This window comes from Lepisma saccharinum, chromosome 20 (assembly GCF_977018435.1).
Source record: "Lepisma saccharinum chromosome 20, izLepSacc3.1, whole genome shotgun sequence".
Lineage (NCBI taxonomy): Eukaryota > Metazoa > Arthropoda > Insecta > Zygentoma > Lepismatidae > Lepisma > Lepisma saccharinum.
Window position 1 is genome coordinate 22,776,256 of NC_139248.1, and position 72,089 is coordinate 22,848,344.

General features: G+C 38.0%; 1 protein-coding gene across 2 annotated transcripts; it reads right to left on the minus strand.

The window, feature by feature from the left end:
• Nucleotides 1-5,838: 5,838 nt before the first annotated feature.
• Nucleotides 5,839-32,161, minus strand: LOC146003555 (uncharacterized). Of its 2 annotated transcripts, none has more exons than XM_083141852.1 (5): nt 32,044-32,161; nt 20,416-20,500; nt 14,783-14,905; nt 12,185-12,277; nt 5,839-6,784 (listed from the first exon to the last, which is right to left on the minus strand). In XM_083141852.1, exons 2-5 carry the CDS (start codon nt 20,486-20,488, stop codon nt 6,474-6,476), a joined length of 600 nt encoding a protein of 199 aa, XP_082997978.1. In that variant the 5' UTR covers nt 20,489-20,500; nt 32,044-32,161; the 3' UTR covers nt 5,839-6,473. The 2 variants fall into 2 exon arrangements, with proteins under 2 accessions (XP_082997978.1, XP_082997977.1); XM_083141851.1 differs by lacking the exon at nt 32,044-32,161 and adding an exon at nt 31,695-31,817.
• Nucleotides 32,162-72,089: the final 39,928 nt, after the last annotated feature.

Genomic DNA, 72,089 nt, shown 5'->3' on the forward strand with positions numbered 1-72,089 from the left:
AAGGTGTCCTAAAAATTGAGTATTACAATCTATATATGCTCTAAGACAGCACCAATACCTTCCCTCTTTCTGGGGCATGTCACTGTCCACACAATTCAAAGATTTGAAGCAATTCCTGAGTACAGACCTATATTTCCGGCATAGTTGGCTAATATAATTGCTCAACATGGATAGTGAAAAATATTGCATTTTTATTTTTTGCGCATAAAGACTGTTTACAAAACAGGAAATGGCGACTAGTTGCTGGGGCTTATGTATTTCAGGTTATTGCTTCAAATAACAAGATCATCATGAACTAGATATTATGGAGCGACCACAAGGTAAAGACCTCCAGTCAAAAGTCTCTATGCACCTTCCCCTCCATCGGTTCAACTTGGGCCATAAGGAAGCATGCTCCACTCACCCCTCCCCTCCACGCAGGAGTACGGGAGTCGCGGGTCTGTGCAGGCTCTTTTGCCTGTGGTTTCACTATAATAGGTAAACAACAGTGAAAATACCTTCAGTTACATGCAAAATTTGTAAAAGAAATTGATAAAGTTGCACATAAACAACATCTAGTCTTACGGTGAAAAAAAAATTGTTGAAAATACTGGTTGGACAATGTTTACAAAACCATGAAAACTTGTCTCAAACCAAAAGGAGCAAATTCTCTACTACAGTCAGGCACGTATCCAGGAATTCCTTTCGGGGGGTGGGGGGGGGGGCTGAACATCATATTTTTAAGGGGTATAGATAGAACCTCACAATTGTATGTTTAAGGCCTATGGTGGCGATTGGGTTCCAAAAAAAAGGGGGGGGGGTTGCAAGGAAAGTTTACTTTCTCTTGGTAGACAAGGCCTAGGATTAAGAGGCACAAAAATAGGGAGCAACTATCCCTTAAATTGTTGCCACTGTTTAAGGCTGCCATTTTAATCAGAGCGTGAAATCGGAACGTTTTTTACCACTAGACTCCCCTGTTTCCATGCATTAACATTGTGTGCCAGAACCATCTGTGTGTATGTGTTTGTCCATTTCTTCTCATCAGGCATCAACACATCTATGTTGTCTGAGTGTCTTTACGAAGCCGTTACACATGCACGGGATGGACAATCCACTCGACAACGTGAGATTCAAACTGTGGGCTGCGAGGTGGATGCAGACAGTTCTCGAATATTTCTCTGATTCGAGCCTGGACACCACTACTGTGTCTTGTCCTCCCACGTTTGAAGCTCTTATAAAAGCCGAAACCCACTAAATTGTTCATATTCAGGCCCCTGAAAACCCTTCCGTTCCCAACACATCTAATGTTTCGTCTCCCAATATGATCAAATGCTTACTTATTTATTTCTAGTGACGTGCCCAAGGGAGGATTGATGGGGTCATACCCCCATTTTATCCAGTATTCCTTAAAGAAGGAACGTCAAAGACAGGAAAAAGATGGCAAAATGAGGACTGACTACCAAAAATAGTATTCGATACCCGTCTCCCTACCGATAATCCTGGGCACGCCATTCTTTATCTCGGACACATTTTTTTTAAAATCAACTCACCAGAAGTTTTTATCATTTCGTATTTGAGACTTAAGTGCGTTCTTCCTGCAGCTTTGGATATTATCCTTTACGGTGCTTTCGCCTGCCTTTGCACCTAACCTTAAAAATGCCCTAATTTTCCATCCTTGTGACTTGGATCTTCACGACTTAAGTAGATTTCAGACCGAAGGGATACGCGATACATGACGTATGGAATGAGCCAATCAACAAAAACATTTCACACTGTAGCGATACAAAAGGCCTCACGAACCAACGTTTGACTTGTGAAATCCTCAGGCAACACAGTGTGAAATCTCCCTTAGTAGGCCACTGTCATCGTCACCTCGAAGCGGTAGCTCGTATTGACCACCGAAGAAAAATGTCTCCTCAACCGGTGGGAATGCCCCTCAGATTTCTTCTTTCTCCTTTATTTACTGTGCTTGTTAATAAAACTGGTAACATCTTACAATTTGACATGTACAGAACATGTACTATGTAGCCTATACATTTTAGCGCAAACTCAGTCAAAGTCAGTCAATGGTGACTCAGTTGGTAGAGCAATGGCAGGGTATGCAAGAGCCCTAATTCGGGTCCTGGTAGAGCCTGCAATTTCCGTTAAAATAACTACATATGCAACATCTTCTTGCTTTCTCTTCTCGACATTCATAAAATTTTCGGCTGTCCCTTCATGGTAGTTAAGTATTTATGTATGTGTGAACCCAGTAGGTTTAAACAAAATTATTTCTTTTATGCCATGAAATTCTTGGACTGCATACATGAAATTTTGTTCGGGCACAACTAAATCATCACTCAAAACTTTGATTTTCAGTTGATCTGTGAAGCTTATTTCTGTTTTAATAAACCGCTGAAATATTCACTTTAGAGAGAGAGACCTTTGATCTCTTCGGCCCTCGGCCTGAACTAACTGCACTACACTGAGGCTCCGGAAGTTCCGCTGTCGTCAATGTCTTCAGCTTTGAATCCGAACTAGTAGACTTCATTACTTTACGATATTCAGTTCTTTCTATTTTTGAATCACTAGATCTTACAAAGCAAGCAATGGACACTCACAGATCACTAATCGACTGTATGAATTGCCATACTCTGAAAATTCTGAAGTCTCATTAACCGATTCTGTTGTACAGATCAACCGGTAAATTGAAGCCGCATATTTCTATCCTCATTATATTCTAGAATGTTCTGCAGATAAAACGATTCGTAAATATTGCCAGTAATTCGACTCCTTCTCTTATTCAAGAACGTTCCCTCTCGCACTTTCCAGAGATAAAAAAATTACAACGAATCGTCCTACTTGTGGCGCTCCCTTTGTTGTGCAGCTTCCAAAAAGTTCGCAACACCGAAAGCGCAAGAAAAGTTTATGTGCAATATTATCAACAACAGGGTTATATAGAACATTCTCCGTCTTTATAATTACGAATCTCCTTAAATTATCGTCACAGTATTCAAGAAGACAAAAACATTATTTTATGTAGTATAAACTGAAAATTTCCTGTTTGTGTGTGTGTGGGGAGGGCCTCAAGCACCCTGATCACCACCTTGGATACATGCTATTGACAATAACAGGGTTATAGAACATTCTCCGTCTTGTCTTTATAATTATGTATCTCCTCAAATTATCGTCACATTATTCAAGAAGACAAAAACAATTTTATGCAGTGTAAACTGAAAAATTTCCTGAAGGGTCAGTTCAAGCCCTCTGATCCCCGCCTTGGATACATGCTATTATAAATAAGGTTATAGAACATTCTCCATCTTGCCTCTATAATTATTACTCTCAAATTATCATCACATTATTCAAGAAGCCAATAGCCTAATTTTATCTAGTGTAAACTGAAAAATTTCCTGGGGAGGGGGGTTCGAGCCCCTGATCCCCTCCTTGGATATGCACTATAACAATAACAGGGTTATAGAACATTCCCCGTTTTGCCTCAATAATTATTTCTCTCCTTAAATAATTGTCACATTATGCAAGAAGCCAAAAACCTAATTTTATCTAGTGTAAACTGAAAAATTTCCTGGGGGAGGGGGCTCGATCCCCCTGATTCCCAACTTGGATACGTGCTATTATCAATAATAGGGTTACAGAACATTCTCCGTCTTTCCTCGATAATTATTTCTCTCCTTAAATTATCCTAATTTTATTTTATTTCACACCACAAGGAACCAAAAACCTCATTTTATCTAGTGTAAACCGAAAACTTTGGGGGCGGGGGCTCAAGCCCCCTAAGCTCCCCTTGGATACGTGCCTGACTGCAGTATTACATATGTGGAATAAATGGGCAAAAAGTGGCAATAATCAAATAATTCAGACCAAAAAAAAGTTGCGTTTTTTTTTTCTTTCTTTCGTTTAAACTTTGACTTTGAACGCCATTGAGGATAAGTGGTTGTATTCTCATTTCCAGAAAAATAGCCAGAAATTCGAAGAATGAATTAGTACCTCGAACTTTGAAAATGCTGTGCTTAGTCCTTACAGCATGGAAGGAGGTACCTTTGCTGTTGGAATGGAGGCCATGATGGATGGCAAGAAGTTGATGTGTGTGACAATAATAGTGCATCTAAATTTCCATGTGAACCACAAGAAATTATTCTAGATACCCAAGATATTAAACTTAATATTTATATGCTCAGAGTAGGTTTGCCATTAAATAACTGTGGCATCAGCAGTAACAACATAGTTGTGTCTTATTCATTGTTGAATAAATTATCTCTTCAATCCTTCAGTATTAACAATTTTTAACTATCGTCCATCCTATATATCAAGCATGGAGTGGATGTAAATAGATGCACATCGCCCAAGAGCAATTCTAATAATTATTTCCAATGGCATGTGTTCCAAAGCATAAGAATATAGCGTACATTATTTACAAATGGCACGATGACAGAATTATGGAATCAAGTCCGAACTTCACATTCACATTCTTTGGTTTACATTTACTTTGTTCTTACACTGGATGGAGAATATCACACAATGTATTTTTTTAAATATTTCAAAGTTGGGAGGGGAAGTTCCAGTAAATTCCTTGGAAGCATAAACATATATATGTAGCATCCCTTTATTTTTCCAGACAAGTAACACTGAGACGTGCACATAAATTTCTGAAGATAACTCATCAAGAGCTAACCAACAAATAATGCCGCCCTGCTGTCACTGCTCAGCTGGAAATTTTTCCAATTGGTTCTGATAGCTAATATGAGTTTTTAGACACACTATCGGAACCGACTGGTCTAACGAAACCGATTGGCCAATTGGTCAATTGTAATGAATTGGTTTCTATTGGAAAATATTTGATTGTTTTCAATATATTGCTTATGAAAAATTCTTATCTATATATCTGTAAATGCAATGGAGAAATCGTATAAAACAACTAAATAAATCTCTGGTAAAGTATATGGAATTTGTAACTAAAAAACTTAACATACAAAACTTTTTCAAATATATGAACACGTTTTTAAATCTGTAGCTTAATTATGTTTAACACACCTATAGAAAACTGAAAAACATGTTTCTCAGTCATAAATTGACATGTTCTTCCTTTATACTTGCAAAAACAGCAACAAATTAGGTTAAACAAAGAATCTGACCACAACACTTGAAAAGTGTTAAACAAACAAAACACACTGTTGAGATCGACTTAGTTGATCAAAAGAATGCTCATTTTTCCAATTGCATTACATACACATAAGAATAACCATGCAAATTCAATATTGCAAAAAACAAGAACTAATGTGAACATTTATTCCAACTACTAGCTGCTTTAAGGTTGAGTTGGTTCTTAAGACAGAGTTGTTCTTAGGTATTTATTAAGATGAATCTGACTTCAGTAGTATGCATTAGAATTCAGAAGAAATTCAGTTCAAGTGGCACCTGGAAATATGACTCATTTGCCAAGCTGTCGGTGATTGGTGGGAGGGTGGTTTTCTTTATCTTTCTACAACTGTATTTCATGTTACTGGATGTTCTTGGCCCAACAAGTGTGCTGTACGCTAGTCTTGACATGACTTCACAATAGCGACACACTTTAAATAAATTATTTCACTAAATTACTTCCAATATCCGCAAAAATTATGCACATTAAGCTCAAATATGCACTAATGACTCAAATATGAATTTATATGCACTATAAAACTTTGCCAGATTGTTCCCAATCAAGTAAAATGAATGAATCTATTGAAAGCATATGAATTTTCCCCAAGGAAAAAAAAAACATGGAAATATGCAAAAATCCACCCCCCTAGTTATTATTACAGTAACTGCAATTATCAGATACACATGTAAATGTTTTATTACTTGATGCAAAAAGACTCGTGCTCTATTGAAAATATTTTTAATGATTGATATGCATTTTAATAAATTTACATACCTGTGTTATGTTTGATTCACCTTTATACACAACACAGAATACATGACATTACAGGTACATTATCTATAGAACATTATATTGTGTAAAAAAGACTCCACAAGTAAATACAGTGCTGCATATCACGCATATGGAAATGCACCTTCTTGGTTGTGAACAAGACAGTCTCTGAAATAAACTAACAGGAAAAAATACCGATACCTATTTTACACACATTACAGTAACCGCTGAGCTAAAAACTAGGAATGATTCCTCAGATCTATTAAAGGAATGTCTACAAAAGCCTAAAACATAACAAGTATATAAGCAAGTTTAAAAATGAGTAGTGACATATGCAGACAAGAGGGAACATAATTAATGAACAAACTATTATTCAACATTGCTGGTTCAGTCGTTACATAACTTTACTTTCTAATTACTAACAATGTATTTAAACCCCTACATCTTGTGCTCAAACAAGTATCACAAGAATGAGATTCAAAATATGTGACACGCAATGATACATACAAATTTGTACAAAAGTGTAAATTTAAAAAAAAAATCATGTTTCATCAAACATGACAAGATACAAAAAGAAAAAAAAATGTTAAGTAGCAATGTACCAGCTATGTACATTCAATACAATACACGATACAAAAAAGAAGAAAAAGAGATTAGTATTAACCATTTCCTTGCTGAAACTCGCACAGCTGACAGAAGAATGTTTGCCAATCGTGTTGCCAATCGTGAAGCATCCAAGTTCATACTGTGCCACACGAATAAACTTCATGCGTGCCTCAATCTTCACACATGTATGGAATAACACTGACGAAACATCGATATCATGCAGCCTGATGCATAAATCAGCCAACTCTGGTATGAATGGTGCTGATTCACACATTGGTGGAGGGTTATGAACTGGAAAGGAAGTTGAACACTGAGAATGACTTCAATGGCACTGTTTTTGTAAAAACTGAGAATGTATTTTGGGCTTTTAAAAAAATCCAACCAAGAGTGTCAGAAGAGAGGAGACAGGGGCAACTGCCCCTCATTGAATTTCAAATTTTACATTCATGTGTAGGGCTTTCACATTATTGACCTACAAATTCTAAAAAAAATATATAACGTGATGTTAAGATTTAAATATAAACATATTTTTTCTTTCTACAAATGACCTATTAATTTCCCTTAGATACTAAAATGTGAGCTTGACTTTTTTTACACATGTCAAAAAAATCATGCCACCAGTGAAAATACATGAATAATTTGGCACAGCTGGATCTATTAGGAGCCTTATGGGATAGACCCAAATTCAAAAAATGTCCCAAAATTATGTTTAATTTTCAAAATGTTAGAATTTGGAATTTTTTTTCAAAATATTGGGATGGAAGCTACATGACAAAGGTGGGTCTCTTGTGGTGATCACTAAAAAAGTCTCTTGTGGTGATCACTAAAAAAATCAACTTCTATAAAACTTTACACAAAAGATACTAGAAGTGAATTGCTTTGCTAGTTGAGCATATCATACCTTTGTATGTACAGGGCTATTCTAAATGATCTTCCCGATTTCAAAGTTTAATATCTCACGTTTATTTAGTCACAATGACAAGCAAATTATTTTAAATGAAAGTAAAACTCATTTTTTTTTTTTTTACATACATACATGTTATGTTCCACATCAAAGGTGCTCAATATGAGTGCATTTTGTAATTCGGCACACATCAAGCCGATAGTCAAATTCTTGCCACACTCTTCCCGACATCTCAGAGTCAATGGACGCAACTGTTTCTTGGATGCGTACTCGAAGTTCAGGTAGGTTGTTAGGTAGGGGAGGCTCATACACTTGGTTTTTAACATAACCCCACAAAAAAAAAGTCGCACGGGGTGATATCTGGCGAATGGGGGGGGGGGGGGCAAGGAAGCAGAACCTGATCCTCACAACTAGCTCGTCCTATCCATTGAATTGGTAACCTTCTGTTGAGTTCCCTCCTGACATCCCGGTGCCAATGTGAGGGTGCCCCATCCTGCTGGAAAATAAAATTTTCCATGTCCTCTTCCAGCTGCAGGAAGAGCCATGTCTGCAGCATGTGAAGGTAGGAAAGTCCGTTTACAGTGTCCTCCTCGAAGAACATAGGCCATACACCTTGTTACAGGTAACCGCACAAAACACGTTCAACTTGGGGGAATGACGGACGTGTTCTTCGTAACCATGAGGATTTTCCAAATAACAATACCTCACATTTTGTTTGTTTATTTTCTCCGAAAGGTGGAAGGTAGCTTCATCACCGACTCAATGAAACCATCTCTTTCCAAAAGGTTTTGCATAGAACTCAAGTCTCTTATCTTGTCAGTAGGTTTAAGTGCAAGCAACATATGCAATCGGTAAGGGTGAATTTCAAACGTTTTCGCAGAATCCTCCACACCGTTGTCTGCTTCAAGTTCAATTCTCTGCTTGCACGAACTGTTGATTATTTGGGGCTTCTGACAAAAGTCGCATGCACCCGATCAACTGTTTCAGCACTAACTCCTGGCTGGCCTGTTGATTTCCTCTTGCAGATACACCCACTTTCTTTAAATAACAAATAACTGACTGTTGGACATGAAATTCCAAGACACAAAATGCTCTCCTGTCTTCGATTCCAGCCATCTTGATTTACTGTTGCCCTAGCGACAGAATGCGTAACTAAACATCAGCTTTGCCAGACACTAAAACTTTTTGAGTTTTACTTTCATTTAAAATAATTTGCATGTCATTGTGACTAAATAAACATGAGATATTAAACTTTGAAATCTGGAAGATCATTTAGAATAGCCCTGTACACCAATAAATATAGGGCCTTCCCGATGGCGCAGTGGTAGCATCGTCGCCTTGTAATCAAGGGGTCCCGGGTTCGATACCTGGTGGAGGCATATAGTGGTTCGGATTCCACTTTAAACTGTAGGTCCAGTCCCAATTAGCCTTACTGTGCATAAAGTGGACTTAAAACACCAAATCAACCAACCATCCAACCACTAAATAAATACACAAAAAAAAAAGCACTGAAAAATCTTGATTAGTTACAGAGAAATAACATGTTATATGGCACTGGGACAACTGCTACTCCAGCCCTTAACAAAGAGGTTACTGGTGCTGGGGATTAAACCCTAATTAAGGCATGGATGTATCATTGTATTTGTCTCTTCATCCATTTCACTTCATCATTCATCCTATAACGGTCAAATCTTGAGTAAAAGGTAATTGATCTAATTGCCCGTTATTAAGAATTAATTACAGTAGGTAATATTAAAATCCGTCGCGAATAAAGATGTCTAGCAAATGCTTTAGCCAAAGCGAGCTTGCTCAACCACCGTTTCTTGCCCGAATCCAGATTTTACATGCATTCATATGGAGAATAACAGGAAAAGAGGAACTTCTAAACTGCTGGACCAAATTGGATGAGATTTTAACCAGTGGAAGACCACATCATGAAAGTACAGATTCCAGAATTTCAGCATAATCAGAACCGAACTACGGGAGTAATTTATTATTAAAGATCCAATGCTGGATACAATGCAAGAGGGCATCCCCGTTGAGAGAGGCCTCGCTGGACGTGCGAGACACAATAGCGGAGGAGTTAGCCTAATCTCTGCACGAGGGGTTGCTAGCAGAGGTCAATGATCGGCATTAGCACAGACCAGGATAGGAGGACAACGGTCAAAGCACCAAAAACAATAAATAAGCACCTAAACACAGAGGCTAGAGCATCACCACGTTCAAATCTAGAATAAAAGAGATGTTTGGAGATAGCCCAAACACAGTTTTGCCAAGAATCGACACCGGAGTGTGAGCTACGCGCGACCTAGCTTCGAATCACGATCAGACCCGTGGTCTGGACTTGTCTTTTTAACATGAGTGATTGTTTAAAGCCATGGAGTAGAGCAAAGTATACCCAGGGGGTCGTTTCTCCTTGCCGTCAACACATCCATGTACATACGTGTGGTTATGTGAGAATAGCACCAGACACGTCCACCTGTGTCAATCGTCCGGAACAACGCCCTAAGTTAGTAGAAATTAATAACAATTGATAGCAAAGTTAATACCGAAGTGGATAACAGTCAATACCAAAGTTAATAACATTTAAGATCCATGTGTGTCCAGGTGAAACCGCAAATGGCTCATTATGTATGTTCGTCTCAAAGCCTAAGCCATGTATCTCTACGTACGAGTGACAGCGAAGGACTGACTTATAACTGCACTAGTTTTCGTATGGAGTCGACAGTGTACGAGTAACGTCATGGACGTGCCAACGAAGTGAAGGTGGGAAGCCAGTATCCGATGATGCCATATGGAACTGCCGAGTGATCCACTTTCGCCGACCAGGATAACTGCGAAGTACAACACCAGAGTGTGGACGCCTTCTAAAACTGTAGGACCACTTTCACCCTACCCAGGTCAAAGGGAATGCAGCGAAAGTAAGATCCAACCATGTGTGTGTGTGAGATGACACCAATCTACCGCAAATCTGCGTAAATCATTGCATAACTTAACTCAGTGCTATGGCATAACTAGACATCCTTATTCCGGCAGACAAAATCAACGTTATAGAACAAAGTATATGTTAACAGCCAAACAATAGTTAATTGAAATATATTTGTACCTCTGGAAACAATAAAAGGGTTCGCACAAAGAGCAATTAATCGCATTACACTTAAAACCCTAAACAGTAAATTGTAAAAGGCAATGTGGCCAAGAAATCATATGAGTATCGTCAAAGTAGTAATTAATTTAACATTTGTAATTGTAATATTGTCCCAATATGCCATGGAATGTGTGTATGAATGAACAATAGAGTTAAAGAGGGCATGATGCACTGTTTATTTATCTGTGTTTTAATATATGTGTATATTCTGAATCACCGTCGTACCATGTCACATCATTTCAGGTGCTTGAAAACAAATCCTCCTAGGTTTATTCTTAGTAGCTCCAACTGTAGGCACTTATCCTGACCGTTTTATAATTCAGGTAATGGTTTAATTAGAGTGACAGGTGTGCTGTTTTGTTATTTAATTTTGCATAGAAAAGAGTCGTCTCACAATCCTCATCATTGTCATTAACCCACAAGGTAGAAATATGATGTAAAATAACCAAAAATAGAAAGAAGCAAAGAAATGTAAAGTAAATGTCTAAATATACAGTTTATTTTGTAATGCAAAACCACCTCAGTCACCTAATACACACATTACATGGAATATTTGCAAGTTTGTATAGTACATAGGCTATGTCTGAATCATCCAAAAAGCAGGCTTGAAGTACTGTCTTGTTGGAAGTGATGTCGCCTAGTGCAGTTCGAAAGCATCAAATAAACTAGCAATCAAGACCACAGCATGGAGCATGTATCGTTGCAGGCTTGAATACTTGACTTGTGCATTTATTTGAAATCATAGAAGTCGAAAGTCAACCACATGTCAGTTGCAATTCTTCTAATGTGTGGAAATGTAAGTATATGCACATTTTAAAATGATATGTGATTTCTATGGTGAAAAAAAAGTGTTTATAATGTGAAAACAACACAGTGTTCTTAGTTTTATCAACTGATCACATCTGGCATCGCAGTTGAAGTGCAATTCAGAAAACTTTCACTGCCAGTTCAAGGGTTCCGGACTGAACTGGGAGACCATTCTCGGAGTATGTTCACTTCAAGTATGGTCTTGCACCGTTCGGTGCATATTTCCCCATCTTACCTGGTTTAAAGTAAGTAAAGGTACCCCTGTACATGTACATAAATGTCATGAAGGCATATGGAGTGATGTGGAGGTATAGAGCTCCACATAATTCTTGATCTCAGCCATAGTTGTTTTTCCCCCAGGTACTCATTTATATGGGGCTGGGTAGACCCCTGAGCAGTGCAGAAACAGGGATATAACTGGAAAATTTCCTGTTGAAGATCCCCTGCCCTAGGATTCAAACCCAAGTCTTTGGCATGGTAGCCAGATGCTCAACTTATTGAGCTACCGCTGTTGTTACCATGTCACCTGGTTTACTGCTGGTAAACCAACTTTTTCCTAATGTATAGAAATTGTTGGAAAATTTGAAGTTGTGAGGCTTCTATTTTTGTTTTCTTTTCATGTCTTCATGCCTGTGGTGTTTTATTTGTATTACACCTAATTAACATATAATAAATATATACAATATATAAGATTTGTTGACGTGAACCAAGATCAAAATGTTCAGAATATGTCACTGAATATCAGTTATTGGTATCAGTAAATTTTAGAGTGACACCAGTACCAAGAATATCGTTACACCCATAATAAATAACAAACAATCTATTTACTTACCTGATATGGTCTCATTATATAATATGTGCTTGTTTAAGGAAAGAATAAATGAGACTCCATAGTCCTTGTTCAAATACGCCAGGTCTAAGCACACTAAAATAAAAAAAGATGCCACTGTATTTTCAACATGATTATTGTATCTCTGTATCTTAATATGCAACTAATTTATTCAGACTAATTCCAAAAATTCCACACTTACATGAACATGTCATAATTTAAGACACAGAAAACCATATGAGAAATGAAACTTCCAGATTGCAAAAACTACTTGAAAAATTAGTGGATATCAATTTCTATTAAAATTACTTGCCTCAGTTACAAATACAGCATGTACACAAATGAATATTGGAGTTTTAAGAATGTGTATTTTCTTTGTGATACACAAGGTGGTATCAAAAAGTTTTGAGACTAGTTTTGTAACACACCATCAGATGGCAGCACGAGGCTGCATGCACAGTCACAGGGAGCACCAATCTTCATGAGTCAGTGTGCCAAGAGATATCATCCTGTGTACATCGGGAGCTGTGCAACTTGTGTAATTCTGACCACGTGTGTTAGCACGTCTGCGACTTCATCATGGACAGCAAGTTAGAACCGAGCGAAATGTGAAATTCTGCATGATTCAGGGCAAATCTGCCAAAGAGACGCTTGACATGATTTGGCATGTTTACGGCGATGCTGCAATGAGTCCTTTGAGGTGTATCGAGTTGCACAAATGCTTCAAGAGCAGAAGAACATCACTGGCAACGACGAGAGATCAGGAAGATCTTCAACGAGCAAGGAGAGTGAGGTCAGAAGACCTTGGAGGCCACTGGTAAGAGGCATGCCATCCTGACCATGCTGAGCGATGGGGGGAAACTTCATTCTATCATTCCTGCACTTTGTAAAGGAAGATATGCAATTCCTGTGAAAGTTTTTTTTTTCCCATGAAGAAGAAAGGTCCATACACTTATTGTTTGGATAATGCACAGAAAACATTAACTTTTGGTGAATCCCATTCATGCTGCAATGTTTCCTGTAGATCCTGTGACTCCCAAATATCGACATTATGTGTACTTACTTTTCCACTAAGATTACATGTGAATTAATCACTGAAACTCACTCAACTAAAAAAGTCGTCACCTTCCTGATCCAGCATTTGCTCACAGAAGTTGGTGAGGGTCACATGATTGCCAGGCTTTAGGGGCTGTAACAGGTGCAGGCAGTATAGTCTCAGTTGGAGTATTTTGTAAACACTTTCCACACTGGAGTATTTTGTAAACACTTTCCACACTGGAGTATTTTGTAAACACTTTCCACACCATCATGGTTGACATTGTTAGCTCTCGACTCACCTACTGTATAGATTTCCTAGGACTCCACATGAAATCTGCTCTGATGCCTTTCACTTTCTCATCTGACACATGCAGTCATCCAGCATTGGACTGTAATCACTAAATTACACCTCACAAATTTGAAGATACACCCAGGAGTTGCTGCCATCCTTACAACTGACACTGTCATACAGGAGAGTTGGGAAACACATTTGGGTGCATAGAATTGAAACTTCTACAGTTGCTCTTTCATCACATGTAGGAGACAAGTGGCTGGAGTTGCTTACATAACCAAATAAAACACCTAAAACTCTGATATTCATTTCTGTACACCCTGTATATGCTACTATTATATTAAGTCTGTCTACCTTGGCATTGAAACATATATTAGTCCCACAATTGTCGATATGAGGGCTGGAAAATATGATGAATCTACACATTAGTTTGATGGTGCAACTTTTCTACTATGGAAATGATTTAGTTTCGGATTTCATATGATTTCCAGCAAGTTACAGACTATTTCTTTATAGATCTGTAAAATTACATTGGAACCCCAATCTTACATTCCCGGATTTTACATTTTTCCGAATTATACGTTCAATTTTGATGGTCCGGACATAGAAAAATGTTATAAAATTTTCCTTGGTTTTACACTTTCCTGTATTTTAAGTTTTTTCAGCTTTGTCCCCTGAAAAATGTGAAATTGAGAGCCCACTGTATTAATTCAAATGTATATTCAGTTATATGCCACAATTTGGAATTGATACTGATACTTAACAATATGAATTTACATCTTCAAGATTAGCTAACAGTGGAAGAAGAGTGAAGTAAAATAAACGAAATCAATCAATAAATAAATAATAATTACAGCTTGAAATGTAACTGTGTAAAATACACGTCCATATCACCTTTGGAAAGAAAAATCAAAGCATTCAAGCAATTTGTTTCAAGAATATGCTGGATGGTTAAAATTTGAACGTTACAGCCGTAACAATGGTTGATTGATTGATTTAGTTTATTTTACTTCGTGTTTTGTGCCTCTTGGCTAATTAGCGAAGATGGGGATGAGTGATGAAATGATGAAATTGATGAATGGACATTTACAAACAACCAAGCCTGAGCGGGATTCGAACCCGGGACCCTTGGCAACACAGCGTTATGTGCTAACCACTCGGCCACAGGGTCCGGCTCGTAACAATGGAAATGCCCTGCAATAGAAACCTTGAAAAGGAGAATTTCTAAGGGTATAACAACATCCACAAAGATGATTAAACACTGCACTTACCTGTACTGTTTAGTTCGATTTCAGCAACATCCATGTGCAAACAGCATCTACAAGTGTAATGAGCACAATTACAACTTGCCGAAGTGGCTGACAACTCGGTCGCTACTAAATCAGCTTCCTTCGCTACATAAAAAACGACCCATTATAGTGACAGGCGATATAAACATAGATTTTTTTAAAACACAGTCCAGAAAGAAATGAACTAAATACAATTCTAACCTCCCATAACTTGATTGCAACAATAAATTCACCAACAAGGATAACACCAACAAGTAAATCATGTATTGATCAAGTAATAATTAATCAAGATTTTTTTGAACACTCCACAAGTATTTTACTTCTAGCCTTGTCCGATCATGAAGCAGTTTTCATAAGTTTCCATATACCAGAGAATATAAAACAAAAAAATGCAAAACATATCACTACTGTAGAAAAAAGAAAATTCACCAAGGAAAATATAGGAAACTTTGTATATTCCTTAATGAAAGAAAACTGGACTGAGGTGCTCACGGAGGAAAATTTAAATACAAAAGTAAGCCTATTCACAAAGACAATAAAATATCATTTTGAAGTAGCATTTCCATACAAAACATACAGACAACCCCTAAATCAAACCAACTCAACTTCCTGGATAACTAAAGGAATAAAAAAAATCCTGTGAAACAAAAAGAAAATTATATAAAAAAATCCAGAAAAACAAGAATCCTATACTTAAAGACCACTACAAAAACTAAGCCATTGCAGATAAAAGAAGGAAATCTACAAATAAATCAAAGAAAATATGGAAAATTGTTAATGATGAAACTGGTAAGAAAAGAAAGAACGTGAATGAAAAATAGAAATAATGTCCGATGGAGAGAAAATAAGCAATCCCCTTGATGTAGCACAAATTTTTAATACATATTTTGTGAACATTCCCAATACTGTAAATAAAAATACAGTAATCCCTACACCTAGATTAAGAACATATTTAAGCAGTCCCCGAAACACAAACACTATGTTTCTCACCCCAGTAACTGAGGGAGAAGTTCAAAAAGTAATTATAAATTTTAAAAAATAAGCATTCATCAGGGCCAGATGAATTTTCAAGTTCTCTACTCAAAAAATGTGTGAACAGTACTTTATAACCTTCAGTAAATATTTGCAACACATCTTTAGAAACAGGTATTTTTCCTATTGAGTACAAAATAGCAAAAGTGAGACCACTATTCAAGAAAGGCAACAAAGAGGAATGCTAAAACTATAGGTCAATCTCTCTTTTGTCAGTTTTCTCTAAAGTAACAGAGAAAATTATGCTAAATAGATTAGTAACTTTCTTAGAAAAATACAAAATTTTATCCAAACATCAATTTGAATACCAAAAAGGTAAACCAATATCAGAAACTATTTTCGAATTTACAAATAACGTACTAAAATTGACAGACAAAAAATGCATGTGTATGGATTAATTTTAGATTTTACCAAAGCATTTGATTGGTACAGCATGACATTTTACTAGATAAAATGGACCATTATGGAATCAGGGGTTTAGCAAAAAAATGGTTCACTTCTTATTTAAAAGACAGATGTCAGTATGTAGATATTAACAAAATCAAATCAGACAAATTGTTCCTCAAAACAGGTGTTCTGCAAGGTTTAATTCTAGGACCAGTTTTATTTTTACTTTACATAAATGATCTTCAAGAAACTTTATCAGAGTCTCAAACAATACTTTGTGCAGACGATACAAATATCATAGCAAAAAGACTGGAACATGAGCAACTACAAAAGAATTTCCTTTTGACAACGCACAACTAAACACCTGGCTAAACAAGAACAAGCTTTCCCTGAATGTTAATAAATTTTAATCCAGTAAAACAAACGAAAATCTTAAATGTAATAATTAACAATGAAGTCATCAAAGAAAGCAATGCATTAAAATTCTTAGGAGTATGGATAGACACAAACCTGTCTTGGGATATGCAAATTACTATTTTAACTCAAAAATTAAGCAGGCTCTGCTACATGATGAGAATCTTCAAATGAGGACAGTATATTTTGGACCGATTCAACCTGTACTTACATATGGTATCTCTTTCTGGGGAAGTACACCCAAAATGCAGAAAATTTTTATTTAGCAAAAACGGATATTAAAAATTATGGAAAATGTATCCCTCTCAAGCCCAACGAAACAAATTTTCTATGAATTTCAAATATTACCTCTTCCATGTTTGTACCTACGAGGGTCACTATTTATATTTTGAGCCTAACAATGAAAAAACAGGAATTTGGCATTGAAAACTGCTTTATTGTTTTTCGAATAGTCTCCTTTATGGTCAATACACTTTTGCATTCGTTCGAACCATTTGTCAAAGCAGTTGTTCCATTCTTCTTGAGACACCTCCATAATTTGGTTTTTGAACGCATGAACGATGTCTTCCGCCGACGAAAATTGTTGTCCACGCTATTTATTCTTGACATTCGAGAACAAGAAGAAGTCATTGGGTGCCAAATCAGGACTGTATGGCGGATGACCCATCAATTCGATTTTTTGACTGTTCATAAAGTCGGTTGTTAGACGAGATGTGTGACAGCTGGCATTGTCTTGATGAAGAATGATCCGACAGCGTTTGTTTGTTTTCCGTATTTGACCGAAGACCTCTGGCAAACAAATTGTTGTGTACCATTCAGAGTTGACCGTTCTACGTTCCTCTAAAGGCACATTTGCCACATGACCAGTTTTACCGAAAAAACAGGCGACCATTTGTTTCGATGTGCTTCGAGCGCGAACAACTTTTGTTGGATTGGGTTCATCTTGAAACACCCATACAGTCGACTGCTGTGTACGTTCCGGCTCATATGCATATATACATGATTCGTCACCTGTTACAATCTTATATACATCTTTTGAAGCACCACGATTGTATTTATTGAGCATTTGTTTGCACCAATTGACGCGAGCGTCTTTTTGAGTTTTTGTCAAATTGTGTGGGATCCAACGATAACATACCTTTCTCACAGCTAAATGATCATGTAATATTTTATATATGCTGGTGGAACTAATGCCTATGGTTGCCTCAATCTCACAGTATGTCACATGACGATCTTGCAGTATTAGGTTTTGCACAGCATCAATGTTTTCTTGAACAACAACTGATTTTGGACGACCTTCGTGAATCTCGTCAGTGAGCGAATGGCGGCCACGATTAAATTCGTTATACCAGCGTTTCACAGTGGCAAAGGATGGGGCTTCATCGCCAAATGTGGAAGTAAGTTGATCGATGCACTCTTGTCTTGATAATCCACGTCGAAAATCGTAAAAAATCATCGCACGAAAATGTTCACGAGTTAATTCCATTTTATTGTTGTCGTGCAATCTCCAAGGCAACATAAACAACACAAATGAAGCTATTGACAAAACATTTGAAGTACGTTATGGTCAATAATGCCAGACGATTCCGTGCAAATGTCAAATCGCACCTAACTTCAATCAGTGTTGCCAAGGCTCAAAATATAAATAGTGGCCCTCGTATTAGAAACATTGTACTTTATTCATACAAATTCTGAAATCTCAAAAAAACTGGACATACACAAATACAGCACTCGTATGCATAACTCCCTCCACCTTTCTACTGTCCGCACATCCAAAACACATAATGGTCTAGGATTTCAAGGTGTAAAACTGCCAGAGGAATTCAAGAATCATAATCCAACTAAATTTAAAATGACAGTAAAGAGCTTGCTAATGAAGTATTTGTTTTATAGCACAGAGGAGTACTTAGATCATATTTTTCATAAATAGACATAACCTTTGATTTTTCTTCTCATTAATAGACACAACCTTTCTTCTATTTTTTATGTTATTTTACATTTTTTAATATGCATAAGTATGTATTAATTAATTTGTACTCAAAATTATACATGTAATTGACCTATCCCATATCATAATGCTATTTGTACTTATATGATCAAGTGGATGGAAATAAATCTTATCTTATCCAATTGAACATCATTAGTATGGGCGTCCGGAAGGGGGGGGGGGCTTTCACCCCCTGGAAAATGAAAGTCAACAAAAAATTATATATTCTTGACATAAAATTTCATTTCAGCCACAATAATATGTGTTAATTATTTCATGAATATGATAAATTCAAATTTAAGCAATGTCTTTTGAGGGAACAACACTATTATTGGGGAAAATGTGCCTTGCTTCCCCCACCTGGAAAAAATCTTCCTTGCCCCTCCCTGGAAAAAATCCTGCAGACATCCATGATCATTAGACAGGTCATCTATCACTTCTTCCATAATTAGTTGCTGTGCGCATTACTCACTGACTTCAATTCAACACGTATTCTAAAATACAAAAGCTTTTTAAACTTACGTTTCATGAGTATCTGGTTTTCCAATGAACGACGTTTCGAGAACAACTGTTCCCTTCTTCAGGTTCTTAAGTTACATAGGCTATCCAAAATACGCCATAGCCACATTAATTCTTTTCTCCCAAAATTCCAGGTACAAGGATATAGGTTTGGTTATTAATATAGGAAAATTTGGAATAATAACCAAACCTATATCCTTGTTCCTGGAATTTTGGGAGAAAAGAATTGACGTGGCTATGGTGTATTTTGGATAGCCTATGTAACTTAAAAACCTGAAGAAGGGAACAGTTGTTCTCGAAACGTTGTTCATTGGAAAACCAGATACTCACGAAACGTAAGTACAAAAAGCTTTTGCATTTTAGAATATGTGTTGAATCACTTCTTCCGTTCCTTCTTACGCATCCTTCTCAATCTCAGGGATTTCATTGCAGTTTCATCATAAGCAACAATGCTCTCATTCCTTATCCAATGACGGCCAACCTCAAATCCTTCTTTGGCTGAGAGTGCAGTCTTCTTTGACCCCTGTGACATGTCATCTGAAAGGATTTGTACCTTCTGTAGAATTTTAAATATTCATATGTAGTACAAGGTGGTACCAAAAAGTACTACAATAAGACACTGCCGAGTGCTCCTGGTAGAATGATGGTTGAAAATTTGAGAAATTTGCAAAAAAAAAGTTCTATAAGTAACATTAATCCTGCATAAGTAAGTAACTCATTATGTTCAATCTGTGTGCTGATAAGTTTCCATGGGAATGGAATGGAGAGGGGGGAATAGGGTACTGTCACAGTGAATGGAGAGGGGGGAATAGGGTACTGTCACAGTGTGTTGTATTGGAAAGAAAATGTAACATGAAAAACATTGTACAGGTACTGATTATTATTATTACATCCGAAATAAATATATAAACCCAAGATCTATGACGTCTGTCATTTCAGAAAATTAGGATATCATTTACATGTTAAATGAATAGCACTGACCTAAATATATTTTTCTTTCCTAAATTTCCAGTCTGCCCATTTACAGGTGACAAATTTAGTACAATAACCTCTTCTTTTCTTCATCATGCATTGTTTACAAAAATAAATGTAGCAAGGGATGGACTTATAAATAGTATATTAAATAAATAAAATGGATGTTGCAGCATGAACTAAGATCTGGGACCAAACAGATTTGCTGGAATGAAGTTCCGGCTCACTTTAAGCCCTGCCAAAACTCGACCAATTAGGAATTTCCACTTTGAGCACTCCAAGGATAGAAATACAGCATACTTACTCAGCCAATTGCCACTTGATAGTGGAAGTCCATATACTAAGACAAGTGTCAAAATTAAAAGGCTCCTCATCATCTTCACTTTTCTCTGAAGCACAAAAAGAAAATTATTCCAGATGGACCAAGAACATCCATTAGAAGGTATCAAGACAAAACAGCAACCACCAAAAAAATTATATTAAATCTTAGTGAATTATACTGGGTGTCCCAGTTAAAAGTACCCCGCTCAAAGACATTTGTCTATGAGGCAAATGACGGCTATATTGCACCAGTAAAATGGAATAGTTCAGTGTAACGTGAACCATGGTAGGTACTCAAGGTCATCAATACACAATCAGGCACTGGCATCACGCAGTCGCAACAAGTGGTGCCGGGCATAGGACCTGTCACCTTGCACTGAGACAAGAGAGCAAATGGGTTAAATACATCCAAATGATTAGGGATCAATTCAATAAAATTATGTTGCATAGTAGAGTATATTTAAACAAATATATGAACCAGTCCAGTTTAGAATTTACAGCTTTTAAAATTACCCATTATTTGATGGGACTCTTTGCACTGGTGACCCTCTGTACTTTCACAAGACTGGAAAATTTTGCATTGTTTATGAAGATTGTCTTCAATATGTACATTTTTGGTTGACTTTAGCTCATGAAGATGTATTACAGCAAGGTAATGGATGGTTTTATGTAGTACCATTTGTAATGCCATTGCTGATAGTAATTTCATGTTTCTGTTTGGTTAGGAGAGTTGTATATCCTTCCTGTAACATGGCTTGACTTACACTGCACTATCCAGCAAATATCATAGTTGGCAGCACGCGGAAGAAATATTAGGATCGCAGATTATAGTAACAATGCGCACGCGAATTGAATGAAAGTGTTTGGTGAACTGAAATTAATTGTGCTTACATAAATTTAAGAACTGAGATAAACAATGGAGATGGATAAAGGCGAGATAAAGAAATGATCGACACGTGCAGCATATGTGATTGTATGTAAAGATTAATGAAGTTAAAAAGCGATTACAATTTTATATTCTCTACCATCTTAGTGGGAAGGAGTTTTCCCACTAGACCTTTTTGGTTGTTCTCCCCGGTGTGGCACCAACTCAGTGGTGGCCCCCAAGCACTTCCGTTGTGGCGCATCTATTGCTGACCCGGATCAAGGTCAAGCGTGGGACAGGCAGTGCCCTTTGATTAACCCCTTTTTTTCTGCTTGTATTAGGCTATTGCACAGCAAAATATTGATTCGAATTATTGCTGTATCTTCGATAAAACCCAAAAAGAAGGGAAACATAGCAGGGAAGATACGGGAATCAATGCAATGTTTAATAAATGAAGGAATTTGGATATAGGTGCCTTGGTAAATAAGAAATATATTTACTAGAAGAATAAATATATGAAAGGCATATGATTTCATCGATAGAATAAGAAGTATATTAAATAATAGAAGAAGAATAGGCTAAGTATATTGATCAATATAATAAGTAGTTTGTAACGACCCTGCGTGGTCGCCACATTTAACGACCCTGCGTGGTTGCCATATTATATTTTGTTAAGAAGAAGAATGCATGCTAAATGTCCCTGCGAGGCGTGCGCTTTTAGTTTAAATGTGTTAACGGATCCACCTCTACGTATTATTTGACCCTGCGTGGTCGCTGTATTCTGTAAACACTAACGGATCCAGCTCTACGTTTAATAGCTTTGCTTATTATTAGACCCTGCGTGGTTGCTGTATTCAGTAAATGTTATCAATTATTGTCACTTACATTGTTCAACTCGTTGTTTAGAATTGCAGAGTCCTGCGAGGCTTATTATTAATTGTATTGTCTGAATGCACACAGTTTTAGTTCATATTAACACGTGCATCTAGTGATTTTCCCACTGGTGATTTCTCAATGTCAAAACCTTGATATTTCTCAGTACGAAGTTTGTTATATGTAAAAAAATGAGTTAGCAACGCGTACTTGTAGTTGAAATTTTCACCAGCAATGCGCCGCCCCCGCGAGTATAAAGCCAGCGCAGCCAGGCCCGGAGCTCAGTTGGCTCCCTGATGTCAACAGGCAAACATCCAGGGTTAACTGGCCTCTCAGCCTGAAGACTAGAAGCCATTCCAGAAGGAAGGACGGAGAAAGAAGAAAGAAGAAGAAGAAGAGCCTAGCAGCAACCTACCTACCTGGTCCGCTCGCTTAGGCTGATAGGTGCCCAGGTTCTACCTGCCCGGCTTGTCTGGGAGCACCCGGACCTTCCTTTCTAACCTACCGTCCCTTCATAGGAGACACCACTTGGCTTGCCAATTCCCAGCTAACGCCGGGGGTGTCGTGGCATCCTTTAATCCTTCTACTCTGCGCCCGTTATTCGGGAGTACAGATTGGTTTCGGCCAATTCCCGGCTGTGGTTGGGGTACTATGCACAATCTACTCTATTTTACAGGGGAACCCATGACGTCAGCGGCACCAAAGCCCTAAATAAAATTAGGTCCCCATACTCCCCCTGGCGCCTCACTGCGAGGAATAAATTGAATGTTCCCTGCCCCCCTTATCTCTTCGAGACCTAAGGTGGTACAGGTAAAAGAACGTGTGTGGTACTGGTAAAAGCACGTGTGTGGTACAATTAAATGCACGCGCATGGTTAAGGGTTTCAGGTAAAGACACGTGTGTAAGTGTGCTAACGGACACCCTTGTGTTAAGATTATAATAAACATATATATATATAGAAGAAGAAGAAAAAATGTTTTTTGTGGACCCATGGACATAGGTCTAAGGAAGAGATTAGTGAAATGTTTTGTGTGGAGTGTAGCACTATATGGTGCAGAAACCTGGACGTTGAGAAGAAATGAAGAGAAACGACTCGAAGCTTTTGAAATGTGGACATGGCGAAAAATGGAGCGTGTAAAATGGACAGACAAGGTAAGAAACGAAGCCGTACTGAAAAGAGTTGGTGAAAAAAGATCTATACTGGAGACCATCAAGAAGAGGAAAAGAAACTGGTTAGGACACTGTCTAAGAAGAAACTGCCTGCTAAGAGATGCCTTGGAGGGAATGGTTGAAGGAAGAAAAGTCCGTGGAAGAAAGAGATATCAGCTTATGGATGATATTAAATTAACTGGGTCGTATGCTATTACGAAGCGTAAGGCAGAGAACAGGGAAAGCTGGAGATTGCAGTGAAAAACCTGCCAATTAGGCAGAAAACAATGAATGAATGAATGAATATATATATAAAGCTGATATAATCTTTCCTTACACCCAGCAAGCCCTGAGATAATTCTGAGTCCATGTTCTACGGCTGACAAAAAGTTAGCGCATATGGGTAGACTTTTGCCGTCCACCTAATTGCACGGTTTAGTGTGTTGAACGCAGCCCGTGCCAGTGCTCCTGCGCTGTGTTGTTAGTGTAGTGGGGAAGACGTTGCAAGTTTATAGAAGAATAAGTATATTGATTAGTAGAAGAAGAAGTCTACTAACGAATAGAAGAATAAGTATATTGATCAATAGGAGAAGAAGTTTATAGAAGAATAAGTATATTGATGAGTAGAAGAAGAAGCCTATTAACCAATTAATAGAAGAAGAAGTCTATTAACTAATTGATAGAAGAAGAAGCCTATTAACCAATTGATAGAAGAAGAACTCTTATTAACTAATTGATAGAAGAAGCCTATTAACTAATTGATAGAAGAAGAAGCCTATTAACCAACTGATAGAAGAAGAAGTTTACTAACCAATTGATAGAAGAAGAGGACATCTTTCACATATCCATAAAGAAGAGGGAACCTATTAGCAGACAGAAGAAGCAGCTTGTAGCCAAATAGAAGAAGAAGTTCATCACGTATCCAGAAAGAAGAAGCCTTTCAGTAGATGAAATATGTTTAATAGAGATATATGTGACCAAGAAACAATGAGACAGCTTTAAATACAATCCTGTAAATATGTTTAATGCAATATGAAAATCAAGAATATACTGTGCATTGTACCTTCCGTAGTAGGTTAAACAAGTCATTTCCTTTGTTTTCCTTTCTGCTTCTATAATAAGTTATCAATCAGTTTTAGTTGCCCTGAGAATCTCATGTTTTACCCTGGCCTAAGACGGACTGGTGTCACCCCTCAGCGAGGCACGTAACACACTTCACATTTAAAGTGATAACAAGAAGGGAACTAAATGGAAACTGACTGTTGGATATTGGATATAATACTTGGAAAAAATTATTACCAAAGAATCTTTAAAGTTCTACTGAAAATAGTTCAAAATATAACCATTTCCTTAATACAATTTCTACTGTAACTACCGGTAATACTCAATATATCAAATTGAAGTATAGTTTGTCCAAAACAAATTTTAAATTTCTTGCTTATCCTTTTTTCTTTGTTCTAAAACCTACATTTAGTCCACTACTACAAAAACGATTATTTTTCAAAAACACAGTAAATTTCCCTGATATTTCAAGAAAAATAAATGATCTGACTTTTCCAGAATATTATGTACACTTCATGCTCCCTGGCCCTTATCAAAATATTCTGGTATCACAACTTTTATGGCTGGTCCAAATTATACGTTTTGCCTGCACAGTTCAAAACTGTAAAGAAAGGAGAAAGGGAAGAATGAAGGAAAGAAGTCTCTCTCTCTGTTTCTCTTTTCTTTCTTTGAGGGGAGAGAGAGAGAGAGAGAGAGAGAGAGAGAGAGAGAGAGAGAGAGAGAGAGTGAGAGTGAGTGAGAGAGAGAGAGAGAAGAGAGAAATGTCCCCTTTCCCTCTCTCTCCTTTCTTCCTCTCCTTCTTCTATCTTCTCTTTCTTTTTCAAGAAAGAAGGAAAACAGAGAAAGGAAAGGAAGGATTAATGAAATAAAAAAAGAACTATCTCTCTCTGTGTTTTTTCTTTCTTCCCTTCCTTTCTCTCTCTACAGATTTATGTTAAATGGTGTTAAATTTATGATGGAGTTAAATGAACGTTACAAGAGATTACCATGTTTGTAGCAGGCAGAATGAGCAGTATTTCTCTTCATGTTGATTATGAAGCTGGACAATGTTTTTAACATCAACAAATGAGCATGGAAGATGAAAACACTTCTTCCTTAACATTATTACTATACAAAGCCTCATTTTGGAGTTTCTGGTCTGATGTTATTTTCTTTGACCCCTTATAAAAATTGAGATGAGAACGTAACTTAGCGACTGAGACTCTCGGTCTCGATCTAGACTAATTATATATTGATGGTTTCTAGATGATATTTGAAAGGCTACTTCTTCAGACACAGCACATGACCACTTGTAGATACTTCATATAGTACACATTTTGTTTACAGTTGTTCCAAGTCCATCTATTAATGGCAATTGTGAGTGTGTTGCAATATTGCACATATTAGGAGAAATGAAATTCTTCAAAAGTTTGTAGCATCAAAAAAGGGTGTGAAACAGAAAAACTTCAAGAAAAGTTGTTTATCTGATTGCCTTAGTGCCTTCAGTAAGATACATTTATAGAATGCTTCGTTTTCCTTATACGCTGTGAAAGTTTAGACATTAACACATTGTATTTGATGTTTATGTTACATAACTCGAAACAAGACAAACTCGTCGTAACAATAAAACATTACAGAAAATTGCTTGGAAAAACACTTCCTTTATGATGGATTCCGTGGAACTGAGTAGATAAAACAGTGTTGAAAACTGCACCATGTGGATGCACCAGAACTGCAAGTACAGTCTTTTTAAAAATTACTTAGTGCCAGTGGTGTGCCCTGGGTTTTTGAAAGGGATGAGGGGAGGATTACCTATACTTTTTTCTTTAGTAGTCAGCACTCATTTGGCCACCTTTTTCTGCCTTTGACGTTCTTTTTTAGGAATACTGGGCCAGGGGGAGAGGGTATTATGACCCCCAACAATCCCCTTGGGCACACCACTGCTTAGTACCCATTTCTGCATGAAAATAGGTAAGATTGACAATTTTTATTCTAAATTCTCCTGCTACCCATAAAACAAGAACATTAGCAACAATACCCATATATGAGGTGTAAGGGGTGATTTTCCACGTAGTACTCCCAACTGTCAACCTCACTTCCACATAGAACACCCTGGACTGCATTTTGCCGACAAACAAGGCTCTGGCAACTGGCCATGTGGCCAGTATAATTTTGTGTGTGCTGTCCTGTTTTTTGTTGTTGTGTGTGCTGAGTGCCCCTTTACAGCCTCAGCTTTTAACGGAAGTCAGAAAATTTTAACCTTTTACGATTTTACTTATGCAACATTATAGTTGTTCTTAGTAAAGGTAAGGGGCTGGACCCAGTATAATGTGACGGGTGCAAAATAGCCTAAGTGCTGACACACCCAAACTTTTAAAATCAATATCAATACCCATATACCCAAACAGTGGTCCAAATTCTGATCGTTTAATTCCAAACTAATCATGGTACAGGCATTTTTTTTACATGGCTAGAATTCTATGTATGTCTGTTAACATTGATTATTGACTGCATGTTTTATGGAGAACATTTTTTTCCTTTCATGTACTCCTAGAATATTCCTTGTCTGTGAGCAGCCATTTGGTTAATGATGTCTAAGATATGGCACTGCTCCTGCCATCTACTTCACATGACTGGGATGCAGAAAGGGCATTATGTCACTAAATGCTTTTATTGTTATGAGGGTTAGGTTGAGTATTCTCAACATGAATCTCTAAACAAGGGTTCATCCAGAATTTTCCATCTGGGGAGGTGTAAGTATAAACTTTGAGTCAAAATGGCCATGAATTGGGCCTTTCAAAAAAAATTAGGGTGTGTGTGTGTGGATAATTTACTGTCTCTTAAATACTTTTGTTCTTAGGTTAAGTGGATCAAGTTTAGGACTCTTAGCATTAATAACATCCATAAATGCTTCTTTTCCAACACCTGATCATTTAATATCTGGTCTCAAGCACGAAACCTCTTTCTAGCCTCAAAAGAAAACATGTACTAACTCATTGTCTGAAACCATCGAAACCCAACAATAGCTGCTTGCTGTGAAACACAGATTAGTTTCTCCAATTTTGAACTTACTTTGACAATAGTCTCTAATATTTTGACTGATTCCTAATACTCCAATAAAACTTGAGAAATGATTCACCATTCAGAATCATTACACATCATGATTCACCATTCAGAATCATTACACATCATGATTCACCATTCAGAATCATTACACATCATGATTCACCATTCAGAATCATTACACATCAAAGTGACGTGGGGAAGGCACACTTTAAGTTTCGTTTTCTTGGAGGTATAGGCAGTGCTTAAAGTGGTGTCAGACAATAGCCGGAATGCCAACCACAAAGGGATAGACACTAATAGTAATAAAAATAAAATTTGCTTATTAAAATAACAATGGTATTTATTATTATCAGTGCTTTCTTTTCTCGGAAGAAAGGTATTGGTAATCTTCAAGTTGGTTTGTTTCTATTATTATTTGTTACTGTACTAATTGTAAGAACAACTCTAAATATGATTGTATGTCCATAAATGATCGTGCATCCATCTAGACACATACATTTCTCTTGCTAAAATGAAATGCTAAAAATGGAGTACTAGTGCATGCCGCCAGAAAAAAAGCACTGAAAGTAAATATATAAGCACAAGATCTATCACGTCAGTCATGTCAGGAAATTACGTTCTTCAATTAAATCTTACAACGAATACCACTGATGGAAATATATTCATTTTTCAAAATTTCTGGACAGCCCACCGATAGGGGACAAATTTGGTACGAGAATTCATCTCTTTTCATCATCTATTGTTTACAAGTATTAACGTAATGACATTTGTGTAAATAAATAAAATGCATGTCCAACAATGTTCCAGCTTACTTTGAAGCCCTGGCCCTGAGTATACGATATCTCTTAGAAAATAATTTAATGTTCACATCATCCCCACCTAGCCCTTATTAAAATATTCCGGTATCGCTACTTTTATGACAACGTACAAAATCGAAGCGTGAAAAAGCAACGCATTTATGTGTATTTATATTGACAGTTTTATTCTACAGCTTCCCGCTTCCCATGAAACAATTAATAGCAATACCAGTATACCTACAGACAGGCACGTATCTAGATATTTATTTCAGGGGGTCTGAATCAAGTGTCTCAATAGTAATAATAATAATAATGGTACTTTAGTATTATTAGTTTAGGACTACCTTATTGCATTGCTCAAGTGATTTATTGCTTTGTGTAATTGTGCAATCCACATTCATTATGATAAATATATAACCTAATCAAATATAGTGTTCCTATTATGATCATAGTGTTCCTATTATGTCCATAAGTGTTTCTTTTGCTTTTGTACATAATTTTAATCCATAAGTAAAACTTTTTAGTGAAATGTTATCCAATGACAACCATGACGAAACCACTGAAGTTGAATAACAGCTATCTATCTACTTGGTAAGTCTTTTGGGGGGGTTCAGACACAAAAGTAAAAGGTTTCCTACTAGAGTTGGCGTTTTTTTTTCCGATAAAAAGCTGGCTTTTTTTAAAAAAAACCTGAAATTTTGGCTTTTTACCAATTACACCTACCCTATTTCACTTGATGTTACTGTTATGAGTTTACAGGTTTGTAGTGACATATTCTACAACTAGCTAAAAAAAATTACGTCATATAGCAGGCAAAAGACAGATATTGGCCAATCCCAGTGGACACATATTGCATACTGGTTAAGATAGAATTTTAACCCTACCTAACCAGGGAATTGGGGGAGGGGGGGCTTCGCAGGCCCACCACTTCTATTTTTTAGATTTTTTAACTATTTGAAAATAATAAATTACATTGTTTCCTGGGATGTTCCCAATATTTCTTTATTACTTTTGTTCATAAAAACGTAAATGTAATGTAATTAGGAGGCAAAATGCACTTTGGTGGGAAGATCAGGTGCCATCTTTGAATGTGTCTCATTCGAGACACTCATGCCAGTGACACTGTATAATTGGTTGGTAATGATGGTAATTATTATATTTAATAAACAAATACACTTCTGCAAATTAAAAAGCATTAATAAAAATTATTATGGATTTTGTAAGTTTTAGTGAATGATAAAACATAGCCTATGTGAGACATGCAATAATTGGTTATTATTTTTTTATTAATAATAGTAATTTTTGTAGTTATTATAACTGCTTATGTAATCAGCAAAGGAAGCAGTTATTCAATAATAAAATGGTTTCTTGAATTTTAGTGATAAAAAAAGTGTGGGACTGTGAGTCCCCCCCCAGTATATAAGTTTCTCGTAGGGCACAAGTAAGCTAGGGGTAAAACTGAACATGTAGTCCTGATGAGCACATTTGACCATGAAATAGGCTATTTGATTTCTTCATTTATTGGGGAAAGCGACTTTGTGCCCACGTATATCCTGTTTAACGGAGCTTTCAAACGGAAGTGACACGTGACTGTTGGGAACCAACCCTTAGAAGTAAATGCAATCTTTCGAACTGAAGCAACATAAGCTGCAAGTGACGCTTATCACTTGGTCTGTACAGTTTTCTCAGGGAAGCAGACCCTCAGTTATCCATTCAACCTTTTGAACCGAAGTGCGACAATGACTTAAACATGTCACTTGCATGTTGCTCGAACTATGCTGTTTTCTTAATAGTGTGCATCGTGCAGCTTCAGTCTGTTGTTCTTGCATGCATGGCGAATGCCTTGCTCTATACTGAAGGAAACTGTCGCTTGTCATCTGCAAGTTCAGTCTGAAAGCTCCTTCAGTGGCACACATCATGTTGCCTTGGTTTTGTTTGTGCATGTGTGGTGAATGCTTGCTTATAAACTGAAGGGGTCCATGTCGCTTGTCACTTCATGGTTACACCCCCACTGTAATGTTTGCTACAGTCTGAATGTTCTATATACTTAACAAGAATGTTAGTTAGTTCATGAGAGATTAAGATTTAATTTAGCCTGTAAATTACAGAAAACAAATTGCAGGTACTGTCGGAAAATATTCTTGCGTTTTGATAGAAGGTTCCTTTCATAATCATGAATGGGCCTCTGGAGTGGCATAAAGTAATGCTGATGCCTTGTAATAAGAAGGGGTCTGAGGTTCAATCGTCAGTGGTAAGTCCAGTCCAGATTTCTTAAATAGTTTTTTTTTTCTTTTGTCCATTTGTGCCCAGTCTTATTTGTTTCTGCTTCAGTTTTAGTGCCAGTGTTTTTCAATCGCCGGTCTGCAAAAAGGTCCGTTGCACCCAGGGGGTGACGACTAATTTAAATCTAATTTTATATTCGACAGCAAGTCCATACATAATTGAACTATGATTATAATATAGTTGATATATTAATAAGGGTACATATTAATTTCCATATAAACGTTAAAGATCAGAAATGAATTTATGAGTGAAATTGTTGGGATCAGGGCATTGATTTGTAAGAAATAAATTTACTGGGCTGTGGTCTCACAAAATCACTGTAACAAACAGGCAAAATACAACACTAGTTGCCCCGTGACCAGGTTTAGCGGCCATTTAACCTAATTATTAGGGGTGTGCGGAATCACGAAAAGTAGGGACTGGGATCAGGAAAAAATTTCCCTTCCCGACTTTTCAGGATCCTGAGCAGTCGGGAAATACCGCATGGTCATTTTTTTAAAAAAATGTTAATTCTCGACGTCTTCTGCATTACAAGTGTCTGGAACTTATCGGAAATGGTTTGCTTTTATTCCAGAAATGCAAAAACAATCACTTAAGTTGAAAATGACGTGTAGAATTCAAGATTTTCAGAGCTTCTGGAAATTTCGAACACTTCCCGCCCCGAAAATTTCCCGACTTTGTCGGGAAATGTCGAATTTCTCCCGTCCCGAATGTCGGGATTAAAAATAATTCCCGTCCCGACCAAAAAAATTCTGTCTCGCCCACCCCTACTAATTATACATGATGTACTGGAAAGTCAGAATACAAATACATTTTACTGAACACAAAATTTAATGTAAAGATATTTGATACTAGATTTTCAAAACGTAGGCTATAGCAGTATTTTCTTTTTTGCTTGATGTACGTGTTCGTATAATAAATTCAAACATTGAAAATCATATATTGTTAGGTTCCATTAAAAACACCTACAAAACTACTCTAGTGATGTAAATATGTTTATACTACATAGATATATTTAATAAGCCTACCGAAATATGAAGATAACACTAAAAAAGAAACGCCCATTAAGATTATATCCCTTAGCATTCTTCTAATAATAAACCTAAATGCTCTCGTAGTTAGGTTAGGTTCTGTTAGCATTAAAATAATATCGCTAAATGCTTTCTAAAGAAAAAGGTTCTAAATTACCTGTACATTCATTCCCACTAATCATAAACTTTCATTTCTCTCGTCTCAATTTGTTCTTAAGATTTGTAACATCCTTTTAGCAAAGGAATTACGTGGCAGGAGCAAATTTGAAGCTTATCTTTACTGCGGACACGTGCGTGGCAGCAGGCTCGGCCATTTTAATTGGTTTGAGACACTTTTGTGAAAAAAGCCGAAAAAGGCCCAACGAAAATAGACGTGGAAAAAAACTCGACTTCCAACTCTATTTCCTACTGATTTTGCATACCAACCACAATCAAACATAATATTCCTCCTGCATACAAAGATAAATAACAACAACACGTTTTATAAAATAAGAATTCCTTCACACCTATGGTTTCTTCTCTTGAGACGATCAACCTGTTGACAACTATTCTCTTGCCCTGACTGTCCTCGTGTCTTTGGCGTCACATAGGATGTGTTCATAAGTTTTGTTCGATTTTTTTCTCATCTGAATGGAATGAACAGGTCGAATGGATGCAAATAGCGGGAATAACCCGATTTCTTTGAGTCTAACTTATTGCACGCTTGTCAAACATCTTTTGAGTCAAGTACAATAAATAATCAATTTTTAGTCAAGCCACGAAAAATTGCATTGTATTTACGCTACGAGCCCTACACTTAAGAAGCCTAAGTGCTAAGTGGCTGTTTCCTCTTTGGCTCCTGCTGTACTGGAAATTGCAATAAATAAATATCGAACGTAATTCCCTTTACGCCAGAAGACGAAGGGCAGGGCTTGACCAGAAGGTGTTTGTCAAGTGTGCGTTACGTGAGACCTTCTTTGTCATGAGATACGGAACAAGAATGAGCAATTCTACATGTCAGTTCGCTGTTTTCTGCCAAACTTCGGATGGCGATAGTTGCTGTAGTTCGTTATTTGGTTGCCGAAAGTACAGTGGCGTAGCGTGATTGTATGAAAGGTGTAAGGCTTCCTTAGATAAACCTGACCTGTGTATTGGATAAAGAAAACCCAATGACATTTTAACTAAATAGAATCTATTTGAATCTAAGTCATGTATGGGCATACTCAATTTCAAACATAAAATGCACACACTCTATGTTAACAATAATAGCATATGTATGTATTACTTAATGAAAATTCTCATTTATACTGTAACTCGATCCGACGATCCTCTAGTCTGAATACCTCAATCATAGAATCGGGAGTTTCTGGTCAATGTCTTTGGCAGCTTCTTTTCGATGGATATCAGTCCCAAGTCAGATTTCCTTGCCTGAGTCTGTGTGCTGCGTTGAAATGTATGAATCTTCTACAGTGCAGAAAACAACCTTTCCACCGACGAGCTTGAGGCAGGAACAGTGAGGAACAATTCTGTTAGTTTGTACACTTGTTCAACAGCTTCATTCAAATGGGTAGTACGCAAGTACTCATGAAGTTCAAACACACTCTTTACTCGATATTCGGCTTCAGAATAAATTACCTGTAGCTCAACTTTCAACTGGTAGCAATTGACAAATTTCGCATACAGCTTAGTTAAGGACACAAACTCTTCTTCTGGAAAGGCCATGTCATATTTTTATTCTTATTATTATTTTTCTTTCAATAAAAAGCCATTTGTGGGAAATGCGTAGAATACAATTTGCAAATCCAAATGCATTCGAGAATATTACTCATTATCATGGTTACGATATTTGCGCACATTTTGAAAAGAATATCAAGCAACTTAGTGAAAGGAAAAGGTAAAAAAAAATCCGTAAATCATAACGCTAAGTATTACGCGTTTGCTTTTAACATTGCGGGCAACTGGGATGCACGCGCCTAACTTTGCGGGCGCTGCCGGATCTAGGATTGCCAGACATTCCTCTTTTATCTTTAACTTCGCTGCTTCTAATGAAGGTAATATCCAACATTAAACAATCTCTTTGTGAACTTAATAGTTAGTTTACACATTTAAAATTACACCCGTTTTGTTAGCTACACCTCCCGTCAAGCATTATTGAAACAACACGGGAGTCGATTTTCTTGGTTCTCTTCCGACCGTGGCAAACAGACGCAGCGGGGACAGAAATTCTGGCCAGTTAGCACCCACTGGTAATGCGTCTTACAGTGCCTGAGAATCGGGGCGCCCTGTCATTGGTTGAGAAGATACTACGTAAGCAAACACACCCGCCATGGGCGAGTCCAAATCATTTCTTCCATTCACCCACACGTAAGTCGTCTCAAGAAGCCTTACAGAGAAACAACTCGAATTAAAAAAAAGTCCTCAATGGACATTTCCACTTTGACATGAAAAACGGTTTAAATCTATTCATTTTACAGATAATGACACAAACATGAAATGTGCAAAATATCTCGGCGATATTTGTTTTGGTTCTTGAGAAACACGCCTTCAAACACCGCTGAAATTCACCTCCTACGTCACGGATTTGAAAACGTCCTCTCCACAGACACGAGGTCCTCTGACGTCATCAGGCACGTATCCAGAGGGGGGTCTTAGGGGGCTCGAGCCCCCCCCGAAAGTTTTAGGTTTACACTAGATAAAATGAGTTTTTTTGTTTCTTGTGGTGTGAAATAAAATAATGTCACAATAATTTAAGGAGAGGAATAATTATCGAGGCAAGACGGAGAATGTTCTGTAACCCTGTTATTGATAATAGCACGTATCCAAGATGGGGCACAGGGGGCTCGACATCTCCCCAGGAAATTTTTCAGTTTACGTTAGATAAAATTAGGTTTTTGGCTTCTTGAATAATGTGAAAATAATGTAAGGAGAAAAATAATTATCGAGGCAAGACGGAGCATGTTTTATACGCCTGTTATTGTTAATAGCACGTATCCAAGGTGGGGATGAGGTGGCTCGAGCCCCCCCAGGAAATTTTTCAATTTACACTAGATAAAATTAGATTTTTGGCGTCTTGAATAATGTGAAGATAATAAATTTATAAATCTGAGATAAATAATTATCGAGACAAAACGGAGAGTGTTCTATAACCTTATTATTGTCAATAGCACGTATCCAAGGTGGGAACAGGATGATCGAGCCCCCCTTCAGGATTTTTCTCTATTTACACTAGATAAAATTAGGATTTTGGCTTCTTGAATAATGTGATGATAATTTGGGAGAAATAATTATCGAGACAAGACTGAGAATGTTCTATAACCCTGTTATTGTTAATAACACGTATCCAAGGTGGGGTTGAGGTGACTCGAGCAACCGCCCCCAGGAATTTTTTTATTTTACACTAGATAAAATTAGGTTTTTGGCTTTTTGAATAATGTGACGATGATTTAAGGAGATAGACAATTATCGAGGCAAGACGGAGAAAGTTCTATAACCCTGTTGTTGATAATATTGCACGTAAACTTTTCTTGCGCTTTCGGTGTTGTCGCAGCGCACTTGAGCACTATGTAGAGACTTGTCAGCATTTGGAAGCTGCACAACAAAGGTAGCGCCACACGTAGGGCGATTCGTTGTAATTACTAATCTTTGGAAGGCGGGAGAGGGTACGTTCTTGAATGAGAGAAGGAGTCAACTACTGGCAATATTTACGAATCGTTTTATCTGCGGAACGTTCTAGAATATAATGAGGATATAAATACGCGGATTAAATTTTTCGGTTGATCTGTACAAAGAATCGATCAATGAGATTTCAGAGGTAAGTGTGACAATTCATACAGTCGATTGGTGATCAGATCAGTCAGCGTCCTCTGGTTGCTTTATAAGATATAGTGATTCGAAAATGAAGACATTGACGACAGCAGAACTTCCGGAGCCTCAGTGTAGTGCTAGTTCCGTTCGAGGGCCGAAGAGATCAAAGGTCTCTCTCTAAAGTGAATATTTCAGCAGTACCGGATGTTGGAGTGGTTTATTAAAACAGAATTAAGCTGCATGGATCAGCTGAAAATCAAAGTTTTGAGTGATGATTTAGTTTTGCCAGAACTAAATTTCGTATATGCAGTCCGAGAATTTCATGGTATAAAGAAATACCCCCCTACTGGGTTCGAAACACATTCAAACACTTAATTACCATAAAGAGACAGCCGAAAATTTTATGAATGTCGAGAAAAGAAAGCAGGAAGATGTTGCATATGTAGACATTTTAGGTGGAAATTGCAGGCTCTACCAGGACCCAAATCAGGGCTCTACCAACTGAGCCAGAGTCACCTAGCCATACTTGACTTCAACCGATTTTTCGTTAAAATGTCTACGTAGTACATGTCCTGTGTATATCAAATCGTAAGGTGTTGCCTGTATAGTGAACAAGCACGAAAATATAGGAGAGACAAGAAAACTGAGGAGCATTTCCACGGGTTGAGGAGAATTTTTTTCTGTGGTCAACAAGAACTACTACTTCGAGGTGACAATGACAGTGGCCTAATAAGGGAGATTTCACCATGTCGCCTGAAGATTAGGTTTGTGCTGCCTTTTGTGTCGCTACTGTATGAAACGTTGCTGTTGATTAGCCCATTCCAATCGGTCTGAAACCTTCCTACGTCTTGAAAATCCAAGTCACAAGGATGGAAAATTAGTCCATTGTTAAGGTTAGGTGTGAAGGCAGGCAGACGACAGCACCCTAAAGGATCATATCCAAACCTGCAGGAAGAACACATCTTACTTCAATCTCCAATACGGAATGATAAAAACTTCTGGTGAGTTGATCTTAAAAAATGTGTCCGAGATAAAGAGAGGCGTGCCCAGGATTTTCGGAAGGGAGAGGGGTTAGGCATACTATTTTTGGTGGTCAGAATAAGCATTTGATCATACTGGGAGACGAAACATTAGATGTGTTGGGAACGGAAGGGTTTTCACTGTCCATTAATTGTTTCGTGATCCACCTGTATTCGAGAAGACGTCCTTTGTTTCGTGCCGATATGACAAGACAGCGGAAGCTGTGACAGGCATTTTTGAACACTTGTGAGTGCTAAGGCCTGAATCTGAACAATTTGGTGGGTTTCTGCTTTTATAAGAGCTGCAAACATGGGAGGACAAGACACGTTAGTGGTGTTCAGGCTTTATCAGAGAGAAATATTCAAGAGCGTCTGCGTCCAGTTCGCAGCCTACAATTTGAATCTCGCGTTGTCGAGTGGATTGTCCATCCCGTGCATGTGTAACAGCTTCGTAAAGACCCTCAAAGACACCATAGATGTTTTGATTCCTGATGGGAAGAAATGGACAAACACACCTACTGAGATGGTTCCGGCACACAATGTTATTGCATGGAAACAGAGGAGTAGAGCGGTTAAAAATGTTCCGATTTCACGTTCTGATTAAAATGACAGCCTTACAGTGGCGACGGTTTAAGGGATAGTTGCTCCCCATTTTTTTGCCTCAACATTATGGCCTCTTGATGTTAAGCCTTGTCTACCAAGAGAAAGTAAACTTTCCTTGCAACGCCCTCCGCACCCCCCCCCCCTCCGTTTTGGAACCCAATTGCCACCACTGGTATTGAACATACAATTGTGAGGTTCTTACTATACCCCTTAAAAATATGGTGTTGAGCCCCCCCCGAAAGGAATTCCTGGATACGTGCCTGGACGTCATCACATAGAAATGCGTGCAGGCAAGGCTTCTGCTCGTCCCGTCGACTTAGCATGAGCCGCGGAAGCGACAGTGAAGAGTAGATAGATGTCTATGCAGTAAAGTCACTTGTTACGACAGTGTTGCCGCATGGTGCGCAGTGGAAGAAGGCTCCGGCGCGCATAGAACGTCTGCTGTAGTACACGCCGCAACAAAAGTTGGTGATCAACGGAACGGGTACTGTTCAATACAAGAATGTAAATCCTTTCGCCATGATTTGATGGAAAGCTGTTCTTTCATGCGGCTGTGGTACAGAGTAATGACGGTCCATGGAGGGAGATTTGCAAATAACTGTTCCCGAATATACTTGTCATACGTCTTGCTGTCCATTTCATTGTGTACGTTGGCCGTGATTTTTAATTATAAGTCCACTTTTTGCACAGAAAGGCTAATCGGGACTGGACCTACAGTTTAAACCAGGATCCGAACAACTATATAGCTCCACCGGGTATCAAACCAGGACGTTACCACTGTGCCATCGGGGAGGCCTGTTTCACATTTATCGGCACACTGTCTCGTTTGAGACAAAACCGTGTTCATTACCGGCATGCACCAAAGCAAATCTCTCCCCCCGACCTGTAAGTGCTCGCAAACAACTCGTAAGGCCGCACAGAAAGTCTTGTTGTGTCTTTATTGTTTTGTCCCTCATATGGCATCTTCTCCTGCCGTTGACCCTCTTCTTTTAGGAATACTTATCCAAGGGGGAGTTATGACCAGCATATACGCCCATTGAACATGTCACGTCATTCACATCAATACAATTACAAGGGTTCGTTCTAGGTCTAATTTGTGGTCAGATGAACTAATCGGGACTGAACCTTCAATGTATAATCCATCCTAGAATGTACCTCCGCCAGGGGATAGCATTAGCAGAATTTCCGTCGTCGCATTATAATCAAGGAATCCAGGGTTCGATACCTGCTGGGGGCACATAGTAGTTCGTATCTCACATAAAATTGTAGGTCCAGTCAAAATTAACCTATCTGTGCATAAAAGTGGACTTAAAATTCAATCAATCAATTATTAGTAGAAGTGTGAAATTAAAGGAGTTCTATTGTATTTGTACTCATATGAAGAATAATTACAGAAAGAAGGAGACCAGGGGCGGCGCCAGAAATTTTCGACCGGTTGGGCAGAAGCTCGTTATTGATAGATTAGGGTGGGCAGTATAAATGTAAGACCATATATAGTTTATATGGTGTATGTAAGACGTATGTATCCCCCTCTATCTTACACTCCCGATTTTCTTCTTACTTCTTTTCCCTTCCCTTTTCTTTGTATTCTTTTCTAATCTATTCTCGCATCTTGTTCCATTTCCTTTCGCTTTGTCTCTGATGGACACAATTATTTCAAGGAAGTGTTTACCCTTGCGCAGCCATACATTCTAATCACATTCTTTCATGCATGTTAATACAGTGAAATAAATGTGAATTAGGTTTAAGCTTGTGTTGGTTGATTTGGTTGGTTGATTTGTTGTTTTAAGTCCACTTTATGCACAGTAAGGCTAATTGGGACTGGACCTACAGTTTAAAGTGGGATCCGAACCACTTGTGCCTCCACCGGGTATCGAACCCGGGACCCCTTCATTACAAGGCGACGACGCTACCACTGCGCCATCGGGGAGGCCCTTTAAGCTTGTGTTGCAAATACAAGGCACATACTAGACAATGATAGAAAGTGCGACGGTAGATAATCGTGAAGTTTCTCGTAATTTAAATGCATGTTCCTCAGCATAGTATTTTCATCGTATGAGTTTTTAACTGAAAGAGTTTTTTTTACTCCTTAGGGGTCACTTTTCTTAGCTTACAAGGTTTGTACAACTGAGAAATCTATCTCAATGTTTGTAGTAGCGGCGACTGGGTTCCAACATTTGAGGGGCAAAGACAATATACTTTTTCTTGGTAGAAAAGGCTTAGCATAAAGAGGCCGTAGTGCGGGGGCAAAAAATGGCAAAATTTGACGATGGAACTGCATCCCCCACTTCCCGGTCCTCCTAATCGCCGCCACTGAATGTTTGGATTAAAATGAACGTCTTATTAGGAATGATTTAAAACACACACGGAAATCAAATTCTTTGTTCATTGTCCATGAAGTATTCCTAGGCTAAGGAAAGGCTAACCCAGTTTTTCTCACTTGGGCTTTCTGATTTTTACACGGTCGCGTGCTCCGATGTTTTTGCTTTCAAACAAAAGTTATGCGAAGTAAATTGCTCAAATAGTCTCCGAGATATACTAATTTATTCTCTAATATGACATATTGCGTCATATTTCAGCCTGTATGAGGACTAGAGACTTGAAAGAAGTTAAGTTCCCTTTGTTGTAAAAAATCTATTCTTTGAAAACAATGCAAAAGTTTGCGCCCTTTTCCAAAATAACGGAAGAAGAGGGGGCGAACGTCAGATTTTTTCATTGAAATTTTGGGACTTGGCCCCTCCCAACCCCGTTTTTATCACTTGGGCTTTCTGAATTGTACACGGTCGCGTGCTCCGATGTTTTTGTTTTCAAACAAAAGTTATCCGAAGTAGATTGCTCAAATAGTCTCAGAGATATAACGTTTTTCTGAAATAAGTGTAAAAATTTAAAAATCGCGCGCAAAGGCCGCGGCGAGAGAGGGGTTACTTTCGAAAGGTTTAAAGGTTAAATATAACAAATCAACCACAACTTACTCTTCCAAAAATGGAGTTGCATTAGTTCATACCTCTTAGAAAGTTGAGATGGTAGTTTCAATTGCACAGCGTTTCATTAGTAGATCAAGGCAGCTAATTCCGTGAACAATGATGTTGTTTTCGGAAAGTCTCAAATATTTGTCTCAGGCAATCGCCCTTCTAAAATGGACGCATCTTCCGTAGTGATAAAATGCCACGTTTGGTGCGAGTTCTTTCTGTATATTTTTCCACAAAGGCATAACGCTGTCGCATCATAATGAAGAGGTCCTGTGTTCGACTCCCTCCTCCTCTGGTGGAAGCACAATGCACACCGGTTCCACGTTAAACTGTAGGTTTAATCCCGATTAGCCTATCTGAGTATAAAAGTGGATTTAAAAACAAACTAATAAAATCGTCTTTCGGATATATCGTCTTCGTGACATACCTTTTTTCTCTACTTCAGCTACATCTACAGATTCTGTTGACATTTTCGGCTGATTCATGTGGCAAAATTTATGTGTGGAAAGAGGATTTCTAAATAGGATAAGCCACTCATTAGCAATTGAATAATTATGTAGCTTTTCCCATACATAACTGGTTTATTAAAATTTATTCACTGCAGTATTGTAGTCATTATTGTGATTCCTTCTTATTAGTAGAATGAATATAAAGTTGATATTTCGCATACCATATTGATATTTGAAGATAACAAGTACAGGGTGGGAAATAACCTTTTGCTAGGGGTCCACAGTAAAAAGTAACAACAATTAAGAAATTATGGTAATACCAAATGTTTACTACGACAATTGTGGTTACAAAAACAAAAGTAAAAGTTAGTATGTCCGCCGTTTGCTTCTCCCACAGCACGAAGACGATCAGGGTAGGAGCTCAGAAGATTCGCAAACAGTCCGTATTCCATTCCATGTCACGGAGGACTTGTTCCAGATGTGCAAGGAGTGTTGGCCGGGAATAGCGGTCCGGTCCGCGTTCCACTATCATCAAGGACTCAACTGCGTCCTTCAGAATAGCCCCAAAGTGCTTCGCTGCATTCAGGTCCGGTGATGCACCCGGCCATTCAGAACTGCTGAAGAAGTCAATGCCACTTCGCCGAAGAAGGTCTTGGTTTTAGCATTTACCTTGAAACAAGGTGCTTTGTCGTGAACTAACTTTTAATTTTGTTTTTGTAACCACAATTGTCGTAGTAAACATTTGGTATTACCATAATTTCTTAATTGTTGTTACTTTTTCCTGCAGACCCCTAGCAAAAGGTTATTTCCCACCCTGTATATAAAAATTGTAATGAAATAAAAAAGGGACACTTCTGGAATTTTAATGCCGAGCTAAATACAAACTATATTATACTCTCTAGCATACTTAAACCCGAAGGTTTATGGCTTCAGCAACAGAAGCCTTCCATCTGTCCCTATTCGGGGCAAATTCAATCCAATCTTTTCGATCCTTGCCGATTTCTTTTATGTCCATCTCAACGTTACCCCTCCATCCTCGTCTTGGCCTTCCTACTGGTCTCTTACCATCAGGTTTCCCAACAAGAATCCTGTAAACTATTTTTTTCCTCTGCCATTTGTGTCACATGGCCTGCCATCTAAGTCTTCTTGATTAAATTATTCTAATAATAATAATAATTAAAAAGTCAAAATAATGTATTGTGTTGCCGGAGGAAGTAAGGCTAAGATGATGATTTTATTTGTTTATTTGGAGATTTTTTTAACCATACCCAGGGCGGGATTTATATACGTATATGGAGGCTCGGAGCTACAGTCCTCAAGTTCACCCTAAATTCTGATCTAATCTTGATCATACCCTGCATAATTTTGTGCCTCCTAAGCCTACTAACTGCTTTTAATCATGGAAGTATTCATTTTATCACAATTTTTGTTTCAATAGCTCTAGTATTTACTTTCACTTTCTAATGACAAAATTGGCTTTTTATGGGTTGATAATATGTGAATATTCCTAGCATAGATAATATTCGCAAGTAAAATATACATGTTATGAACACCAGAATACACTTATTTATCGAATTATTCATATATATCCAAGTATATGTACTTATTGAATTTGATTGGGTGGGCAATCGGGTGGGCACAGGAATTTTTGGGTGGGCGCTTGCGCACCCGTGCCCACCCCTGGCGCCGTCCCTGAAGGAGACTGGCATTCTTGTAACTATCTAGGGAAAACGGCTCGATCATTTTTTTATATTTTAATATGATGCTATCTAGTGTTGCCCACTGGACGAGACGGGACAGGCTTTTAAAAATTCGAGACGAGACGAGATTGATCATGTGTCCCGAGACAAACGAATATTTTCGAGACGAGACAGCATTTCACAGCATTTCCACGAGACGAGACAGGCCAAAGTCTCGTCTCGTGGGCAACACTAATGCTATCAATATTTTTCATAATACTTAGTTATCATTTTGGGAGGGGCAAGTGAACCTCCTCCCGAAAAATCCACCAATGTATTATATAAAATGTGCCTGGGACGTTTCGCCGCACATCGCCTCGTATGAAAGTTATATTCGAAGTCGTTGGATTTTGCGTACCTGTTGTTTCTTGACGTTTTTCTGCTCGTTTGGTGTTTCAAGAGGACCTTTAATCTCTTCGCTATTAATTTTGTAAACAGTTTTGAACGAAATTGCAGTCGTTTCAGCATTTTCGCTTGCAGTCCAACTAACACTTTTACCAGGATTTTTCTGATTTAAGTATACAGGGTGCGGCACGTAAAACCAGCCCGCTGTAATCCCGATGTAATTGCTTTGCTAATGAACATGTAAAACATCTAAATGAACATGTCAACAGAAGATGGCGTTGCATGAGTTACTAATTCTGTTTCTCGCCAACAGGTGGCTTGTGAACCCGTGGTCGAGTGAAAGCAGTTGAGAATCAGGCCTTGTTGGGTGAAGCCGTGATAATGCCGTATTTGATTCCTGAGCGTGTTGCAATTGTTGAAGCTTTTGTGCGCACCGGATCCTTTGTGCAAACAAGGAAGTTGTTTCAGGAGAAATTTCCAGGACGTCCTGTCCCAGCAAAACTCACAATACAGGATTTGATTGGGAAATGGAGGCGTACAGGATCTGTTGCAAATGCTCCCAGGGACAGACGACCATCTGTCTGCACACCTGAATTACGGAGGCAGGTGCAGAACATAATGGCGAGAAGTCATCGTAAATCAACGAGGAAATTAAGTCAACAGGTTCCAGCTAGTGAGCGAAGTTGTAGACGTGTGTTAAGGGCGCTGAAGTTAAAACCTTACCGGATAAGTGTAGTGCAACAACTGAGGGAGCTTGACCCGGGGAAGAGGGTGGATTTTTGTTCATGGCTATTGACGAATGTTGCCAGTGGTGTTTTGGATCCATTGATGCTCATCATGAGTGACGAGGCGTGGTTTCACCCGTCGGGATACGTAAATTCCCAAAACAATCGCTATTGGTCGTCACAGAATCCACACGAAATCCACGAGCAGCCATTGCATGACGAAAAGATTGGTGTTTGGTGTGCCATTTCCGCACAACGCGTTATGGGGCCCATATTTTTTGAAACCACAGTAGACAGTAACGTGTATTTGGGAATTCTGGAAGAGTTTTATGAACAATTGACAGAAGAGGAGCGTCAGTTCTGTTACTTTCAGCAGGACGGATCAACAAGCCACACATCAAATGGTTCACTATCCCGTGTGCATGAAATGTTTACTCCAGAGAGGACAATTAGCAAAGGCCTGTGGCCTCCTCGGTCATCCGACTTGTAAACTTGTGACTTTTACTTGTGGGGAATGTTAAAGGGGAAAGTATTCGAAACAAATCCACACACAATTGAAGAACTCAAGACCTCCATCCAGAATATCATGAACAGCATCACCACTCAAGAATTAACAAAGGTGTACTACATGAATCTCCTGAAACGTGCTCAGACGTGTGTTGAAGTGGGTTGAGGACACTTTCAGCCAGTGGCGTATGCTGAGACCAAGATCAGGGCTATCTCCAAATATAGTAGTGTTTCAATTTTAAATGAAAATGTATCCGGCAAAAAAGAGGGGGGGGGGGCTCTTCCTCATTCATTTTGGATTTTTTTTGTTTACATCGATATTTTGCCATTAAAAACAACAATAGTAGGCAATGGACATAAACTATTTCATGCTTATTTATAAAGAGGAGCGGTCTATAACATGCAATATGTAAGACCTACATGCGAGTATGAAATAATAATTAACTTCTTACCTTACTTGAAGATAAACTCCATTCTTCTCTCCTTTTCCGTGAATTTTTTTTGTCACTTTATCGAAGAATGTGTCCTCACATGAATTTCTGATGTTGATTAGAACCCCTATCTCAATAGACATTATAGCTAAATTGCTAAGCCGCGCTTGTCCCTGTGTTGCTCATTGTGGCCCCTAAATGCACATTCTTGCTTCCCCAGAAATGCTATTGCATCAATTAATCTTCTTATAATAATTCTGTTTTCCTTCACTTTTTCATTATGCAAACTGTCAGCAATCTTCTTTTGCAAATTCAAGGAATGATCAATTCTTTGAGAACCGAATGTCTGTAAGTTACTGAACGCATGTATATGACTAAGTGATTTTTGGTGTTTATCGCAAGCAGTTACCAAATAGTTTAAATTACTAAATCCTGTTGTATTCTAAGGACTTTTGTCGGTAGAAAAAAGCAAACATGCCCAGCAATACAACTTATTAAGTGCACTCGACCCAGTCAACCAAAGATATTTTTGGCAGCTGGTCTCGTGAAAACGCCTAATATATACCTTATTTTTGTCTTTCTGCACGACTGTAAGGTCCGGAAGAGGTGGAAGAGGCCTACCTGTCTATTATTTGCATCCTATCCTCGTAAGGAAGCCGTGAGAATGGCGTCTTTGAGACAAGTTCTGTGATTAAATCCATTTTCACACGCCCACGGAACAAAAACACAGAACAACACAACACATGTCAAAAACACAGCACAACAAAAGGGCCTCGATCACTGATTTTTTTTTAAAAAAAGGATTCCCATCCATGAACACGATACGCGGGCGACACAAAGAACTCGGATCTCGGACACAACAAGTTTGACCATATATCCCTTCCTTTTGCGGAAACTACCACCGACCCGCGTGGTTGAAAACACGTGCGTGAATGGTTGCTATGACAACATGGATTGTTTATGTTGCCAAACGTATTTCATTGGGATGACTCGGGCCGAAACCCCCACCGCCGCGAGGGCGAAGGTTTTGACATTTTGACAGCGGGGGGAGGTGGGAGGTGGTTGCTTGAAACAGAAGTAAACAGGATGGCAACATGGCTGACGTCATCAGAATGTCCCATATAGCTGCGACCGGCTGCGACCACAGTCGAATTTCATGGAGAAGCAGAGTGCCACCTTCAGGGGAAAATCACTAAATTTGGCGGATTTATAATGCTTGTATATGACGAAATTCATGGAACTGGAAGAGAGACGTGCAATGCTCGAAGGGATGGAGGGGGGGGGAGGTGATGTAATTTTCATGAGGCATCCCCTAGCTTGAATAATTTGCATTGACACCCCCGCCTATAATTTATTTTCCAGCGATCTAGCGAATTTCGTATTTCCATTGTTGGCAACACTACAATATCGCCAGGATGCAGCGAAGTCTTCACTCTCCAGCGCTTGGGGTTGGAAGCCAGCACCAGGGACCACCAAGGTCGTCCCTGCCAGCACAAATACGTCATAGGTTGAAAGGACCGCCTGCTGGTTCAAAGACTTTATCCTCAGACGAAGAAGCCTGGCGATAAATAAAGACGACCTTACACTAGCGCTTTCCCCCTTGGTCGTAACTTGAGAGTGAAGCATCGGTTAAATTTGCTACTCGATTATTTCCTGTATTTTAATATGGGCTTCGGCGATAGCCTAGGTAGCCTAGAATATGCGCGCCTGCTTTCAGCATCTATTGTGAAGGTGAGAAATCTTAACACACAACATTAAATTTCATTTGGTGTATTGCTTTTGTTTGATTTTGTTTTAATTTCACTTAATCATTCAAATTGTTCATCTAATGATATCTTATGAAGGGACGGGCTGGTTTTAAGTGCCGCACCCTGTACAATAATATTTATTACAACTTGTCTCTCTTTACCTGTAAGACTCTGGACACTTTTATGCTTAATAATACCACCCCTTGCCATTTTGCTGTTGTAGAATAATTATAATAATAAATTCCTTCAAGAAATACCCAAAATGAGAAAGCGCGCACACAAACAACAAACCACTTGACCCCGACAGAAGCCTATTCACGAACTTTTGCCTGAACATTCCCCGCCTCCTTCACTCTTCCCAACACGTGTTTGCAGCAAGTGGCAACCGTCGGACGGCTGTTAGTTTTAACTCCCCAAATCGCGGTAAACACAAGAAAGGAAAACGTCTTGTTTTGATGGTCCGAATTGCAAAAGAAGGTGTAAACCATCAAAGCCTTACATTTCCTCTGGTTTTTGCTTATTTATTATTTTCTCTTCGAATGTTAACGACTTTTGTTTCTGACAGAAACACCAGTAGCGTAGCGTCCTAATACGCCCATACGCCCGGCGTTCCCTGATTTAAAATTTTAAAAATGCGTAAATGCTGTAAATATAAAGTAAAACGTGACTAATTATATACATGTTTGAGCATAATGGCATTATAAAAGCTATTTTTCGCGATCCGTCTACAACGCTCCACTAACAGCTCTCCTTGTAGCATTTCTCTAATGTCTTTGCTTGCCGGACGCCGGCTAGGTTTGGCGTAGAGTCCAGCGCAGATAATTCTGCCGTGCGATGCGCGAAACAACTAAAGAAGCAGTGTTGCTAATGGAGCAGATAGAAAAATCGCTGCAGTGTGCCGATGCACAGCTGTTACGTACAACAATAAAATTAGAGAATTCAGGTCTATCTAACGTTGAGTTTTAAACGTCATGCATTATACCAGGACTAGGATTAATATGTACTAACAAGTGGCTTTGTATGTAGCTACATACATATGGACTAAAAATTCGCAAAATATGAACTAACACATAAGTAAAATTACCAAAAATGCTGCAAAGAAGACTTCTTCATACGATTCCTTATTTGAGTGATTTCAAACAAAATAAAAAAATATATATATTATTTTTCATTGCATTAATGCACTGGTGGCGTTCTAACTTTTCACTCCCAAAACCCGTATACACTGGTATGGAACTGCAACGGCAGATAATAACATGCCAACGTGTTAAACCGCTACAATTGCACCATAACACTCCTCCTGAAGCAGTATTATTATTTCCTCTCTGAGATCGGCGACAGTCGGTTGCCTTTGTTGTACATTTACAAAGGATGCCGGCTTCCACAACAATAACAAGTACATATACTGCCACTAGACGATAAGCTGCGCGGCTTTTTCTTTTGTTATGAACCAGGGCCGGCGCTAGTCATTTTGCCTCCCTGGGAGGTGGCGGCAGATGCCGCTCTATTTCGACCCCCCCCCCCCCCCGGTCATTACGCAGCAACGGAAAATTGAAAATCAATATATTCCTAACTAAAACATCAAAATATAAAATAAATAATGAGACTTCTTATGCTATTTCAATACTATTCAGCGCAAAAGAATATCTCGCTCGATCACAGTTTTCAATAGGCTTATTTTTTTCTTCTCTTCAAATTTTGCCGCTCTGGGCGATGGGACGGTTCGCCCTCCCCTTCCGCCGGCCCTGCTATGAACTTGGTCACCCATCAAAGCATGGCAATTTTAACACAGAAAACAATATGTATCGCATTAAGCAGCAAAAATGACAGCCTCCTCTATGCAATTTCTACAAGAACACGTGCCGGAGCCAGAGTTGAAATGATGTTGGAGCCACATAATTTATTTATTTTGAATAATTCCAAAATTATGAAATATGAACAATTTGTTGCTGCTGTTCGCTGCTCTCTTGCGAAAATGCTTTATTGGGATGCTAACACCATGACTGGCTTCCTCCTTCATGAACTCGTGCACGTTGCTTAGAATTTCCCGAGCTTGGCTATGCAAGGTTTTTGATTTCAACTTCGACAGAACTGGAGGCATTATGGAATTTAACGTTCATTAGCAAACACACACTTTTACATACACACACGCAATACACGCACACAACGTCAAACCGGTCAAATACTTAGTATAAAATAAAAATATGGTGCTTCCAATCCAACAAAACTCACCGCCACTTTACCTGCCTTTTCCCCTTCCGTGACAGAAATAGTGCTTCATTATTACAGTTGGCAACACTAGTTACTAGCTAGCCAATGAACATGCACTGCATAAAAGAAGCAAGCACTACGCCGTGCTATATTGCCACATTAGCGTCCCTACCGAACGGTGGGAACCGCGAGCTGGAGCGCTATTCAATTGTTTTCAATGATGTTTGCGCGAGTGTGTCCAGGAATGGAATGACAATGTGGCAACAATAGCGAAGGTTTTCGAGCAGGGTAGAACACATGATGCTAAGAGAGAGGGAGACGAAACGAAAATTCGTTTCTACGCAACGGCAAATTTACGTGTGTGGCACTCTACAGGACCATGCCTGCCAGCGTTGCCAATCCCTCAGCTACGAAAAGTGCTGTTTGAACTGTGAAATTATGCTAGAAAGCCACCCAATTGTGCTAGGTCAGTATTATTATTATTAACAATATATTTTATTACTATTTTCAGATGTTATATTGTATCACACCCTAAGATTATTTATTTTAAGTCGCTTTTTTGCCTTAGGGTCTCAGAGACAGTGAGGGTGGATGAAGAACTGATTAAATGTTCTAGGGACTATGGGTTGGAATAAAAACATAATTACATGTCCATATCTTACCAAGGGTCGAACTAGGGCATGTGGCTCAGTAAATTTGTAAAAATTCTTCACATTTTTTCTAGCAGATGGGGTGAGGGAAGATGACATGACACAGTATAAGCGTCGTTACCTTTCAATTAGTGCTGGGGGTGGGGGGGTGTATAATCTATGATATAATTCACAAATATCTTTCATATACTACTGCATTTTTTTGCGTTATATGGAAGGACGTATTAGCCCATTTCCACCTCACACAACACCCTGCTCGACACACAAACTTTTGTGCTAATTTTTACAACTTTCAAATGCTCATACGATGCATTTCTATGTAAACTAACAACAAAAAAAAGTACTCACCAAACGAACAAATAAAAACTGCCTCTTTCCCACTCCTTTCTATATTTCTGAGCATATGATTCCCATTTCTGGTTTCAATCTCCACGGTCTTTTTTTTCTTTTCGGGAGTTTCACAGTTACTTCTTTTACTATTAGTACTCATTTTTCGAAATTGTTCCGAATATATTTTACAAAAATAATTAAAATGCAGGAAAAAACACTCACAGATACACTCAAACACACGCTCAAAATTACACTGAAAGACGCACGCACGAAGAATTAAAATCATCACAGGAACAACGATTTTTTCGCCGCGGGAGACTGCTTCCGAAATGGTAAGATGCCGACCGAACCGAACACAAGCTGAAGACAAAGATGGTCAAAATTTACCGACAAAGGAGGGTGGCACATGAGCTTTACTTGTCAATCCAACTTTCTACTAAACATTCTATGCGAAAATACAGGCACCGCAAATGGCACCCCTTGTGTCGGTGCTGAGAAAGGACAAACTTTTGAGGATGGGCCTACCCCCCAACCCTCCTCTTCGATTTTATGGCAGGAAGATGCGGGACGGGATCCCTGGGCTGGTTTACTCTCTTTTGTTGGAAACATGTCCACTCCTGAAATAGAGATGTGCAGTTACTTTCATTTTTACTTCTTCAGAGCACTTTCCTTTGAGTTCAATATCAGATTATGCCACAGACTAAGATTATGCTAGATTTGGCTGTTATGCTAAACACAGGGTGCTAGGTGCCAAAGATGGTTAAATTATGCTAGGTTTAGCACCATTATGCTAGGGTTGGCATCGTGCCTGCCTGTAGGCAGAGAGAAGGAGGGAAAGCTTGTGGCTTGGATCTCTACAGCACGGCAGTGTTGCCACAATATGAGGGCAAAATTTCCCTTTCCAAGGGACAAAATTTCCCTTTTTGGACCAATTTTTCCCTTCACCTAAGCAAATTATATAATAATAATTAGTAGTAGTAGTAGCAGCAGCATTATTAGTGGTGGTGGTAGAAGCAGTAGTAGTACGTAGTTAAGTATTCCGTTGAATTCGTTATTCGTTTGAATAAAAAATATTTTTAAAGAATTTCACATTTCAGTTTCATAACTTCCTGACTAGATGTACCTGGTTTCAATCCTGGTCAGAAATCCATTTAATCGTTAATCCTCATCGTTACTATTTATCCAAAGATGCATAAAAGCAACGTACAATAAACTTAAAGGAGCAGAAACACTTAGGAACAGCAAAATAAATAAATAACATAAAAATGTGGATATGAAATTCGAAATTAACATAAACTGGAATAATGTAGCCAGATGACCTTACAATTTCCCTGCAATTGTGGTATTTTTATTCGAAATTCCCTTTTCCCTTTTGGTTACAATTTCGGTCCGAATTTCCCTGCAAAAGGGAAATTTCCCTTCATGTGGCAACACTGCAGCACGGGCGAAATGCTCTCGCCATACGCTGGCGTACGGAGCGGAGCACCTGATTGGTTCTAGGGGCCATGTGACCTTTCCTGCCTTCCGATTCAAGGCGCTGTACTTCCGATGCAGACGACAGAAGTAGAATGTCTACCCTGTTTTTCGTGCTCGTGCTGTGTGATGCTACAACAATACGCAATATTGACTGACGTATCTTTAATGACCACTGCATTGGGTAATTTATCGCAAGAACAGTGAAGTATATTAAAAATTAAAGCAACAAAACAGTTTTTGTCAAACAAGTTGATGAAGTCCTCGTGGTAGAAGTTCAGCCTGTGGCTGCTCTACCACCTAACCCACAAAACTATTTATTTAAAAAATATATTTTTTCGTTAGTATCTAACTGCCTAATATTGTGCCAGTGGAAATGTTTAGCATTCGTTTCAAAACTCTTAACATCGTATGATCTCTTGACAAAATTATTTTAAAATGTTTATCAGCATTCTCAAGATACAATAAACAGTGGTCTGAAACTCTGAATTACTACTAATAGGCACTGTTACGTCAGTAGAGTGTACGATTGTTGGATCATCCACCCACCTTCGTGTCAGAGTGTTTTGCACAGCACGCTAAGACGCCAGAGGTTTCCGGTTCGAATCCCGGCCTACGCATGTTCTTTGTGAGTGTCTCTTCATCAATATCATCACTCATATTCATATTTGCGATTAGCCAAAAGTGGTAGAAAGTGAAGTAAAATAAACCAAATCAATCAATAGTTGTATCATTCACAACAATGAAGTCTACTGTTGTTCTAGAGGCGCTTGTGATTCAGGTAGTTTTTTTTAATTACTTGCGTCATGCCAAAAATATTGTTTTGCTACACATGTGTTACGTGTGGAGCAAAATACTCCGAATGGTGTACGGTGTTTTTGACTTGAGCAATCTAATTAAAAATGGTATAAAACACCAGTGCTCCAAGCATTTATTGCACACTGAGGCATCTTATTTTCTATAAAACAAGCATGGATCATGTTTTATCGGAACCCGTCTGACTTAATGTAATAAACACAATGAGATTTTAAATAGACAATACATATGTCGGCTAATTCCATAAGTAAACTCTTAAGCAAAAAAAAAGAAGGCCCTTCCTTCTAACTTGGCGTTCCCATCCGAAATGCTTATGCTACGCCACTGAGAAACACCCTTGTTTAGGGGTGGTGATCTCAAAAGTAAAAACCCATAAGAGCCCATACTGAACTCTTAACTTGGGCTCCTCTATAGCAGTATAGCAGAATTTACTATAATTCAGCAACTCGGTATAGGGTTTTCCCATTAGGGTGAAAAAGCAAAACTTGTAACAGTCAATGGCTGAACACGTGAACAGCCTTGTTCAATGCGAATACATAGGTTGGTTTTGACTGGCAAGAACTTAACGTTATAGGAATGCCTTTTCTGGAATTACAATTATTTTCGTCATAATATTTTCTTCGCAAATTTTAAGATAATACGTTTAGAACACTGGTTTACACGCCAATTTCTGCAATATAAGAGGTGATACGGTATAAAAAGGTACGGGGAGTTTTTAAATTTCCTGTAGTAAATGACAGTTTTCTTCAGTTAATATAAATATATTGCAAAATTTTTGTATTTAGCCTACTTTTACGTCGCTTTTCCGTCACTTTGTTTAACCGCAACGATGAGAACACATGGTTCATTTAGTATGTATCTTCTCTAACATCACATTTCTTACCACTTTTGGCTAATCGCTACAATGAAGATGAATGACTACAAGCAGTATTCGAAGTCGGGGTGCAGGAGAACACCCCCCCCCCCCACACACACACTACCACCACCACCAACAAGCACAATCTAAGTATCACCCAACCTGCCACGATACGAGACGAACTTTATCTTCTATCCCATTTCATTTCGAAAATATTCACTTGTCCCATCTCCTTTTATGAGACGAGACGCAAGATGTCTCGTCTCGTGAGTAACATTAACATTAACAATAGAAGCATCCCCCTAGCTGTCCCCAAAGTCTCGAGCAAACATCCTCCCCATGTAACAATTTCCAGTTCAATGAAATGTCACTCACAAGGAAACAGTCATGCCCAGGTCGAGAGTCAAACCTGGAACATGCGACTTCCTCAGATAAATCATGAAGTTTGTGTATAATAATTACAACGCAAGTTCATTCCTGGTAATTCTGAATCTGCGGTTTGGTTTGCATATATAAGCAGGATAATATTCATTTTTCGAGGGCTCGTACCGTCGAAACGAGGAGTCAAAAGAAAATATTAAAAAAGGTTTTTTATAATGATAAAAGCCTTTGCATACGTTGTTAATTCTATATTTTTCGAGACTTCAGACGAAAACGAGAATTGCCTTCCCAAACCGAGACGGAAGTTTATAAATAAGGACGAGACATTTACAAATAAACACGAGACAGACATTTACAACTCTCAACGAGAACGAGATCGAGACCAAGGCTGCCATGTCTCGTCTCGATAGGATCCTTAGTGGTGAAGTTGTGAACCGACCAATTAATGCGTTCGGGGTAACGAGATGAGGCGGCTTTTTTCGCAGTACAAAATTCAAAATATATCGTACCATTTCACTATGAGATATTGTTATACACATGGGTGTGTATATATAGTTCACGTGGGGGTGGAGGGTGGGAATGGATCAACTTTTGGTATGATTAGGGTTGCTTTATTTCGTAAGTGAAAATCCAGGACACTGCTGGCCGGAAACTTGTTGGGGAGCAGGGGGTGCTGGACCAGCGGCGTAGTGCCCACGTAAGGCTTGTAAGTCCACCTTACAAGTTGAAATTATTGAAGAAAAAGTATTTCATTCCCATATTTATCGCTTGAACACACATCACACTTCAAGTAGAACTTTTAACGAAACAATTGAGGACTTGTTTTGATTCGAGTTGTTTCTCTGTAAGGCTTCATGAGAAGACTTACGTGCGGGTGAATGGAAGAAATGATTTGGACTCGCCCATGGTGGGTGTGTTTGCTTATGTAGTATCTACTCAACCAATGACAGGGCGCCCCGATTCTGACGCACTGTAATGCGCATTACTAACTGGCGAGATTTCTGTCCCCGCTGCGTCTGTTTGCCACGGTCGGAAGAGAACCAAAAAAATCGACTCCCTTGTTGTTTCAACAATGCTTGACGGTAGGTGTAACTAACAAAACGGGCGTCATTTTAAATGTGTAAACTAACTATTAAGTTCACAAAGAGATGGTTTAATATTGGATATTACCTTCATTAGAAGCAGCGAGGAGGAATGCCTGACAATCGGCAGCGTCCGCAAAGTTAGGCGCCTGCATCCCACTTGCCCGTAATATTAAAAGCATACGCGTAAATACTTAGTGTTATGATTTACAGATTTGTTTTACCTTTTCCTTTTACTAAGTTGCTTGATATGCTTTTCAAAATGTGCGCAAATATCGTAACCATGATAATGAATAATATTCTCGAATTGATTGATTGATTGATTGATTTAGTTTATTTTACTTCGCGTTTTGTGCCTCTTGGCTAATTTGCGAAGATGGGGATGAGTGATGAAATGATGAAATTGATGAATGGACATTCACAAACAACCAAGCCCGACCGGGATTCGAACCCGGGACCCTTGGCTTCGCAGCGCGATGTGCTAACCACTCGGCCACAGGGTCGGGCGTAATATTCTCGAATGCATTTGCATTTGCAAATTGTATCCTAAGCATTTCCCTCAAATGGCTTTTTAGTGAAAGAAAAAGAATAATAAGAATAAAAATATGACATGTGTCCTTAACTAAGCTGTATGCGAAATTTGTCAATTGCTACTAGTTGAAAGTTGAGCTACAGGTAATTTATTCTGAAGCCGAATATCGAGTAAAGAGTGTGTTTGAACTTCATGAGTACTTGCGTACTACCCATTTGGATGAAGCTGTTGTACAAGTGTACAAACTAACAGAATTCTTCCCCACTTTTCCTGCCTCAAGCTCGTCGGTGGAAAAGTAGTTTTCTGCACTGAAGAGGATTCATACATTTCAACGCAGCACACAGACTCAGGCAAGGAAATCTGACTTGGGACTGATATCCATTGAAAAGGAGCTGCTCAAGACATTGACCAGAAACTCCCGATTCTACGACGACGTGTTGGAGGGGTTCAGACTAAAGGATCGTCGGATCGAGTTACAGTATAAATGAGAATTTTCATTAAGTAATACACGCATATGCTATTATTGTTAACATAGAGTGTGTGCATTCTGTGTTTGAAATTGAGTATGCCCATGCATGACTTACATTCAAATAGATTCTATTTACTTAAAATATCTTTGGGTTTTCTTTGTCCAATATTCAGATCAGGTTTATCTAAGGAAGCCTTACACCTTTCATAGAATCACGCTACGCCACTGTGCTGGACCCGACAAAGTTGTGTGTATGTAGTCACGAAAGTAGTATAAAATACAATATTATAAATTCGAGAAAGTATGACCCCCCTCAGATTGATTTGCTTACACTTAAAACTAGCTCAAGATGTGCATATGAGCTTTTTGCTCAAGTGTGGCACCCTGTCTAATCCAAGAGTTTTGTAAAAATGCCCTCGGGAATTTCCCGGGAAAGTATGACCCCCCTCAGATTGATTTGGCTACACTTACAAAAGCCACATCTGTGAGATTTTTGTCCATAATCCTGTCAAAAATATGCCCCTCTTGATATTGTTTTTGCTAAACTTAAAATTAAGCTAAAAAGCCACACACACACACACACACACACACACACACACACACACACCCACACCCACCCACACCCACCCATATTTACTTCCGGTTTAAGTTTAATTATACACCTGGCTCAACTTGCATATCTAGTACTAAGACAATGTAATATGCAGAGATTTTCTAGAATTGCTCTGTGACTCTCTCATTTCTTACATCATAAACATATGATTTTTCACCTATAAGAATAACACTACATATGGTGTCATCAGGGAGTGTTTCGTGGAATTCACAGATAATTTTAATGTTTGTCCTGTCATTTATCACAACTTGTTTTCTTTTTGAAGTGTTGATGACAAACATGGGTCTCTGTGCTTTGAATTCATCTGGTGTGTAATACATGTCAGTATTGCCAGTAGTGACCCTTTTGTATGCTGTAAATGCTTCATATAATTTGAGGAAATCATCCTTGGACATGTCTAAATTATAATTTTCTCTAGGAAATACCTCATTTCTGCCATTTTTAAGATATATGTTCTTGATGTTGCAGTTATCAAATCTACTTGAATTTTTTTCCTGATTATTGTGTCTTCCAGTCTGAAACAGTACCACCACAAAATCCGGCATGTCATATTGTATACTGGAGAATGAATTTGTAGCATCAAACTCATAATAAGTACCAGTGGCAGGCTTCTGTACACATTGATATGTATAAAATTATAAAGGAATCTGTGGATTTTTTATTATATCTGCTTTGTATTTAAGAGCATAACTGGCTTCATATTCAACAACTGGGATTCTTAGCTCCATAGTCTGAATAATGCATTTGCCTTCATCAGGTAGGGTATTGGGCAGAGCTTCCCCTGTAGAATTTAATGTACTGTACCTCATCAAAGCATTATTATCATTGGCAGCTCTTCTAAATGTGATTCTTAAACCACCCTTCCACATAATATCTTTGTAATCTGAGAAGAATCCTGGCAACAGGCGCATAGGAAACAGCACTGTGTGGCTCTTGGATAATATTTTATCACCAGCCTCAAATCCACCTATTTTGTAGTAAGAAGCCTCGGTTTTGGATAATTTTAGTGTGGCCAAAGCTGTGGAGGTAATGCCGGGATAATCCACTCTGTTTATAACAACACCATGCTTTCTGATCTCAATTTCAGAGAACAGATGTGGCACAAAATTGTCTACCAATCTTATATTTGAATTTGCCGGATAATCTGTTCCATCGAATTTGATGTATAGATCTGCTCTGTGGGGGTGTATAAAGCCATCCCCTACATCAAGATCAACCTCAATTTCTGTGTTGGGTTGATTTAAATTTGCAAATGTCCTCCTGTTTGGGGGAATGATTGTAGCTCATAACTCTCAATATTTTTTTTTTTGTATGTATTTTTATTTAAATATTAATCTCTATGATTGCAGTTGTTGTGGCTCCAGCAAAATCAACTAATTCTTCTTTTTCATTAGTGACCATCAATTCAATGTTATCTATTCTATTATGGCACACAGGAAAATATAATGTTGGGGATGGAGTGTAGATGATGGGCTCCATAAATTCAGAATTAGGTTTGAATGTTGCAATGATGCCAGTTTGTTTGTGAGTGCCTATGCCATTTGATTTGGTGATCATACCCTCCGCCACATTACAGTGAATATTTAGAGTCTCTATGGCTAAGAATTTAGGTATATTAATAGCAGTGTGTTTGATGGCTGGTTCAAGTTTTGTGTTGTTCTCAAAGCCTAACAGCTCTCCTATAGTACCCAGATCCACTGTTTCTGTAGCAGATACAATCTCTACTCTGTGAGTGACAGAATTTTGAGTTAATACTATACCTCTGGGTAATTGAGCATTTAGAGTGGACAGATTATATTGCCCTGGAGTGATGACAATTTTTTGATCCCCTACTGCAATTTTGTTGTTGTGGTGTGTAATATTAGGGATCAAGTACATGCCATCAAATGCTCTGAGAGCTATTGTTTTGGGATACACTATATCATCATGTAATTTGAGTTTCAATATTGAATTTTGGCTGGTGAGATGGAATACTCCCATGATGTTTTAAATACCACAGGGCTTTTTGAAAATTTTCAATTGATGGTTTATTTATTTGAGACATATATCTAAGAACAGATAAACACAAATGTCCACAATTAACATCTTTGAAGTTTTGAACACGGGCATTATTGTAATAAAGATTAGCTGATTTTAGATATTTTACTAAATTTTAAGGTGGAATACCTCCAAATGAATCAAACACAAATGCCTCATCTTTTAAATATTTAAGATAACAAATCCAGTGAGTGCCCTGATTTTTGTACTTATCCAAATTAACAATGCCACACTCTTTGTTGAGTGGTTGCTCTGGCAAAGAATCAGACATGTACACAGCTTAAAAATTTTTGATGCCCAGTAGCTTGATTAAAGCTTCAATATCTTGGTTTGTAAGCGGCTCTTGTTTTTTTTAAACTTATTCATGGCTCTCTTAACACCTTAGCCTTGTTTCTCCATGGCCAGGTTATGGCGCTTCAATTCATCTAATTCTGCCCTATTTTTCTTGGCATCTATTACTGTTTTTGCTATGGCAGCTGATCCCCCAGCCAAGCTCCCAACAGCCCCAAGTGCTGCTAAGATGGCCGGGATAGTAAATATAAATCCACCCACATGTGATTTTTTCCTGGATTGCTGTAATTTTTTTAATTGGGGGTACTAAGCAACAATTTCATACCATGGCCCTTGGCAAGACAAGAGCTTTTTTTCTTGCGCTGATTTTTGGTTAAAAGACTATCAATAGTTTTAAGAGATTTAAGACCTGCATAAGGTATTTGATACATAACACCCTTGGCCTTCATTGTAGGTTTATTATATACATATTCACAGCCCCCACCCCAGTTTTTGTTTGGTGTTCATAGCTATGGTGGTCCCCAATGCTGCTATTCTCTCACTCAAAGAAGCATTTTTGCTTACAAATCTACCAAATGTAGCCTCTTCTAATTTTTTGTCTGCAACATGTCTCTTGTCTAGATCAGAATGTGTGTTGTATGCTATGTCATGGTCTCTACAAGCAGCATCTAGGGGATTAACACCAGGATCACCTCTGTTTAATCTATGATCCAATTTTGTGCCTGGACCACAATACTGATAGCCTGGAATGTGTAGTTCAAATGGCAGCTTGTTTATAATGTCATTAACCAACCCCCGACCCTCAGAAATATTCCAAAATTTAGGTGGTAGAGTATTAATAATTTTTATAAGATATCCAATCCCCTTAGTGTCATTCACTATAAAATTAGACAATTTTGTGCTTATCATGTCCATAATTCCAACCTTTTCATTGTAAAAATTGTGGTTGCCAGCATTTTCCTCACCAGCTATCACCAATAACCTATCTACAAGTTTCCTGACATCATCAACCCAGACAAATTCTTTAGACAGGGTGTTGTATTGTTTGATTCCACTGCCAGTCTTGATCTGTGACCATATGGGCTTGATTAAATTGTTGTATTTTGCTCCACTGCTAGACTTGACTCATTTTTTTTTTGTGTGGGATCATTGTTCTGGTATAGAGCATCTGATTTTATTAATATTTCTTTGTAGTGCTCATAGTCTTGATCTGTATAGCTGCCAGGTCTTTTCCTAGTCATCAGTTCCCACAATCCAGGTGTGCCGGGATATTTAACAAAACCACCTTTTTCTCCAAGATGAGATTCTGAATATACAATTATATCATCTCCCATAAATGTTACTCTGAAATTGCCAATTCTATGTATGATGCTACCATCACGCTCTGTGTCGGCATATAAGCCAAAAACCTCATCTTTGTTGTCTTTAGGTGTGCTTAAATATTTTTGAGCAAGAAGACCCAATTCAATAGGATCCAGAGTAGCTTCAATTCTTCGAGGAGCAACAGGACTAGGTGTATGAATACTAGAAAGTGGGGTGATTGGATAATCTAATATGTTCCTTGCAGCTACAGGTACAAGCTCTGTGATCAAATTTTGATTTTGCTCTGTAACAGTTTTGATATTTTTACCTAATTCACTAATAGCATCAATAATAGGCTGTTCTGTTTGTTTGTGTTGTTCATAAATTCCTCGGTTCTGTGATATCCATCCCTTAAATCTTTTTACAAGATAATCTCTTAATTTAAGATCATCAATGATTGGCCTTTTCATGGTTATTTATATATGTTTCAATGTCTAGAAAATTGTTGATTTTATTTCTATATTTGCCACTATTGGGTTTTCTTGTCATATCAATTGTGACAAACCCATAACTGTCCTGGTTCCAGCACCTACTGCAAAACTTGGAAAAATCATTGTAGCTCAAGTCCCCACCTACATATTCATCATGTATGTGTTTGAGGTTGGTATGATCTTGATGAAACACACATATAAAATTCCTGTTGTCTCGGATCAGCTGCTTCGGTATTTTTGAAAAAGTCTGTGCCAGGTAGAAGCAATCAATGTTTTTGTGTCGGCCCTGTGTAAAGAAATTTCTAACCTTGTTTTGATTATCCAGTATAATGTCATCAAACACAACAACAGAATTATCAAGACATTCATGGAGTGGCTTAACATCTGGTTCAAAAGTGGCTATATCCAATCCATCATATAGCTTCATCAGCTGCTGATATTTTAATTGTTCCAAGCTCTTAGAGAAAACATACAAGTGCCTGTTTTTCCAGTCTAACCAGTTGGGTGCCAATAAAAAATTATCAATCATTAGTGTAGTTTTACCACAAGCCGATGGCCCAACAATAAGACATCTAATATTATCAGGCAGCAACTTGCCATTTCTCTTAATCTGCTGTTCAGGTTCTGGCAGCCTTTTTATAACATCCCAGGTGCTCATATTATTATTTTGTCTGCATCGATCCAGCTGTGTTCTGGAAGTCCTAGCCATTTGACAAATAACTTGTTGCCTTTTCTGCGAATGATTTTTTCTATGAGATATGTGTCAGGCTGTTTAGTTTTGCTGAGTTCTTCTTCATAGAACCTGCCTTTGAGAATTTCTCCTCGGTGGTCTTTTATTATATATGTGTTAAGGGTCCCAGGTTTAACTTGAACCACTGTAAATAATTCAGTGCTCCAGTTTCTTGTAAAGCCTCTTTTGAATAAGTGCTTATATTTGCTGATTCTTACTTGATCACCAATCTTGTATTTGGCTTTTCTTGTTGTTGGCTGGTATCTAGGATAATAAACAGTTCTGATCAATTTTTGCTCATCAGATGAAGTTACTTCAGAGGGTTTCATGTTGATTGTGGAATGGACCGAGTTGTTATATTTATGTAGAAGTTCTGGAAGAATATTAAGCCATTTATAATTACCTTGAAGTGTAAATTGTTTATACATAAGATTTTTTAGGGTTTTGTTGAATCTCTCTACAATTGAGGCCTTGAGATCACTGTAACTCGAATAATGTTGTATTGACTGGCTTTTAATAAATTGTTGGAACACAGAATTATAAAATTCTTTGCCATTATCTGTTTGCAAATAGTGCGGTGATCTTCCACTCTGATTGATGATTGTCCTGAAGGCTTCTGTAACACATTTTCCAGTCTTGGATTTGAGTGGCACAGCCCAGGCAAATTTTGAAAATGTGTCTATTACAGTGAGTAGATACTTGTAGCCCTTGTTGATTTTGTCTAAGTTTTTCAGCTGTCCACTTGCCATCTCAATCAAGTCGCTCTGCCATAAATCATCTATGCCTTTTGTGACTACTGGCAGTCTCTTATAATTATGTCTGGCTTGTCTGTGTAATTCATCAACAATAATTTGTCTAGACATAATATGAAAACAAGAATATTGCAACTATGGGGTGTTCAGCAGCTGATACTACAGGATTTTCTAAATATAATTTGTCTCCTATTTGTATATGAAATTCCAGAGAGCCATCATCTTCAGCATAAGATGTTTCTAATGTATTGGGATCTGTAAAATCCTCTAACTCTACACTGGTGATTTTTGGTTTGTTATCAGCATTTGTTATTGATAAGGTGGGGTAGTTGTGTGCCTGTGGTTGAAGCCAATATTTGATCTTGATTGGTCTCAGTGTGCCCCCAACAAAAAACTGGTAATAAAATTGTGCATTGGACAGCATATATATTTTGCCACCTGGTGTAAATGGTGAATCATATTCTTTGTTGGGGATGCTGTACAATTCAAGAATTACTGTATGTTTTGGATTCTCGATTATGCCTGTTATTTCTTTTTCTGCTGTAAGCAATCTGCTTGTTACAGATTCAAGGTGCTCATTGATGGTCCTAACAACATCATCATGGCCTGGCTTGATTTTTATGTCCACAACAAGTTTCTTGTATTGTTGCACAATCTCTTGAAGCTGGGTGGCAAAAACAGACAGAGCATTTGCTTAATTGGATTCCATGGTCCCTAGCTGTTGCTTGATATTAGCTACAATTTGTTGCAAATTTTCAATAACTGCCAATTTTGAATATTGAGCAGTAAGATCATGGACCTGTCTTCTGATATCCTCAAACAGGGCATGCAGTTCATTAATATGTTGATTGGTTGGTAGAGTGGCCACTGTCTGAGTAAGTTGTTTGATCTCTGTCTGGATATTCTTGATATCTTCTGATTTCAATATGCGATTCACAGCTCTCTTAATATTTTTAAGTTCCTGTGATGTAGGCAGATTTGTTACAGTATTTTGCAAAGATTCAAGTGCCAATTTCACATTATTTAATTCAGAAGCATCAGCCACATTTTGCATAGCATTTTGGAGCAGGGCTATATCTGCCTGAGTGGGTGTTGATTGTTGTAAAATTTCAAGTTTTGTTTGGATATCATCGATCAAGTGATGAAAATGAGATAGCTCAGATTCAGTGTTGAGGTTTTCAAGCTTTGTGATCTGTTGCTGGACACTGACAAGAGTGTCTACAATACCAGGCAGGTGGGATTCTAGAGTTTCTTGTACATTTGTCAAATCACTTTGCACTGCTGCTATTGTACCCTCAAGATGGGTTATGGTACTTTGAATTTTTCCAAAATCTTCATATGTTTCAAGTTGCAGCTTAATGTTGGCAACACTCCGAGTTATTGCACTCAAAGCATCAGAAGATGGCAAGTTGTTCATAAAATTTTCAAGTGTCTCAATTTTTTCTTTAACCTCGGCTATGGCATTGTTCAGAGGGTCCAGATTAAGTATCTCCAGTGATTGAATCTGTTCCTTTAGAGTGGAAATCACTAGATCAAAATCTTCTTGTGATTTTATGCTTTTGACAATTGTTTGGAGCTGTGTCTGGACATTATTAATCTGTTCTTCTAATTGTTGTTTTAATTGCTTAGAGTTGTTAGCCTGGGTCTTAAATTTGGCTTGAAGAGCTGCTACAGCTTCTTCTAAACTTTGAAAATTATCTAATGTGGCCAAGTCAGTATATTTTTGAAGCAGCAATTTGAGTTCAGAATCAATTTTAAGAAGAGGGTCCATGCATTGTGATTGTAAATTTGTAATTTCTAGTTGAAGGCTGGCATTGAGTGTGGTTTGTAAAGCTTGTAAATCACTTCTTAATTTCTTGACTCTGACATTAAGCATCAGAAACTCATCACTGTGATCTTCATGCCTTGTATTGCCAAATATATCATTAGGCATTTTGTTTTAGTGGTTATTTATTATTGAATATCTAATTCTTAATTCTATAAAAAAAGGTATAAGCTTGTTATAGGATCCAGGGACCTTAATATATAAGCAGTCACCAGCAGAAACAGTATATACAGTGCCAGAAACCATGTTTGAGTGCTTAATTCTATAAATATTTCTCCCTACTGAAATCTTGACATTACCCTCAGGGGTTGTAATAAATTGCAATTGACCACCTACAGGTAATTGGTAATGATTTAAATTATTGTTAAATATGTACAATGTTTTACCTGTTTCATCATCAACATCTGTAAATATGCTGTTCAGATGAATAATTAACAAAGCACTTAGTTTAGATATCATATCAGAAGAGGGTTGTGGTGTTGGCAGGTCCATAATAGCTTGTTTTTGGAACCCAAATAAGTTTATAGGCATGTTTATTTATTTCAAATCATGCTCTGTAATTGGGCATTGATTACCACTTTTCAAATCACAATGACCCCATGGTAGAGTATGTATGCCACATGATAAAATGCATCTCTTATCATCATGTGGATCCAGAGCCACTTTTCTTACAACATTTGTAGTCAACAAGTGATCCACACTCTGAATTCTGGATTCTGATGTTCTGATTGTGCTACATCATTTGAGGCAATTTTTGTAATCTTCAAATTCAAGCTCTTTGTCAACAATTACTCTGCCAATGCCCTTGGCCTTTTTGGCAACAGCGCCACTACATGTTTCAAAACTATACATCTTGGCCCTTATCCCAGCAAATGCCACAATAACATCACCAAGTGTCTCATCTTTTAACTTGCCAGGCACCTTTTTGTTGTGGTGTTTAATTTTTGAATGTTCAGTGGTATCAAAATATTTAAACAATTCAGGCTGTGCTATATCTTGATAAACATCTTCTGTTTGAATATCAAGAACAAAACTATCTGTGTCCATGTACATCAGTTTTACACGATCCTTATAAAAAGGCTTCAACACATTATAAAACAATTTTAACATGTGTAATTTGGCCAATTCCAATATCACAGCCCCTACATAAATAGGCTTATCAAACTTAATCTTTGTTTTTTTCATGTTGAAAAGTGCCATATTTTCATCATAAATTCTTCTGTAATTGAAGTTGGGCTTTGCTATCAATTTTTTGCTCCGGCTGGGGTCAGTAATTATTTTAACATCAGTATATTTTCTGACATTTTCTATTGTTTTGCCATACACTGAATTGACCATCAATTTAAACAAAGTTTTATCAAATTGGCTCATTGCAGATGTTCGAAGCTCTGTGTTTGTATCAATATATGGCTTCAACCATCTTGAGTGCCTGAACCTCAAAACTTTTCCAACTTTGGTCACTTGGACACCATGATTTATTAGGAACTGGAGGTTTTTGTAATATATGACATAATCCTGTTTCGGCTCCAGAGTCATCATCAATTTCTTCTGTTTAGAGCCAGGTGAGCACTCAACCTCAGGAATTGGGGGCAGATCAGAAAATGTGTTGTGTAAATCATCAGGAATTGTCAGATCAACCTCTAAGAATAGACCATAGTTACTGTCATCAAAATCCTGAAGATCTTCAATATTGAAATCTTCAACCCACTCAAGCCCTGCATATGACAATTTTTTCATCATGGCATAACCATACAGGCTGTTTGCATCCACATACAGTATATAATTTGATGGCCGTGCTGGATCATAATCAGGCATATATTTGTTATTTGCTCTGGCATATCTCTGAGAACATTGCACCATGCCCCCTCTTATACATTGCTCCATAAACAGATACATGTCCTGATCCTGGATCAGATCCAATTGCATTTTAGTGTTTAAAAACATTGCAGACCATGCTAGGCCTGGCGCACTGTAAAAATACATTGGGTCCAGTTTATAATTTTGCATGGAAGATTTTCTGAATGCCTGAAGTATATCAGCTAAGAGGGTCACATCAAGTTTTAAATATGCCTTGTGATAATCACCAAATGTCTGGCATTTTAAATTGTTCCACATCAAGTGGGCATGGTGATAATCTTCATCAGTGATTCCAGATCCTCTGATTTTGCTGTAAAACTCTTGTTGTGGTGGCAGAGAACACTCATCAAATTTAGAAAAATCTGTAACATAATCATATGGATATACACCCTTCCGCCTAATTAATTTCAGGTCCTGATTTGGAAACAAAGCACATGTGATTTTGAATTGATCATCAGATAATTGAGTGGCCAGTGTAGCCAGGCTAGCCGATAAAATTCTGTATGAATCAAGAAATCTTAAGTGAATAGGAACACCATTAACTTTAATTATTTTGCTAATGGCAATATATTTTTCATTATTTTCAGCTAAAATATTTAAATTCTGCTTGTCAAACCCCTCGTACCTGATCAGATGATGAAAATCATAATTGGATGCACCATGTCAAAATATGGGGACAAATTTTGGTCTCTGGATCTTAATATTACAGCTATTACACAGGGCCATTAAGAATTTACCATCTGTATGAGAAATGTGATGCGCCTTGATATTTGTATCTGAAAATTCAGAATCACATACCGGGCATTTTTCTGCATTGTTGAAATCTTCAATCTGTTCCTCTGTTAAAGGCAACATGGGTTTTGATTTTAATAAGACATTAGATGCTATGCAACGGCACTCATTTTCTATTCTTTGTGCAAATTTTTTGATGGCATCTGCTCCCATGTATAAATCTTTGTTACTAACAACCCCATCCTGTACAACCACATAATAAAAACTAGAAGGTTCATGTAACTGGTATGATGTAATTGAAGGTTCATCAGGATCTGGGCTACAGAATGCAAGGGGTTTGAGGTTTGATTCAAAATCACAGACTATATATGCTGGGTGTTCCAACAAGGCTTCAAATTTTTTGAATTTGGCATTTTCACTTGGATTAGGCATCACCATATGAACAGGTTTATGATTGCCACAGTATTTCAGATGCTCAATTAACTTGTTTTTAGCAATTTCTGCATTCACTTCCCGAACCCCATTTATTATTTTTTGACCATCAAATACAGTCAAACATCTTCTGCACAACTTGAATATTGTATTGGATTTGCCTTGTTGTTTTCTGACTAAAGCTTCAAGACTGTGTATCAGAGTGTAATGATATGTGCCATCCCCTTCAATTAAGAGCAAATCAATCGGAATAGCAGATTCATCATCAAATGTACTGATTCTGAGAGGTTCTATCAAGCAATTGCCACGGCCAGTAGAACAAATAAAAACATTAATAGATAATTGTTTGCCATTGATATCCCTGGCCTTTTTTTCAAATTTATCAATATTCTGGACAGACATTGGATATTCTATGCCCTCCATTGCTTCATCAAAATTGTGTTCATATTGTTTATAATAAGTTATTCTCTGAGGATTCCTTAAAACTGGAAACAAAGCAGCTAAAATACACCACAAAAAGCATTTCTCATCATTATTTTCAATATTGACCACGGCTCTTTTGTTTTTAATATTGTCAGGTAATGGCAGATATGTAGATCCTTGTAATGGGCTGAATTCAGAAATATTAACATATAACTTGTGTGGAGATCCGCATAGGCTCCATCCTGATTCTTTTGCTGCAAATTCAGAGTGTTTAATATTCAATTGATCTATCAAACTGCTTATTATTTTGTCTAAATTTGCATTTGAATATACAGGTACAGTGGGATCCATGAGTATTGCCCTGCAAATTGTCCATGACTATTTTGATTAATTTTTCTCTTACATCCCACGTATTTTTAAGCAATGGATTTTTATGTATGCTGGTGCAGAAGTTGTCAACAGCTTGTTTTGAGTTTTCTTTTAATTCTTGAAGCTCTTATTGGGTCAAATAAAGTGCACGAACACGGTGATGGACAATTTGCGCGGTAATACTCATGGATCCCACTGTACAGTTTCTGTTATGTGGGGCTGTGTAAATTTTGTGCCATTTGGCTTCTTATATTGTGTAAACAATTTGAGGGACAGCTTATAAGAGCCATTTTGTGCATTTAGAATTGCCTGCACATCAGGATTTATACTGTTCAAAAAATTCTTAATGCCACATCTTGGCTCTGATACAAACCGGTAATCCCTAAGTTGGCCATTAAAACTGCTATGGATAGGTGGTGCATTGCGTGGCAGCTTTGCTGTTCTAGCATTAACAGGTGCTTCGTGCTTCCTTTTCAGACCAGATGTAGATGGTTGTGGGGGCAATGTTGATGACTGTGCAGAGCAAGTACCTTTATGTTTATATGTGAAATATTCCATGCTATATTTTCTATGGCATTTAGGGCATATTTTAGTGGGAGTTCTGCATTTGTCTGGATTACAATTATTTTGATGCTTAGCCCAATTGGGGCTGGATATATTCTTTTTGCATTGATTACAATATTTTTGATTTGGCAATTTTTGTTGTTGTTTATTATATAAGATTTCCTGGGGTCCAAATCAAAACTTTATACTTAATAAAAAATATCAATTGGGTTCAGCAGTGTGATTTGTGTGTGTGTATATGTGTGTTAATATTTTTGGCTTTGGTATTTTTGTTGTTGGTTTATTATATAAAATTTCTTGGGAATCAAATCAAAATTCTATGCTTAATAAAAAATATCAGTTGGGTTCAGTGCAGACAAAAAAACTGCATAGCTCTATGTCAATTAGTTCTTGAGATATTAATTATTTTGTATTTAGGAACCACTTTGACCCCCTGCCAAAAATTGGCTTTTATTGCATCAGTGTATATTGTTTCTATGACCTTACTTGGGTTTTCCGCCAAATTATATGCTTCTAAGTCTCCTATACTTTGGTGGAGCCTGTTCAGGTTCTATCCCCCGCGATGTGGGTTCCTCTGCCGATCCAGCAAAGGTGAGGAATCTGCACTGTGCTCTGGCTTATATAGATTTATAGAGCCAATAGAAATCTTGCTTATTTAAACCAATCAGAAAACACCACATGATCACATTATGTCATAACCAATTAATCAGAAAACAACACATGCCTAATAATTTATTGCATAATATTACACAACATGATGCAATAGAAGTGTACCGGGAAGTAAATATGTATGGATGTGGGTGGGGGTGGGTGGGGGTGGGTGGGGGTGGGTGGGTGTGCATCTTGGCTTAGTTTTAAGTGCTGTGTTCAAAATAAAAATATAGTGGCTGGTAGCTGTATCCAAGCCCTATTATAATTTTTGTTTCTGCATTCTGTCACTAGTTTTGATTCTAGGACAGTTATATTTATGGGGGTGACTCTGCATGGCCCCCAGAGCAACATACTGAAATTTTGAAAAAATCGATTATTTTATTTTTTGCAATTTTCACTAGTTTTGATCCTAGGCCAGTTATATTCCTGGGGGTTACTCTGCATGTTCCCCAGAGCAACATACTCAAATTTTGAAAAAATCGATAATTTTTTGAATTTTGATTATCTCTGGAACCATGAATCCTAGAGACATGGGGTTTGTTGCTTTGGCCTGGGCATGGCAAGATGCAACTTTTTGATCTCTATAATTTTTCAAAAATCTCTTGTTGTTCTCTAGATCTTGAATAACTTGCCTATTTTTCAAGATAGGTGCATGGGGGTTGCATATTTGAAGTTTAGAAGTTTTGTTAAAAAATCGATAATTTTTTGAATTTTGATTATATCTGGAACCATAAATCCTAGAGACATGGGGTTTGTTGCTTTGGCCTGGGCATGGCAAGATGCAACTTTTTGATCTCTATAATTTTTCAAAAATCTCTTGTTGTTCTCTAGATCTTGAATAACTTGCCTATTTTTCAAGATAGGTGCATGGGGGTTGCATATTTGAAATCTAGAGGCTGTTTAGAAGTTATGTTAAAAAAATCGATAATTTTTTGAATTTGAGATTTTTCAAAAACTATCAGTACTGGAGACTTGAAATTTTGTAGGCATATTCTAGGCATGATTCTCTACATTTTATGTCTGTATAATTTTCCTGATATATGCAATACTTAAGCTGTAAATGCCTAATTTTTATAAATAGAATTTTCTGAAAAATACAATATTAACAGAATTGTTAATATTTTGAAATCTATACATGCTAGGGCACTATGGCAGTCACTATACTTAAGATATCAAAAAATATCAAGAGGGGCATATTTTTGACAGGATTATGGACAAAAATCTCACAGATGTGGCTTTTGTAAGTGTAGCCAAATCAATCTGAGGGGGGTCATACTTTCCCGGGAAATTCCCGAGGGCATTTTTACAAAACTCTTGGATTAGACAGGGTGCCACACTTGAGCAAAAAGCTCATATGCACATCTTGAGCTAGTTTTAAGTGTAGGCAAATCAATCTGAGGGGGGTCATACTTTCTCGAGTTTATAATATTGTATTTTATAATACTCACGAAGTTACGAGAATTGATAGTTTTCTGTTCATCTTGTGTCACTGCGTTTTAAAAAAACCAAATATCTTTAAGATGACTCGAGGGGGAAAAATAACTGATTTGACAGTCTCAATGCAGTTTCTTATCGCAGAAATTCCGAAACTATCAGGAAATTGCAGACATTTAGTCTGCAGTCCCATCTGGTGTGTGGAATTGCATAATTTCCTTCCCATCCGTATCCCGTCCTACGTCTCTAATTTAAGAGAATAAAATAAGTCTGAAGAAATTTTTATGAACAAGCGGATGAACAGGTAACTTTGGTAATTTTACTGATCCAAAGGAAGGTGGACCCGTTGAACCCCCCTTAAATATGCCCTTGGTTATACACATTACTTCCTTGTATTAATTATACAAAAACTAAGTATTAACATGTACTGTGCGACTGATGTAATCTTCTCAATGTATTTTATCTTAATTGCCCAAAAATATTTGATCATAACTTGCGCAACAGAAATGAAACACAAACTGAAATTGCTTTATGGAAAATAAAGTAAAATAGGCTTTATAAATAAAGTGAAGAATGTGAAAATTCTTATTTTGCACTACATAGGTTACGGTAAATTTCGATAAATATAAGTTTAAAATATATATATTTTTTGAAAGTTTGGTCAGCTACCAATTTTACAAGCAATATTTTTCGCATGACCTGAGAACATGCACGCAGCAGAACCCTTCCATTTATCTTGCACGTGAGCAGCAGGGATATTTCATGGAAGAATGATCATTACAAAGCATAGCTTTCCTTTCCACTATCGCTCCTTCTTCCATTATTTAAATCTGGATTTGTAAAACTGCTGCACATGTTCGCTCACCGTGGGCTACCCGCAGTAAACTGGACGCTCGAAGCAGACGACAAACGAGCTCTCCCTAAGGCTACGGCCAGACGAGCGATATTTACTGCCAGAATTCTGCCGTAAATGTAGCTGAAGAAATGCACCCTTAGGTCGTAAATGGGAGTGGCCAGAAGCAGCAGTAATTGTAGCCAGTTTGGCGCGTCTTCAAGGTCGTGTCGCGAAGGAATGTGCCGGGACCCATTTTTTCCGCAGTATTTGCCACGTGAGCGTGGCCACGCGTAGCGATATTTGTAGCTGCCACATTTACTGCAGCAATTTAACTGTCGAACTGTACAACTATGGATTATATTGACAGTGAACATGTAATAATTGAAGTCCAAAAGTATCCCCGTTTGTTTGACACGAATTGTGAGGACTACAAGAACAGAAACATGAAGATGGATGCGTGGATGAAAGTGACAATGGATGTGGTTGGTGAGAAGTGGGGAGATATGACCTCTGAAGAAAGAAACAACATAGGTAAGTACTTGAAACGAATCAAAATGTATTGAAAATACAAAGTACATAGTTATTATTTTTTACACTATTACGTCAATTAGCAGGTTAGGATTTTTGTTTACTACAAACATTGCAATGAACAAGACAAAATGAAATGATATTGATAGTAAATAAAAACATAGTATAATGTATTACTATGCTCATAAGTGGGTTAAACGAAAGTAAATAATTACAGCCAATGCCAATGGTGTGTTCCATGCAGGGGTGGGGGAGCATAGTATAGAAAAAATTTTGAACATTTTGAGAACAGCTTTACAAGCAATCGTTTTGCCAGGGAAGTGATCCTTGATCAGAACAAAAATAGGTAGTGAAAGCATCTCTCATCCGAACACCACTTTTATTTCCTCTTGTTCCCTGAGCAGGTATACTCTCTAGTGGACATGAAAGTGTATCCTCAAAGTTGTACCCATCTCTCTGCCTAACAAAATTGTGTAGTACACAGCATGCTTTGATAATACAATCGGCAAACTCCGGACTAACATCAATGGGGCGATGGATCAGCCGCCATTTATTTGCTAATATGCCAAATGCACATTCAACAAATCTTCTTGCTCTGGTAAGTCGATAATTGAATATCTTCTTTTCAGGTGTTAGGTTTTTGTTAGGATATGGCCTCAGCAAACTTGAGCAGAGTGCGAAGGCCTCATCAGCTACAAACACATATGGAATTGGATCACCTGCATGTTCACTTGAAAATGTCTTGGGCTCTGGTAAAGATAATGTGTTAGAATAGATTTGTTCCCCCAAATCTGTAGCCTTTAATACATTTGAATCACTTTCTTTTCCATAAGCTCCAACATTTATGTACGTGAAGCAATACTCAGAATCAGCTACTGCCATTAGTACTATGGAGAAAAACTTCTTGTAATTGAAGAACTCGCTCCCACTGTTCCAGGGTTTAATAACCCTGATGTGTTTGCCGTCAATACCGCCAACACAATGCGGAAAATTAGCTCTGCTTTCGAACTTGTGGCTAATCTGAAGCCAGTCCTCCACAGACGGTTGTTTCATGTATTCAGCATGAAGACCATGCCATATGGCCACACAGGTTTCTCTGACAATGTCAGCAATTGTGGCACGACCAATTAGAAAATCGAAATGCAATGTCCGGAAAGAGCATCCAGAACCCAGGTATCTGAAAAAAAGCAGGAAGTGATCTTAAATATAGAATAATTTAATTGTAAAAACAAATGTGTAAGTACCATCTAGTTGATGTCCTGTGATTTAAACTGAGATGAGTATGTTCGTTGTGTTTACAGAGTTGCTTTCAGTTACAATTATGCATAAATTGTTTTCAGACACTGTCATGTGGTATATTGTAGCTATAACCATCTCAAAACTAGTGGCGATTTTATTAGGTTAACGCAATATAAAATACATGTTCAAACTAAAATCCAAATAGCTTTGTTATTGTACTTTCGCCACATGCCAACTGTAGAAACTAGTGATTTGAGAAGCGTTTTCAAAGACATGACTGATCATTTACAGGTTTAATTGTTTATTTAGTTACGTACACAGGAGACGCC

Bases quoted from the DNA above. Each gene is read 5' to 3' on its own strand.
- LOC146003555 (XM_083141851.1), bottom strand. The intron at 14,906-20,415 runs GTAAGTATGCTG...TTTTTTATGTAG, and splicing joins ATCAAGTGGCAATTGGCTGA to CGAAGGAAGCTGATTTAGTA. The intron at 6,785-12,184 runs GTAAGTAAATAG...CTTCCTTTCCAG, and splicing joins ATATAATGAGACCATATCAG to TTCATAACCCTCCACCAATG.